This window comes from Simochromis diagramma, unplaced genomic scaffold (assembly GCF_900408965.1).
Source record: "Simochromis diagramma unplaced genomic scaffold, fSimDia1.1 OVJJ01000402.1, whole genome shotgun sequence".
Classification (NCBI taxonomy): domain Eukaryota; kingdom Metazoa; phylum Chordata; class Actinopteri; order Cichliformes; family Cichlidae; genus Simochromis; species Simochromis diagramma.
The window spans coordinates 5,817,307-5,878,186 of NW_024386972.1; the positions used below are offsets into that span (position 1 = coordinate 5,817,307).

The 60,880-nt window shown below is 39.7% G+C and overlaps 2 protein-coding genes and 1 long non-coding RNA gene across 7 annotated transcripts; all 3 read right to left on the minus strand.

The window, feature by feature from the left end:
* Positions 1–19,757: 19,757 nt before the first annotated feature.
* LOC120738138 lies at positions 19,758–24,444 on the minus strand. 3 transcript variants are annotated; one of them, XR_005696901.1, is made up of 5 exons: positions 24,114–24,444; positions 23,515–24,022; positions 23,034–23,058; positions 20,789–20,866; positions 19,758–20,682 (listed from the first exon to the last, which is right to left on the minus strand). It is a non-coding gene; the product is annotated as an uncharacterized LOC120738138 (long non-coding RNA). The 3 variants fall into 3 exon arrangements; XR_005696902.1 differs by having other exon boundaries at positions 23,741–24,022; positions 24,114–24,443; XR_005696903.1 differs by lacking the exons at positions 23,515–24,022; positions 24,114–24,444 and having other exon boundaries at positions 20,789–20,895; positions 23,034–23,044.
* Positions 24,445–30,304: 5,860 nt separating this feature from the next.
* Positions 30,305–41,650, minus strand: sncgb (synuclein, gamma b (breast cancer-specific protein 1)). 2 transcript variants are annotated; one of them, XM_040039121.1, is made up of 6 exons: positions 41,241–41,650; positions 37,576–37,617; positions 35,602–35,729; positions 34,752–34,769; positions 33,925–33,966; positions 30,305–32,703 (listed from the first exon to the last, which is right to left on the minus strand). In XM_040039121.1, exons 1-6 carry the CDS (start codon positions 41,359–41,361, stop codon positions 32,695–32,697), a joined length of 360 nt encoding a protein of 119 aa, XP_039895055.1. In that variant the 5' UTR covers positions 41,362–41,650; the 3' UTR covers positions 30,305–32,694. The 2 variants fall into 2 exon arrangements, with proteins under 2 accessions (XP_039895055.1, XP_039895056.1); XM_040039122.1 differs by lacking the exon at positions 34,752–34,769 and having other exon boundaries at positions 41,241–41,639.
* Positions 41,651–44,593: 2,943 nt separating this feature from the next.
* On the minus strand, positions 44,594–60,012 carry ldb3b (LIM domain binding 3b). Of its 2 annotated transcripts, XM_040039119.1 has the most exons (10): positions 59,898–60,011; positions 59,443–59,765; positions 56,069–56,220; positions 55,525–55,600; positions 51,861–51,883; positions 49,707–49,904; positions 49,041–49,064; positions 46,867–47,033; positions 46,669–46,705; positions 44,594–45,219 (listed from the first exon to the last, which is right to left on the minus strand). In XM_040039119.1, exons 2-10 carry the CDS (start codon positions 59,536–59,538, stop codon positions 45,123–45,125), a joined length of 870 nt encoding a protein of 289 aa, XP_039895053.1. In that variant the 5' UTR covers positions 59,539–59,765; positions 59,898–60,011; the 3' UTR covers positions 44,594–45,122. The 2 variants fall into 2 exon arrangements, with proteins under 2 accessions (XP_039895053.1, XP_039895054.1); XM_040039120.1 differs by lacking the exon at positions 49,041–49,064 and having other exon boundaries at positions 59,898–60,012.
* Between the last annotated feature and the right edge of the window lie 868 nt (positions 60,013–60,880).

Genomic DNA, 60,880 nt, shown 5'->3' on the forward strand with positions numbered 1-60,880 from the left:
CACAGCGTTGTAAAGGGGAGTTTATTTGTTCAGTAGGTTATCAAGTTCATTTGTTTATTAGATTCCCCTTGTGTATCCAACCCCTGTTAGTCTCCCTTGTCTTTCATGTGCTTCATGGCTTTGTTTCATATGTTGTCCATGTTTGCGTTTCATTATGTTTCCCATTTTTATTTTGAAAGAGGTCCTGTGTTCCTGCATTTTTGTTTTACTCTTCCCCTGTGGCGTTGTTATGTTCAGTTGTTGTCTACTGTGCCTTTCTGTTCCATGTTTCAGGTCCCTATGTTCGGTCTCCCCAGTCTGTTAAGTTTACATGTCTTGAGTTCCGTTAGTGTGTTTCCTGTTTTACTTTCACAGTCTGTCCTATGTTAATGTTTCTAGTTTTGCTTCCCTTGTCTCGTCCTGCCTAATTACTCCCAGCTGTGCTCTCCTCCTGTGGCTCATTCCCCCTCGTTATCCCTCAGTGTATTTAAGCCCCATGTTTCTCTTTGTCAGTGTTGCGTCCTCAAATTCAAATTCAAATTCAAATTTTAATTTTAATTTTAATTTTATTTGTATTTGTATTTGTCACGTACACAGTCATACACAGTACGATATGTAGTGAAATGCTTGGACAACTGCTCGTGACCTAAAGCAAACAAAAAAGGAAAAGGCTATGAATAAGATAGGAAATAAATATGAAAAATTTAAAAGGGTAAATTTAACTAGGAAGGAATAAAATATAAATTAAGGTTAAAAATGAAATAACTGTACAACACAAATTAGAATGAAGGGTAAATTTAACTGGGAAAGAATAAGATAAAATATATAAATTAAAGTTGAAAATAAAATAACTGTACAACAAAATACACAATATAGAACTATATAAGAATGTATGAAGAAATATAAATAAATATATACACAATAACAGCAACTGTACAAGTATTAACCGGAAATGAAGAATGTAGTGACCAGTGTTGTGCAATCCACATTATGTCTCCCTCATAGCTGTGTGATTTTTCCCTGTGGCTCCTTGTGCTTTAGTTTTCCCAGTTTAGTTTTGTATTGTTTTTCGTGTCCCACTCCACGCCAGCAATAAAGCTGTGTTTTTTGAGTTTACTTTTTGTCTCTGCGAGTTTGCGTTTGGGTCCTATTCTTGCTTGCACACAGCCGTATTGTGACACCACCTGCCTCTTGAATCACACTCTAGATCTTGTTTTTACCTGTCAAATAGAAACTAAACATTTAACAGTGTTTCCTGAAAACCCTCTCTTGTCTGGTCATTTCCTGATAATATTTAAATTTACAATAATTGATTACACAGCAGTGGAAAGTAGACTTTATCACAGTAGATGTCTTTTTGAAAGTGCTGTAACTAAGTTTAAGAATATAATCCACCCACTGTTATCATCTTCAATGCCCTGCAACAACATAGAGCAATGCAGCTACCTGAACGCTACTCCAACAGAGGTCCATCATCTTGTTAATAATTTTACCTCCTCAATACGTACGACTTTTTTTTAAATCTGGTGAAATAATAATTACAGGTAGCTTACATGTCTTTTTTTTTTTTTTGTTACTCATTAGCTACTGATTATTTCTCAGGTTTCAAATAGGTACATCAGAATCAAGAAGTTGAAAGTCAGCAGGGCAGGCAGGGTGAGCAGAACCATAAAAAATGTAGTTTGTATTGTTGTTCTAAATGTTGTAATAAAATTGGCTTGTATTGTTGTGTTTTTAATGCAGGCAGATTTTTTATGTGGATATAAAATGATCCAAGTGGGATTGGCAACTGACAGGGTCTTGACAGTCAGTGATACAGCAATAATTATAGCAGAATAACAGGGACTAAGTGCAGTTATTCTTTTCTTTTCTTTTTTTTTTACCTGTCCCATTTGGTTCTTTAGCCATCAAAGTTGTTGTCTGAAGGCCAACAAAGATACCCAACGGATTTACTTTACGAAGTGGATCATCACGGCCTTGCCGTATTGGTCCATTTGACTGACCTTTGTTGTTATTATTTTATTTTATTTATTTTTTTAATTTTATTTTATTTGCAGTTGTTACAGACGTGACAGACATGGCTGGGGGATAGGAAAGGGAGAAAGAAAGAGGAAGGAAAAGAAAAACAGAGGGGAAGAGGAACAGTGAGAAAGGACACTTTCTCTTAAATTTGATCATTATGCCAGAATCTCTTAAATTCTGGCATAATGATCAAATAACTGAAGATAACCATCCACTCCACTAACAGCCTACTGGAACTACAAACTGACAAAATAGATATTTGGTGCTTGTATATAAAGTGAATGAGTTTATGCTCTTCAGATGCGCTTTTTGGAATATGACGAGCTTGTTGTTTTTATTGTGGTTGTTTTCTTGTTCTCCTAAGTTTGGGGGTGCTATGTCCAGCACCCTTCGCCAGAAGAGTTTGAATGAATACAAAGAATATAATTAAATAATATTCTGAATTAGCACAGGCAAATTCACACACACAAACACACACACTTTCCACATTTGCCTGTGCAAATTCCAGATCCTGAATTAGCACAGGCAAATTCTTCAAATGCAGATTTTGAAGTGTAAGTAAAAAGAGCTATGGTGCGTACTGACAAACAACAACCCGGAGACTCTGGAGACTCTGAAACTGCTTTACCGGCATCACGGTGTACCCCTGTGTGAAAACCACATTCCTGCCTTTTTCTATTGCTTTTTGAGATATGTAATAAAATAAAAAAAATCTGAAAAGAAGTACCATGGCAATATATTTCTTTTTGTTTCTCTCTAGAAATCTCTCTAGCTCCAATGACACTAACCAAAGAAGAAGAAAAGAAGAAGGTCAACAAGGATGCCAAAAGTAAAGAATGCTCTAAAAAACCCAGAAAAACTCATTGTCAGTACAAGAAATGGAAAAGAGGACAAATTGCAGTTACAAACGAATCATCAAAAAAGATTAATGCAGTGAATAACAGAAGATCTTAAGCCAGAGACTACACAAGTCACTGCTACCGAAATCATACAATCAGTAAAGGCAAAACTGTATTGCATCATAATGGAGAACTGGTGATGTGTATGGCAATGATCAGGGGAAAAAAACAGTTTACAGAATGGTTCAATGACAAAATAAAAACAATAAATACAAATCAAACAACTGGCAAGAGCAAAACTCCAGTCCGGATAATTTTCAAACTTCTTCTGCTCACCTTCAAGGCCATTCATAACCTCGCTCCTCCTTACCTTTCTGACCTGTTAATCACCACTTGTTCTGCCCGTTCACTTCGTTCTTCTTCTTCTGTCCAGCTTACTGTACCTTCCTTCCGCCTCACCACCATGGGAAGCAGAGCTTTCAGCTGCTCTGCTCCCAGGCTGTGGAACTCTCTGCCCCCTGAAATAAGAAATATTGGTTCTCTCCCCCAGTTTAAATCCCAACTCAAAACTCATCTGTTCAAATCTGCATATTCACTGTGAATCCACTGTTTGTTCATTTTATCTTGTGCTTTATTTTATTGTTCTTATTCTGCCATTGTTTTACTAAGTGTTTTATCCTATTGTAAAGTGTCCTTGGGTGACTTGAAAGGCGCTCATAAATAAAATTATTATTATTATTATTATTATTATATGTCTTCCTTCCACACTGTGTTATTGTTCAAGTAGAATGCAGAGATCTAACTGCCTTCACACACCCAAGATCTTATTTCTTCCAGCTGTCACTCATTTCTTCAAAGTATGGGTCAGTGCCATTATGGCATGTAGTGTTTGTGAGTGGTTCATGGGTGTGCCCAATGAAGGTATTTCTTTTTAGTTTTTGTGAACGTGTACATTTGCATGTGAGATTTTACTGTTTGTCATGTGGTAGAGCAACAACACTAAACTGATGAAGAGGAAAAACCAGTCAGGCCAGTAAGGAACCTGCAACTTATTACTGAAACTTAGAAGCCTGAAATCTGCTTTGTCTAACTTCTGTAGTTAACTTCTGAGGCCATCACAGGGCAGTTGTGGAGCTGTTTTGCAAAGAAGAACGGGCAAGGATTTCAGTCTCTAGATGTGCAAAGCTGGTAGAGACATACCCTAAAAGACTGGCAGCTGTAAGTACAGCAAAAGGTGGTTCTACAAAGTATTGACTCAGGGGGCTGAATAATTACACACACCCCACTTTTCAGTTATTTATTTGTAAAAAAAATGTTTGGAATCATGTATGATTTTTGTTCCACTTCTCACCTGTACACCACTTTGTGTTGGTCTTTCACGTGGAATTCCAATAAAATTGATTCATGTTTGTGGCTGTAATGTGACAAAATGTGGAAAAGTTCAAGGGGGCCGAATGCTTTTGCAAGCCACCTGTATACTAGGCCTTTAGATTCATGTTTGAGCAGTGCCATTTGGCTCAACCATTAAGTAGCTAGAAGAACTGGTAAGAGCCATTAATAGATGTAATACTTATTTAAAAGTTTTAAACAAAGGGAATGTCCACAGGTTAGACTTTTTGTATGCATGATATTTTATTTATACAACTTAGCAAAAGCAAAGCAAAATCAATAAAATTTAAAATAATATCCCATGTTTTATCTTAACCTAACTGATCTGCAGGACATGTACCCGAATGCTGATGTTGTGACATTATCTTAATTTGAGTGGCTGAAGATTAAATCTCATTCATCTCTGTGGAAAACTGACCTTCAGATATGAGACGGACCTCAGTGGGTACAAAACTATAATTCTTCAAACCTACAGACTGAAAGAGATTCATATTTGTAATATGAAATATGATATAAAAACAATGATACATCAAATGAACAGCAGAATTTAGAAGAGAATAAAGATTATACAGGTATTGAAAATCAGGCTAAAATATCTAGTAATTTTTAAACACAAGAAACAAAAACTTTAATATTCACTTATTAATGCCCGTATTATTTCTGCTGTTTCCTGCTTTTTCTTATTTGTATCACATTTTATTTAGACTGTTTCTGTTTGTCCTGATCTTCTGTTTCAGAATCAGATTCTTCAACTTTCATTTGCTGTAATGTTTTTATCATCTGTTCTTCTATTCTTGTGCCTACATCTTGTTTAATTTTGTTAAACATTTTCTCAAATGCATCAAGGTTTTCTTCTGTACCTTGAATTAAAATCTTTCCACTGGGAAATATGGACACAGTGCCTCCATCAGAAAGCTCAAGTTTGAGTTTGTTGGCCATTTGAAAAGTCTTGGATTGAGGGTACGCATCTTCTATTGCAGCCCTGTAGTGTGCTCCAGCGTGGGTGAAGAAAATGAGGTTGCATCTTACACCAGTTTGAATATTTTCTTTTCCTCATCGTCCATTCCTTTAGATTAGTCAAAACGACGAGCTGTCATCTAAAAAACATAAAACAATAAAGAATTATTTTTATGATGATAAAGTATTTAATAAATTCAGCACTTGTAGATGTGATGTGGTGATATAATTTTACCTTCAATGTTTCATTTACAGGCTGCGTGCAAAAGGCCACACTCTTCAAATTCATGCCAACTAATATTTTTACGTCCAGTAGGTGTCCTACTAGAGCAAATGAAGCTTCAAGAAGCTTTACGCTGGGGTGAACCAATTGGATGAAAAGCTTCAGTGCTTCATGAAGCTTCATCTGCCCATCACTAGTCATCCCAGCTGTGACTGTGCTAGTGAGACTTCTAAACAGAGAAACAGACGAGGACCACGGCGTCAAGACAATGAAAGCAACCTTACTGGCAGCTGTCAGGAAGCGCTTCAGTGACGTCGAGACCAACCCACTGTACTTCATCTCCACCATACTCGACCCAAGGTAAAGTCTGTATGCTATAGGTATTCAATGAGTATAGCTACAGTACTAAATGTAAGATTATTTTACATCTGAAATATTATATATTTGTAACTAAAATACACAAATACAAATGTATGCAATATATATAATATAAAATACATTTCCCTTATTACTACCAGAAAGTCAAATGGCTGGCATTTGTCACAGTGGTTTAGGGGAAACTAAAATCAGTGCTATTTTTCCACATATTAATACATTTATGAATTTTGTGCAGGTATAAAGATCGCTTCTTCTCCAACAACACTGCTCCAGAGGCCAAGCTGCACCTGAAGCAGGAGCTGCAGATGATGTCCAGAGCTGAGGCAGAGGGGAGTCGGGCAGAAGCTGCAGAACCTCCTGCTAAACTGTTCCTCAAGGCCCAGGCCAGCACTAGCAGCAGTCTGGACACTGTATTTGACGAAATCGCTAAGGAGCAGCCCCAGGCAGCACAGCCGCTGGCAGCAGGTGCTGCCATTGAGCTCGACACATACCTCGGAGAGGCCCCAAGCCTCGTGAAGACAGTCCTCTGAAGTACTGGGGTGTCAACAAAATCAGGTTCCCCACTTTGGCTAAAATAGCCCGTAAATACCTCTCAGCCCCATGTAGCAGTGTGGAAAGTGAAAGGCTTTTTAGCTCAGTGTCACACATTATAGATGAAAACAGAAACAGTCTGACTGCTGATAATGCAGAAAAGCTACTTTTCTTAAAAAAAAAAAAAAAAACCTTGCCACTCACTTTTTCTCTCCATTAAGTGAGTCATCTTAGACTTGATGTTAATAACTACCTCAGTTGCACTGACTGCCACAGTTCTATGTCGGTGGATTTTGTTAGTTTATTCAAATATTGTGCACTAAATAGCAAAGATGTTTATTAATGCCCCTTGTGTTGTCCAAAGCGGCAGAGTTTACAATAAACTGAAAAAAATACTTGAGTTGCACTGTCACTGTTTAAATTTTTGTTAAATTATAGGACTAAAGCTGTTACCTGTAAATTTAAATCATGTTTTTATTAAGTACTCGGTATCGGTATCGGCGAGTACTGAAATGCAAGTACTCGTACTCGTTTCCAAAAAAGTGGTATCGGTGCATCCCTAATGTGGAGTGACCGTGTCAATAAGGCGATAAGCTGATGGCAGAAATACCGGTGAGATTACACGTTTTATTCGTAAGCTGTGTGATCACTTGGATGCTCGTTTTCCAGAGGATAAACTAAAGGAGTGGTCTGCATTTGACATTGAGGCATTGAGCTCAGACGTCAGCTTGAGTATGGAACAGCAGACATTGCCATGCTGGCAAAGAAGTATGAGGCCATTTTCCATCACTCACATTCTGTGGAGGTCATTCACAGTGAATATGCTGAATTCAAGTACATAATGAGGCAAAACTTAAACACGAGTCAATCAGTACATTCTCAGATATATTGGCTGCAACAGTAAAATATGAGGAGCTAAAACACATCTCACAGCTTGTGGATATTTGTGCTACATTTCAAGCATCCAGTGCAGATTGTGGAAGAGGCTTTAGTTTAATGAATCGTACCAAAACAGCATCCAGAAATTGTCTTGAAGTGGACCATTTGGACCAGCTGATGTGCATGAAGTCAAAGCTGCAAGCAGACGAGGCCATCAACCTGGACAACATGTACAACCACTGGGGACGTGAGAAGGACAGACGGGAAAATTAGGGTGAAATTTAAGTTCTTAATCAGTTTAGTGCTTATTCTAGTGTCATTTATTAAGAATTTCCATGTATAATGGTTAATAGTCATTAAATGCTATTACCATGAGTAGTAGAATTTGTAATAAAAACTGTGTAATTATATATTTTGCAGAGTTAATGGAATTTTCAAATATCACATCCTTGCGCTATAGGCCACATGTCAGTGTGCAAAATGTGAAAGTTTTAATGTAAACAAAATTTTATCTCTAAAAGATGTACATGCCTCAATTATTCCAGAGCAGGAGCCCCACCCTGACAACACATTAAGAGTCATTCTACACATCTGTTCATGCAGTCCACTCTAACTACTTAACAGGTAACACTTCCGGCTTGAGTGAACGCTGGCGCGTCTGGCTGCCGCTACTCACCGGTTCATTTTTCGATTATTTGGATTTATTTGGATTAATTGGATTATTTGGATTCAGATTTGAATGAACAGGGACATTCACACTCAGGACCAGATCGATCCCTGCCTGGGACTGAATTGCAAGGCTTGTCCTCAACTTCTGTTATTTCAGCTGAATGTGTTCTCACGCCTTCTTCTCAGTGAGCGGCACTAGCTTAACTGTTTGAGCTATTTTAGCCTACCTGTTCGTTGCTCCGGCCGGCTCGGCTCCTTTTCCTCCACACAATCGAAGATGCGGACCAAGATGTTCCTGAGCTGGTCGGCACTATTTTGGATTCTCCTGACGCTCGTCTACCATCCTACGGCTGGACTGCTCTGCTATACACCCGCTGAGCTCCTGCGCCTTCGCGGGCAGCTATCGCTCCCGTCGCCGGCGGAGCTTCACTACCACCCGGGCATCACTTTCCAGCCTCGCCAGAGATACATCCATCGCGGGTCCCGCAGGATTTTCCATAACTCCAATGGAACTAAATCGTTCTGGTCTGCTACTCGCCGCCCTCGCAGGAACCCTGATCGGGCTGTCAACCATCGATCTCTAGCCCACCTGCCCAGGGCGCCCACCGCGATTAGCAAAAAAGAAGATACTCCACTTAAAAGTCCTGCCGGTTAACGTTGATACCTTTAGTTCTCTAGAGGTCCTTGCATGTGAGCTGACTGGACCCATTCCCACTATCATAGCTACTGTATACCGCCCCCCCAAACCTAACCCTGTCTTCCTCAGTGACTTTGCTAATCTACTAACCCATCTTTCATCTCTGTCCTCAAATGTGATCTTGGTGGGAGATTTCAACATTCACATGGACAATAATGACCTTCTGCTCACCAGAGACTTTTCTTCCTGTCTCGAAGGCTCTGAATTTAAACAATTTATCGACTTTCCCACTCGCTCTAAAGGACACACCCTGGACTTGGCCTGCTGTTCTGGTCTTACTCCCTCGAATCTTTCTGCTACTGAAATTCCCATAACTGACCACTTCCTCCTTTCATTTAACCTCACTTTCTGCTGCTCTTCTACCAAGCCAACCCGTCTCATCTCGTTCCGCAACATCAAGAACATTGATATGGACATTCTTACTACCAGTTTGGACAATGTTCAGATTCCGGACTTCTATTCTACTCCTGATGATTTGTTGTTATATTATAATAATTGTCTACGCACTGTCCTTGATTCTCTGGCTCCTGTAAAAACCCACTCTGTTTCCTTCGCTCGCTCTGCTCCCTGGTTTACCTCTGACCTCCGTACTCTGAAGGCCAAAGCTCGGCAGCTAGAGCGTAAATATAAGAAATCTGGTTTAACTGTTGATTCAGAAATCTATAAATACCACGTACTTCAGTATAAAGACTCCATTAACAAGGCCAAACAAAGCTTCTACTCTGGTATTATCAGTTCTTATGAGGGTAATGCAAGGACTCTGTTTTCAGTTTTCAACAAGCTAATTCAACCCCCCAACGCTTTACCACCGCACTTCTATTCCTCTGAAATATGCAACTCCTTGATGCTGTCCTGGACTACGAAAATCGATAACATCCACCAGCAACTCAGATCGAATGTTGTGTCTACGCCCTCTCCAGAACCTTTTCTCCTTTTTGAGCCGTTTTCCACTTTTCATCTTCCTGATTAATCTGATATTTCCGAGTTAATATGTAAATCAAAGCCTGCCACATGTCATCTTGACCCCATGCCCACGGGGCTTGTGAAATCCTGCCTCTCTTCTTTACTCCCACTCATCTGTGCTATCATTCACTCTTCTCTCACCACCGGTATCGTTCCCTCCTTATTGAAGACTGCCCTAGTCACTCCTATACTGAAAAAACCTTCTTTAGATCCTAACAACTTTAACAACCTCCGTCCGATTTCCAATCTACCCTTCATTTCTAAGATACTCGAAAAAGTGGTTGCAGCTCAACTTCATTTACACCTGGTTAATAATAACATCTATGAGAGATTTCAATCTGGTTTTCGCTCATGTCACAGTACCGAAACTGCTTTACTTAAAGTCACTAACGATCTCTTAATCGGAGCTGACTCTGGTCTTCTCACCATTCTCGTCCTTTTAGATCTGAGCTCTGCCTTTGACACCATTTCTCATTCTGTCCTTCTAAGCAGACTTTCCTCTCTCGGCATCTCTGACACACCCCTCGCCTGGTTTCAATCATATCTCCTCGACCGTTCCCAGTTTATTCAACTAAGATCATCCCGCTCTCGCCTATTCCCCGTCACCTCTGGTGTACCCCAAGGCTCAGTTTTAGGCCCTCTTCTCTTTATAATATACATCCTCCCTCTAGGTACCATCTTCCACAAATTTGATCTTCAGTTTCACTGTTTTGCTTATGACACCCAGTTATATCTCTCTTGCAAACCTGATTCCTCCCTCCCACCTTCTTCCCTTACAGAATGTCTATCCGAGTTAAAATCCTGGTTTACCTCTAATTTTCTAAAGCTCAATGAGGATAAAACTGAGATCCTCCTTATTGGCACCAAATCCAACCTTTTGAAGGCAAACCATTTCTCACTCACCATCAATAACTCCACAGTTTTCCCTTCTCCTCAGGTTAAGAGCCTTGGTGTCATCCTAGACAGTACACTTTCTTATAAATCACACATCAATAACCTCACCCGTTCTGCCTACTTCCATCTACGTAACATTAACAGATTGCTTCCTTCTCTCTCCACCCAGTCTACGTCCATTCTCGTACATAGTCTTGTTACCTCCCGTATTGACTACTGCAATTCTCTTCTGCATGGTCTCCCCCAAAAATCCCTCCATAAGCTTCAACTGGTTCAGAACTCTGCTGCTCGCATTATCACCAGAACCCCCTCCTACCAGCACAACACCCCTGTTCTTCAGGAACTTCACTGGCTCCCTGTGAAATTCCGGATAATTTTCAAACTTCTTCTGCTCACCTTCAAGGCCATTCATAACCTCGCTCCTCCTTACCTTTCTGACCTGTTAATCACCACTTGTTCTGCCCGTTCACTTCGTTCTTCTTCTTCTGTCCAGCTTACTGTACCTTCCTTCCGCCTCACCACCATGGGAAGCAGAGCTTTCAGCTGCTCTGCTCCCAGGCTGTGGAACTCTCTGCCCCCTGAAATAAGAAATATTGGTTCTCTCCCCCAGTTTAAATCCCAACTCAAAACTCATCTGTTCAAATCTGCATATTCACTGTGAATCCACTGTTTGTTCATTTTATCTTGTGCTTTATTTTATTGTTCTTATTCTGCCATTGTTTTACTAAGTGTTTTATCCTATTGTAAAGTGTCCTTGGGTGACTTGAAAGGCGCTCATAAATAAAATTTATTATTATTATTATTATTATTATTATATGTCTTCCTTCCACACTGTGTTATTGTTCAAGTAGAATGCAGAGATCTAACTGCCTTCACACACCCAAGATCTTATTTCTTCCAGCTGTCACTCATTTCTTCAAAGTATGGGTCAGTGCCATTATGGCATGTAGTGTTTGTGAATGGTTCATGGGTGTGCCCAATGAAGGTATTTCTTTTTAGTTTTTGTGAACGTGTACATTTGCACGTGAGATTTTACTGTTTGTCATGTGGTAGAGCAACAACACTAAACTGATGAAGAGGAAAAACCAGTCAGGCCAGTAAGGAATCTGCAACTTATTACTGAAACTTAGAAACCTGAAATCTGCTTTGTCTAACTTCTGTAGTTAACTTCTGAGGCCATCACAGGGCAGTTGTGGAGCTGTTTTGCAAAGAAGAACGGGCAAGGATTTCAGTCTCTAGATGTGCAAAGCTGGTAGAGACATACCCTAAAAGACTGGCAGCTGCAATTGCAGCAAAAGGTGGTTCTACAAAGTATTGACTCAGGGGGCTGAATAATTACACACACCCCACTTTTCAGTTATTTATTTGTAAAAAAATGTTTGGAATCATGTATGATTTTTGTTCCACTTCTCACCTGTACACCACTTTGTGTTGGTCTTTCACGTGGAATTCCAATAAAATTGATTCATGTTTGTGGCTGTAATGTGACAAAATGTGGAAAAGTTCAAGGGGGCCGAATGCTTTTGCAAGCCACTGTATATAGGCCTTTAGATTCATGTTTGAGCAGTGTCATTTCGCTCAACCAGTAAGTAGCTAGAAGAACTGGTAAGAGCCATTAATAGATGTAATACTTATTTAAAAGTTTTAAACAAAGGGAATGTCCACAGGTTAGATTTTTGTATGCATGATATTTTATTTATACAACTTAGCAAAAGCAAAGCAAAATCAATAAAATTTAAAATAATATCCCATGTTTTATCTTAACCTAACTGATCTGCAGGACATGTACCCGAATGCTGATGTTGTGACATTATCTTAATTTGAGTGGCTGAAGATTAAATCTCATTCATCTCTGTGGAAAACTGACCTTCAGATATGAGACGGACCTCAGTGGGTACAAAACTATAATTCTTCAAACCTACAGACTGAAAGAGATTCATATTTGTAATATGAAATATGATATAAAAACAATGATACATCAAATGAACAGCAGAATTTAGAAGAGAATAAAGATTATACAGGTATTGAAAATCAGGCTAAAATATCTAGTAATTTTTAAACACAAGAAACAAAAACTTTAATATTCACTTATTAATGCCCGTATTATTTCTGCTGTTTCCTGCTTTTTCTTATTTGTATCACATTTTATTTAGACTGTTTCTGTTTGTCCTGATCTTCTGTTTCAGAATCAGATTCTTCAACTTTCATTTGCTGTAATGTTTTCATCATCTGTTCTTCTATTCTTGTGCCTACATCTTGTTTAATTTTGTTAAACATTTTCTCAAATGCATCAAGGTTTTCTTCTGTACCTTGAATTAAAATCTTTCCACTGGGAAATATGGACACAGTGCCTCCATCAAAAAGCTCAAGTTTGAGTTTGTTGGCCATTTGAAAAGCCTTGGATTGAGGGTACGCATCTTCTATTGCAGCCCTGTAGTGTGCTCCAGAGTGGGTGAAGAAAATGAGGTTGCATCTTACACCAGTTTGAATATTTTCTTTTCCTCATCGTCCATTCCTTTAGATTAGTCAAAACGACGAGCTGTCATCTAAAAAACACAAAACAATAATTATTTTTATGATGATAAAGTATTTAATAAATTCAGCACTTGTAGATGTGATGTGGTGATATAATTTTACCTTCAATGTTTCATTTACAGGCTGTGTGCAAAAGGCCACACTCTTCAAATTCATGCCAACTAATATTTTTACGTCCAGTAGGTGTCCTACTAGAGCAAATGAAGCTTCAAGAAGCTTTGCGCTGGGGTGAACCAATTGGATGAAAAGCTTCAGTGCTTCATGAAGCTTCATCTGCCCATCACTAGTCATCCCAGCTGTGACTGTGCTAGTGAGACTTCTAAACAGAGAAACAGACGAGGACCACGGCGTCAAGACAATGAAAGCAACCTTACTGGCAGCTGTCAGGAAGCGCTTCAGTGACGTCGAGACCAACCCACTGTACTTCATCTCCACCATACTCGACCCAAGGTAAAGTCTGTGTGCTATAGGTATTCAATGAGTATAGCTACAGTACTAAATGTAAGATTATTTTACATCTGAAATATTATATATTTGTAACTAAAATACACAAATACAAATGTATGCAATATATATAATATAAAATACATTTCCCTTATTACTACCAGAAAGTCAAATGGCTGGCATTTGTCACAGTGGTTTAGGGGAAACTAAAATCAGTGCTATTTTTCCACATATTAATACATTTATGAATTTTGTGCAGGTATAAAGATCGCTTCTTCTCCAACAACACTGCTCCAGAGGCCAAGCTGCACCTGAAGCAGGAGCTGCAGATGATGTCCAGAGCTGAGGCAGAGGGGAGTCGGGCAGAAGCTGCAGAACCTCCTGCTAAACTGTTCCTCAAGGCCCAGGCCAGCACTAGCAGCAGTCTGGGCACTGTATTTGACGAAATCGCTAAGGAGCAGCCCCAGGCAGCACAGCCGCTGGCAGCAGGTGCTGCCATTGAGCTCGACACATACCTCGGAGAGGCCCCAAGCCTCGTGAAGACAGTCCTCTGAAGTACTGGGGTGTCAACAAAATCAGGTTCCCCACTTTGGCTAAAATAGCCCGTAAATACCTCTCAGCCCCATGTAGCAGTGTGGAAAGTGAAAGGCTTTTTAGCTCAGTGTCACACATTATAGATGAAAACAGAAACAGTCTGACTGCTGATAATGCAGAAAAGCTACTTTTCTTAAAAAAAACCCAAAAACCCTGCCATTCACTTTTTCTCTCCATTAAGTGAGTCATCTTAGACTTGATGTTAATAACTACCTCAGTTGCACTGACTGCCACAGTTCTATGTCGGTGGATTTTGTTAGTTTATTCAAATATTGTGCACTAAATAGCAAAGATGTTTATTAATGCCCCTTGTGTTGTCCAAAGCGGCAGAGTTTACAATAAACTGAAAAAAATACTTGAGTTGCACTGTCACTGTTTAAATTTTTGTTAAATTATAGGACTAAAGCTGTTACCTGTAAATTTAAATCATGTTTTTATTAAGTACTCGGTATCGGTATCGGCGAGTACTGAAATGCAAGTACTCGTACTCGTTTCCAAAAAAGTGGTATCGGTGCATCCCTAATGTGGAGTGACCGTGTCAATAAGGCGATAAGCTGATGGCAGAAATACCGGTGAGATTACACGTTTTATTCGTAAGCTGTGTGATCACTTGGATGCTCGTTTTCCAGAGGATAAACTAAAGGAGTGGTCTGCATTTGACATTGAGGCATTGAGCTCAGACGTCAGCTTGCGTATGGAACAGCAGACATTACCATGCTGGCAAAGAAGTATGAGGCCATTTTCCATCACTCACATTCTGTGGAGGTCATTCACAGTGAATATGCTGAATTCAAGTACATAATGAGGCAAAACTTAAACACGAGTCAATCAGTACATTCTCAGATATATTGGCTGCAACAGTAAAATATGAGGAGCTAAAACACATCTCACAGCTTGTGGATATTTGTGCTACATTTCAAGCATCCAGTGCAGATTGTGGAAGAGGCTTTAGTTTAATGAATCGTACCAAAACAGCATCCAGAAATTGTCTTGAAGTGGACCATTTGGACCAGCTGATGTGCATGAAGTCAAAGCTGCAAGCAGACGAGGCCATCAACCTGGACAACATGTACAACCACTGGAGACGTGTGAAGGACAGACGGGAAAATTAGGGTGAAAATTAAGTTCTTAATCAGTTTAGTGCTTATTCTAGTGTCATTTATTAAGAATTTTCATGTATAATGGTTAATAGTCATTAAATGCTATTACCATGAGTAGTAGAATTTGTAATAAAAACTGTGTAATTATATATTTTGCAGAGTTAATGGAATTTTCAAATATCACATCCTTGCGCTATAGGCCACATGTCAGTGTGCAAAATGTGAAAGTTTTAATGTAAACAAAATTTTATCTCTAAAAGATGTACATGCCTCAATTATTCCAGAGCAGGAGCCCCACCCTGACAACACATTAAGAGTCATTCTACACATCTGTTCATGCAGTCCACTCTAACTACTTAACAGGTAACACTTCCGGCTTGAGTGAACGCTGGCGCGTCTGGCTGCCGCTACTCACCGGTTCATTTTTCGATTATTTGGATTAATTGGATTATTTGGATTCAGATTTGAATGAACAGGGACATTCACACTCAGGACCAGATCGATCCCTGCCCGGGACTGAATTGCAAGGCTTGTCCTCAACTTCTGTTATTTCAGCTGAATGTGTTCTCACGCCTTCTTCTCAGTGAGCGGCACTAGCTTAACTGTTTGAGCTATTTTAGCCTACCTGTTCGTTGCTCCGGCCGGCTCGGCTCCTTTTCCTCCACACAATCGAAGATGCGGACCAAGATGTTCCTGAGCTGGTCGGCACTATTTTGGATTCTCCTGACGCTCGTCTACCATCCTACGGCTGGACTGCTCTGCTATACACCCGCTGAGCTCCTGCGCCTTCGCGGGCAGCTATCGCTCCCGTCGCCGGCGGAGCTTCACTACCACCCGGGCATCACTTTCCAGCCTCGCCAGAGATACATCCATCGCGGGTCCCGCAGGATTTTCCATAACTCCAATGGAACTAAATCGTTCTGGTCTGCTACTCGCCGCCCTCGCAGGAACCTGATCGGGCTGTCAACCATCGATCTCTAGCCCACCCTGCCCAGGGCGCCCACCGCGATTAGCAAAAAAGAGATACTCCACTCAACTTCGGTCTTCTAAACATTCGTTCATTGACAAGTAAGGGACCTCCCCTGCCGTTAACGTTGATACCTTTATTTCCTAGAGGTCCTTGCATGTGAGACTGACTGGACCCCTTCCCACTTCATAGCTACTGTATACCGCCCCCCACAAACCTAACCCTGTCTTCCCTCAGTGACTTGCTAATCTACTAACCCATCTTTCATTCTCTGTCCCTCAAAATGTGATCTTGGTGGGAGATTTCAACATTCACATGGACAATAATGACCTTCTGCTCACCAGAGACTTTTCTTCCTGTCTCGAAGGCTCTGAATTTAAACAATTTATCGACTTCCCCACTCACTCTAAAGGACACACCCTGGACTTGGTCTGCTGTTCTGGTCTTACTCCCTTGAATCTTTCTGCTACTGAAATCCCCATAACTGACCACTTCCTCCTTTCATTTAATCTCACTCTCTGCTGCTCTTCTACCAAGCCAACCCGTCTCATCTCGTTCCGCAACATCAAGAACATTGATATGGACATTCTCACTACCAGTTTGGACAATGTTCAGATTCCGGACTTCTATTCTACTCCTGATGATTTGTTGTTATATTATAATAATTGTCTACGCACTGTCCTTGATTCTCTGGCTCCTGTAAAAACCCACTCTGTTTCCTTCACTCGCTCTGCTCCCTGGTTTACCTCTGACCTCCGTACTCTGAAGGCCAAAGCTCGGCAGCTAGAGCGTAAATATAAGAAATCTGGTTTAACTGTTGGTTCAGAAATCTATAAATACCACGTACTTCAGTATAAAGACTCCATTAACAAGGCCAAACAAAGCTTCTACTCTGGTATTATCAGTTCTTATGAGGGTAATGCTAGGACTCTGTTTTCAGTTTTCAACAAACTAATTCAACCCCCCAACGCTTTACCACCGCACTTCTATTCCTCTGAAATATGCAACTCCTTGATGCTGTCCTGGACTACGAAAATCGATAACATCCACCAGCAACTCAGATCGAATGTTGTGTCTACGCCCTCTCCAGAACCTTTTCTCCTTTTTGAGCCGTTTTCCACTTTTCATCTTCCTGATTAATCTGATATTTCCGAGTTAATATGTAAATCAAAGCCTGCCACATGTCATCTTGACCCCATGCCCACGGGGCTTGTGAAATCCTGCCTCTCTTCTTTACTCCCACTCATCTGTGCTATCATTCACTCTTCTCTCACCACCGGTATCGTTCCCTCCTTATTGAAGACTGCTCTAGTCACTCCTATACTGAAAAAACCTTCTTTAGATCCTAACAACTTTAACAACCTCCGTCCGATTTCCAATCTACCCTTCATTTCTAAGATACTCGAAAAAGTGGTTGCAGCTCAACTTCATTTACACCTGGTTAATAATAACATCTATGAGAGATTTCAATCTGGTTTTCGCTCATGTCACAGTACCGAAACTGCTTTACTTAAAGTCACTAACGATCTCTTAATCGGAGCTGACTCTGGTCTTCTCACCATTCTCGTCCTTTTAGATCTGAGCTCTGCCTTTGACACCATTTCTCATTCTGTCCTTCTAAGCAGACTTTCCTCTCTCGGCATCTCTGACACACCCCTCGCCTGGTTTCAATCATATCTCCTCGACCGTTCCCAGTTTATTCAACTAAGATCATCCCGCTCTCGCCTATTCCCCGTCACCTCTGGTGTACCCCAAGGCTCAGTTTTAGGCCCTCTTCTCTTTATAATATACATCCTCCCTCTAGGTACCATCTTCCACAAATTTGATCTTCAGTTTCACTGTTTTGCTGATGACACCCAGTTATATCTCTCTTGCAAACCTGATTCCTCCCTCCCACCTTCTTCCCTTACAGAATGTCTATCCGAGTTAAAATCCTGGTTTACCTCTAATTTTCTAAAGCTCAATGAGGATAAAACTGAGATCCTCCTTATTGGCACCAAATCCAACCTTTTGAAGGCAAACCATTTCTCACTTACCATCGATAACTCCACAGTTTTCCCTTCTCCTCAGGTTAAGAGCCTTGGTGTCATCCTAGACAGTACACTTTCTTATAAATCACACATCAATAACCTCACCCGTTCTGCCTACTTCCATCTACGTAACATTAACAGATTGCTTCCTTCTCTCTCCACCCAGTCTACGTCCATTCTCGTACATAGTCTTGTTACCTCCCGTATTGACTACTGCAATTCTCTTCTGCATGGTCTCCCCCAAAAATCCCTCCATAAGCTTCAACTGGTTCAGAACTCTGCTGCTCGCATTATCACCAGAACCCCCTCCTACCAGCACATCACCCCTGTTCTTCAGGAACTTCACTGGCTCCCTGTGAAATTCCGGATAATTTTCAAACTTCTTCTGCTCACCTTCAAGGCCATTCATAACCTCGCTCCTCCTTACCTTTCTGACCTGTTAATCACCACTTGTTCTGCCCGTTCACTTCGTTCTTCTTCTTCTGTCCAGCTTACTGTACCTTCCTTCCGCCTCACCACCATGGGAAGCAGAGCTTTCAGCTGCTCTGCTCCCAGGCTGTGGAACTCTCTGCCCCCTGAAATAAGAAATATTGGTTCTCTCCCCCAGTTTAAATCCCAATTCAAAACTCATCTGTTCAAATCTGCATATTCACTGTGAATCCACTGTTTGTTCATTTTATCTTGTGCTTTATTTTATTGTTCTTATTCTGCCATTGTTTTACTAAGTGTTTTATCCTATTGTAAAGTGTCCTTGGGTGACTTGAAAGGCGCTCATAAATAAAATTTATTATTATTATTATTATTATTATATGTCTTCCTTCCACACTGTGTTATTGTTCAAGTAGAATGCAGAGATCTAACTGCCTTCACACACCCAAGATCTTATTTCTTCCAGCTGTCACTCATTTCTTCAAAGTATGGGTCAGTGCCATTATGGCATGTAGTGTTTGTGAATGGTTCATGGGTGTGCTCAATGAAGGTATTTCTTTTTAGTTTTTGTGAACGTGTACATTTGCACGTGAGATTTTACTGTTTGTCATGTGGTAGAGCAACAACACTAAACTGATGAAGAGGAAAAACCAGTCAGGCCAGTAAGGAATCTGCAACTTATTACTGAAACTTAGAAACCTGAAATCTGCTTTGTCTAACTTCTGTAGTTAACTTCTGAGGCCATCACAGGGCAGTTGCGGAGCTGTTTTGCAAAGAAGAACGGGCAAGGATTTCAGTCTCTAGATGTGCAAAGCTGGTAGAGACATACCCTAAAAGACTGGCAGCTGGAATTGCAGCAGAAGGTGGTTCTACAAAGTTTTGACTCAGGGGGCTGAATAATTACACACAGCCCACTTTTCAGTTATTTATTTGTAAAAAAATGTTTGGAATCATGTATGATTTTTGTTCCACTTCTCACGTGTGCACCACTTTGTGTTGGTCTTTCACGTGGAATTCCAATAAAATTGATTCATGTTTGTGGCTGTAATGTGACAAAATGTGGAAAAGTTCAAGGGGGCCGAATGCTTTTGCAAGCCACCGTATACAGGCCTTTAGATTCATGTTTGAGCAGTGCCATTTGGCTCAACCATTAAGTAGCTAGAAGAACTGGTAAGAGCCATTAATAGATGTAATACTTATTTAAAAGTTTTAAACAAAGGGAATGTCCACAGGTTAGATTTTTGTATGCATGATATTTTATTTATACAACTTAGCAAAAGCAAAGCAAAATCAATAAAATTTAAAATAATATCCCATGTTTTATCTTAACCTAACTGATCTGCAGGACATGTACCCGAATGCTGATGTTGTGACATTATCTTAATTTGAGTGGCTGAAGATTAAATCTCATTCATCTCTGTGGAAAACTGACCTTCAGATATGAGACGGACCTCAGTGGGTACAAAACTATAATTCTTCAAACCTACAGACTGAAAGAGATTCATATTTGTAATATGAAATATGATATAAAAACAATGATACATCAAATGAACAGCAGAATTTAGAAGTGAATAAAGATTATACAGGTATTGAAAATCAGGCTAAAATATCTAGTAATTTTTAAACACAAGAAACAAAAACTTTAATATTCACTTATTAATGCCCGTATTATTTCTGCTGTTTCCTGCTTTTTCTTATTTGTATCACATTTTATTTAGACTGTTTCTGTTTGTCCTGATCTTCTGTTTCAGAATCAGATTCTTCAACTTTCATTTGCTGTAATGTTTTTATCATCTGTTCTTCTATTCTTGTGCCTACATCTTGTTTAATTTTGTTAAACATTTTCTCAAATGCATCAAGGTTTTCTTCTGTACCTTGAATTAAAATCTTTCCACTGGGAAATATGGACACAGTGCCTCCATCAGAAAGCTCAAGTTTGAGTTTGTTGGCCATTTGAAAAGCCTTGGATTGAGGGTACGCATCTTCTATTGCAGCCCTGTAGTGTGCTCCAGCGTGGGTGAAGAAAATGAGGTTGCATCTTACACCAGTTTGATATGTGTCTTCATAGAGAACCTCTTGGTTTTCCATCAGAGTTTTATGTTTGAATATTTTCTTTTCCTCGTCCTCCATTCCTTCAGGGTAGTCAAAACGACGAGCAGGCATCTATAAAACAATAAAGAATTATTTTTTTTACTCAATTTAATGTTCCACTGATAAATTATATATCAAATTCCGCACTTGTAGATGTGATGTGGTGATATACATGTACCTTCAATGTTTCTTGTTTGTTGTAAATCGAGTTTTAGTCAACTTCCAGGTGAAAAGGTGTATTTTCCTTCCACAGCTCCTGCAGTAGTCGGCTCAGACTCTGAGTTCCTGTAAGTCTAAAACTGCTCTTTTGTTTCCTGAGTAACGGAAGAGCCACTCCTTCAAACACTCCTGTTAAACAAAGGGAATTTCCAACGGTTGTATTACACAACATGCCTGAACAGCGCTCTACTGCACTTCCTTTTTCTATCAGCTCATATTTAAGTACTTTCTATTCTATTCTATTCTATTCTATTCTATCTAGTCTTATTTATAACATTGATTAGGTTTATATCACATGATGAATGAATGAATATGCATGAATGAAAAAGTCTGGAGACAAGTTTTGTTTTACCCTTTAATCCTTGAACAACAGTAAGTTAAGATAATTGTCTCCGCTGCTCTCCTAAGGCGTGGCAGCTCAGATGTAAATCCTTCCAAATGTCTTCTGTACACCCAGAGTACAATGTCCGTCTTCTTTTCAGATCTTTTAAATATCTCAAAAAGTGACAGAAAAAGGCAGGAATGTGTTACCCACACAGGGGTACACGGTGATGCCAGTAAAGCCGTTTCAGAGTTTCTCCAGAGTCTCCGGGCTGTTGTTTGTTATTACAGTTTGACACACACAGTCAGTATAAGTTACAAACACAATTAAAAATTACAAAGTCATTGCTCTCATCTAATAAAATGTCCAGCTCAAAAAAACTCTATTATGATTTAGTTTGCTTTTTGTATTAAATTTGATGATGAGATTTACTTTATTTGTTGGCCTTATGAAGTTGCTGCCAAGTTTGAGTTTGTTGGCCATTTGTGTAGGTTTGGATTTGGGGTGAACTTTTCTATAGCAGCTCTGCAGCTGTCTCCAAAACAAAAACGTTTGGATTTTTATTCATAGCTTCAGTTTGAGTCATTTCCTTTCCACATCTGTTGTTGCTCTTGGGTAGTCAAAACAATGAGCAGGCATCTAAAAGTAAAGCATAAAACAAAATCATTGTTTATATGAAATTTTATGCAACTGATACATGCTTATATGTGTGTGTGTGTGTGTGTGTGTGTGTGTGTGATGTGGGGAAGTACCTGGCTTTTTTTTCTTGCACAGGCAAAGGGAATGTCCAACGGTTAGACTTTTGTATGCACTGTATTTTATTTCTATAACTTAGCAAAGGCAAAGCAAAATCAATATAATATAAAATAATATTTTATCTTAACCTAACTGATCTGTAGGACATGTACCCGAATGCTCATTTTGTGACAAGACTAAATCTCATTCATCTATGTGGAAAACTGACCTTCAGATATGAGACGGACCTCAGTGGGTACAAAACTATAATTCTTCAAACCTACAGACTGAAAGAGATTCATATTTGTAATATGAAATATGATATAAAAACAATGATATATCAAATGAACAGCAGAATTTAGAAGAGAATAAAGATTATACAGGTATTGAAAATCAGGCTAAAATATCTAGTAATTTTTAAACACAAGAAACAAAAACTTTAATATTCACTTATTAATGTCCGTATTGTTTCTGCTGTTTCCTGCTTTTTCTTATTTGTATCACATTTTATTTAGACTGTTTCTGTTTGTCCTGATCTTCTGTTTCAGAATCAGGTTCTTTGACTTTCAATTGCTCCAATGTTTTCCACACCTGTTCTTATCTTCTCCTATTTGCGCTTTGTTTAATTGTGTCAAACCTGTTCTCAAATGCATCAAGGATTTCTTCTGTACCTTGAATCACAATGATTCCACTGTCAAATATAGACACAGTGCCTCCATCAGAGAGCTCAAGTTTGAGTTTCTTGTCCATTCGAATAGCGTTGGATTGAGGGTAAGCTTCTTCTATTGCAGCCCTGTAGTGTGCTCCAGAGTTGGTGAAGAAAATGAGGTTGCATCTTACACCAGTTTGTTTTCTGTCTTCATAGAGAACCTCTGGGTTTTCCAGAGGTTCACTATGAAAATGACGAACAGGCATCTATAAAACATAAAGCAATTATTATTTTTACACAATTTCATGTTCCACTGATAAACTGTAGATGTGATGTGGTGATATACATGTACCTTCAATGTTTCTTGTTCTGTTCTAAATCAAGATGTACTCAACTTCCAGGTGAAAAGGTGTATTTTCCTTACACAGCTCCCGCAGTAGTCGGTTCAGAGTCTGAGTTCCTGTAAGTCTAAAATTGCTCTTTTGTTTCCTGAGTAACGGAAGAGCCACTCCTTCAAACACTCCTGTTAAACAAAGGGAATGTCCAACGGTTAGACTTTTGTATGCACTGTATTTTATTTCTATAACTTAGCAAAGACAAAGCAAAATCAATATAATATAAAATAATATTTTATCTTAACCTAACCGATCTGTAGGACATGTACCCGAATGCTCATTTTGTGACAAGACTAAATCTCTTTCATCTATGTGGAAAACTGAGTTAAACTCCCACCTGCTCAGTGACTACAAAACTAAAATTCTTCAAATCTACAGACTGAAAGACATTTTCATATTTATAATATGTTATGCAATACACTTACTTTTCCTTGACATCACTGTAAAACAATATATATATATATAATAAATCTAACAAACGGCAGGATTTAAAAGAGAATAAAGATTATAAAAATATTGCAAGTCAGACTTAAATATCTAATAACTTTTAAACCCAAGGAGCAAAAACTTTAATATTCACTTACTAATAGTTCAAATGTCCATATTGTTTCTGCTGTTTCCTGTTTTTTTCTTGTTGTATCACATTTTATTTAGACTGTTTCTGTTTGTCTCGTCCTTCTGTTTCAGAATCAGATTCTTCAACTTTCATTTGCTGTAATGTTTTCATCATCTGTTCTTCTTTTCTTGTGTCTACATCTTGTTTAATTTTGTTAAACATTTTCTCAAATGCATCATGGTTTTCTTCTGTACCTTGAATCGAAATCTTTCCACTGGGAAATATGGACACAGTGCCTCAATTAGAGAGTTCAAGTTTGAGTTTGTTGTCCATTTGAATATCCTTCGATGCTTCTTCTATTGCAGCCCTGTAGTGTGCTCCAGAGTGGGTGAAGAAAATGAGGTTGCATCTTATACCAGTTTGATATGTGTCTTCATAGAGAACCTCTGGGTTTTTCCCATCAGAGTTTCACGTTTGAATATTTTCTTTTCCTCACCGTCCATTCCTTTAGGTTAGTCAAAACGACGAGCTGTCATCTAAAAAACATAAAACAATTATTATTTTTATGATGATAAACTATTTAATAAATTCAGCACTTATAGATGTGGTGTGGTGATATAAATTTACCTTCAATGTTTCTTGTTTCGTTGTAAATTGAGTTCTACTCAACTTCCAGATGAAAAGGTGTATTTTCCTCACACGGCTCTGAGTTCCTGTAAGTCTGAAATTGACTGATTGTCTTCTTAAGCTGATGATGAAGTAATCAAAAGCTTTTATAATAAGTAAAGACAATTGTCTCCGCTGTGGCAGCACAGATGTAAATCCTTCCAAATGTCTTCTGTGCTCTGAGTGTACAATGTCCTTCTTCTTTTCAGATCTTTTAAATATCTCAAAAAGTGACAGAAAAAGGCAGGAATGTGTTACCCACACACGGGTACACGGTGATGCCAGTAAAGCAGTTTCAGAGTTTCTCCTGGCTGTTGTTTGTTATTACAGTTTGACAAACACAGTCAGTATAAGTTACAAACACAATTAAAAATTACAAAGTCATTGCTCTCATCTAATAAAATGTCCAGCTCAAAAAAACTCTATTATCATTTAGTTTGCTTTTTGTATTAAATTTGATGATGAGATTTACTTTATTTGTTGGCCTTATGAAGTTGCTGCCAAGTTTGAGTTTGTTGGCCATTTGTGTAGGTTTGGATTTGGGGTGAACTTTTCTATAGCAGCTCTGCAGCTGTCTCCAAAACAAAAACGTCAGGATTTTTATTCATAGCTTCAGTTTGAGTCATTTCCTTTCCACATCTGTTGTTGCTTTTGGGTAGTCAAAACAATGAGCAGGCATCTAAAAGTAAAGCATAAAACAAAATCATTGTTTATATGAAATTTTATGCAACTGATACATGCTTGTGTGTGTGTGTGTGTGTGTGTGTGTGTGTGTATGATGTGGGGAAGTACCTGGCTTTTTTTTTCTTGCACAGGCAAATTCAGGCTCTAGAGTCCCGCTCATGATTCTTTGACGTCACCACCCGATAGAATTCATTGTAAGTTTCACTTGTTATTGGTACAAAATAAATTGAACTTTAACTGTTTTTTGTGTCAGAAAATGTTTCAGGTTGTTTCAGTTCATGCTGAGAATAAAGAAAAACTTTACTAAACTCTAAAAAGCTTTTACAGAAAACAGTTTAGTTGTAACTTTCAGCCTTTCCTGTTGTTTCATCTTATATAAAGCTTCTCCCCAACAAACCATCCTACTTTGGCAAAACGTCCTACCATAAGTATGCACATTTCTGCTGTCACAGAGTAATTCCAGCACAAATGTAAGTGGGTATGACGGTTTGCCACTTAATTTTACCCATCAGAGTATGTTTCTAGCTCTTATTAACAAAGGTAGGATGATTTTTCACTTAATTTTGTGTCGTGCGCATGCGCAGAAACAACGGGTAGGATGGATTCCCAGAACACCGTATCCTAAAATTTAAAAAATATATTATTTGAATAGTATTGTGTCTTTGTTTGGTTTAAGAAATTAGAAGATGTCAAGAGATTTATATTAAAAGACACTTCTTCAGCTGAGAGTCTGAACGGTAGAAACACACTGTAGTTTTTACTTGCAAGGGCGGTCACAGAGCGCTCACACGAGAGTGGGGGCCCTGTGATGTGCGCGCTCTGTTCTTGCACTTGTCTTTATTTATACACAAGAAAAGTAATACAACAGTGAATACGTCTATTCATAGACAGAGGAATGTTAGTGCGTATGTATGTGTGTATGCAGGTGTATGTGTGTGTGTGTGTGTGTGTGTGTGTGATTCTAAAGGACGCGGCCCCTCTTCTTTTTTTTTTCTTTCTTTTTTTTCTTTTTTTTTTGTGTCCCGTTTGGATCTTTAGCCATCAGAATTGTTGTCTTAAGGCCAAGAAAGATGCCAAGCGGATTTATTTTACCAAGTGGATCATCATGGCCTTGCCATATTGGTCCATTTGATTGACCTTTATTATAATTATGAATTTATTTTATTTTCAGTTGCTACAAACGGGACAGACATGACTGGGGGATAGGACAGGGAGAAAGAATGAAAGAAAGAGAGGGAGAGAAAGAAAACCAAAGGGGAGAAGAGATGGTGAGAAGGGGGAAAGAAAGAAAAAAAACAAACAAACAAAACAAACAAAACACCTGGATCACCTGTATGGAGAAAAAAACAGAAGAGAAAGCAAACAACAAAGAGCAACATAATAAAAAAAACAGCACCATCACAATAAACTAGCTAGCAGTAGATATCAGTAGATATTAAATAATAAACGATATTGTGCAGCACGCAAGATAGACAGCGCACAATGTGCTTTGAGGCAGCAGCCAAGAAAGCTGTAGTCCGCGTCTGTGAACACCCGTGTGTACACCTGTGTGCATACCTGTGTGGATCAGCATGCTTGTATTCCAAAGGTTTCTCCATGTAACGATCTGCTAGGGAGTGTGGGGAGCCACAGCCCCGTCCTCCAGGGTATGAAGCAGGTATGGAGGAGATCCAGGCCCCAGATATCCAGGCCCCTCTTCTTTTTAGGGAGCGCAGATAAAAGTGTCCAGCTCTCCTCTTCCTGGTAGGAGTGAAACTGCATGTTCAGTTATTATCGCTGTGGGAAAGAATTTATAAAACAGAAACAAGTCTTGTAGTGGACAACAGTGTAAGTCATAAAAAGGTCATCATGCAGTATTCTATCACATGTAAACTTATATCATTAACAGCTTATACTGACTACTAAGTACAATTTTCCATTGACAGAAGACAACCAGTCAAAAAGCCACTGCTCTTAGTCCAGCCTCTAAACTGCTGTCATTATAATTAAATTTTATTGGTTGTTTTGAAATGTCATTATATGGAAGCTCCTTTGCCATTAAGTCAACATGTATCCCTCATATACAAAAAATTTCGAGAGAAGGATGTTGGAGCTTCTCTGTATCCAGACAGAAGAATCCATCTGGAGTATCTGAAACACTCTGAAACCTGCACTTTTAACCCTCGCAGATTACTTATAACAAGTATGACTGAAAATAAGGAAAAGAAGGAAATTTTTTTTTTTAAACGTTTTAATTTCCAAATTTATTTTGAACAGGTGCAGTGAAGCAAACAAAAAGTAAAAATTTCCAAGCACAGTAAATCAAATGTTTACACATATTATCTTGTCAATTCAAAGAAAAAACAAAAAAAAACCCCCACAAAACTGCAAACATGCTTCACAACAAACAGCAGTTCTGATTTACACTCTACAGATAAGGTTTGATAACATAATATTTCATTATATGTGAGCTGTGGAAGGGTGGTGCTTTTTAGAGGCAAATCACGACAACAGTTGCTTCAGGACAATTTATATTGTAAGGTGAAGACCTTGCAATAACACAGAGAAAACCCCAACAATCACATGACAACCAATGAGCAAGGTTGTAGTATTTTCGTTGTTACATTTTTAATGTCAACTCTTTCATTTTTTCATTTAGGTCTTCTGTTTTTTGATCTTCCTGCTTTACGTTAATTTTGACTTTTTCTCTGAACCATGTGAGAAATTCACCCCTTTTCTCATTTGAAACATGTATCACACATTCTCCATTGCTGTGTAACATTATGGTGCTTTTGTCTGTGTCATATTTGTAAGTGATTATTTTTTCAGTTTCATCACCAAACTCCTCTTTTATCCAGTTTCTCCATTTTTCTGGATCTTTAGTATAAAACTGGTATTTATCGTCTGTCGATTTTCTTTGATTTACAAACAGCTGTTCGGGTCTGCGCGCTCTTTCTTCCTTTCTGAATTTCTTTTTTTCATTCTCTGTTGCGCTTTCATTGGGATAGACATATTGTCGAGGAGTCATCTAAAAGAAAAGATAAAAATTGCATGAGCACATTTATTTTACGCCATATCCTCAGAAATCTTGTATTCAGTGCTCACAGTTCCACTGGTGTTTCTTGTGTTTTCTGCCATTTCTTTGAATCAGTTAACTTGGTTTGAAGAAGAGTCGACTGATCCCACAGCGGCTTCCTGAGTGCAAAGACAAACCTTGATCATTTGTACCAGATATCATATGTTCTGTTATTCAATCGAAGCTGCACGCAAGTCATAAAAACCATTGCCAAAACAAATAAACAAAACATGAACGAATAACAGTAAATTACCTGAGCTTGCACATCCTGGTGTCTTAAAGTCTAAATAAATCTGTTTCCAATTAAAATTGTGCTGGTTGAAAAGCTAGTATTAATAATTTGTTTTCCAACCCTGTTTACCTTTTCCCTCATAATGATGCCCGTGGTTACACATTTACTGTTTTCAGGTGTTCCCACGGTAAACTTTCAAATTCAGTTTTTTTTTTATCCTCTATTATTTTCAGGTTATGATGTCATTAAAGTGTTTCTGAGTGTAAAATAAACAAACGGAGAGTTAAAGACATATAAAAGGATCTGTTACTTACTCAGTCTACTGCTTCAGGCAGAGTCTGTGATTCTGCTGTTTCTCGAGCGTAGTCCAAGAGAAATGACCTGCTGACGGCTTCTTTTCCCCTTTTATACTTTCTCCCTTTTTTTTATTTATTTAATTTTTACAAACAGCCAATCATAGAGCAGAATCAGTGTTCACCAGGGACTGCAAATAAATACAAAGAAATGTGTTTCTGTAAAACAAGTTAATCTTCCCCTTCATACAGTTTAACCAAACACACACACACACATTAAAGTTTATTGAGTATTTTTTGCCTGCTAGCTGTAGCATGTTTAATACTAGAGGAGGTTGCCATGGTGAAGTGGGAAGAGTTTTCTTCATATTACATTGAGATGTTTGCGCCGTACAGGGTGTAAGATGACCCGAGGGATGGACTGAAGAGCCAAAAAGGAAGTTTAAACCACCATCCTCAACTGTTTGGACCAATCATGTTAGCATTCTGTTTTTATGACACATCAAAGTATTTACTGCCGGGATGTGGTGCTCTTTTCTTCGTTTGGGTCTCCTGAGCAAAGGAAGAGACATGGAGTCGTTTTGAATCAATAAAAGCAACCAGGCAGTGTGAGCACTGCTGCTAGATAGACTTATTCTGCTGTACTTTAGTACTTAAAACCCTTTGTACATCGTGCCTCATCTACCCTGATTCACATAATCACTTTTTTTTCTATGCATAAGCGCTTTCTATCTAAAATTCACACACATTCTCTCTACAATATATCAGAGAGCAACTTGGAGTTTATTGCTTGCCCATGGTGTTCATTAGGTGCACACTCATTGTTAGGTTCTATTCAATGGTGTGAATAAGGGTGGCATGTTGGTGCAGTGCTTAGCAGTGTCCCTTCACAGGAATGTGGAATTAAGTGAATGTGGCTGTAGGATAAAATGCTTTGAATGGTTACCAGGATGAGAAAAGCTCTACACAAGAGTCAGTTCATGCATTTAACACTTCTAGGGCTGGACTTATGTATTCCATCATTATCAGGATATCCTAAAAACTCCATAAAAAAATCTTTATTTGATCCAAGGGTTCTGATGAGGACTAAAAAAACAGAGCATACTTTGCCCACAGTGGCTTCATTGTCCCTGTTAAATACAGAATTGGATTTAAAATCCTTCTTGTCACACACAAGGTCTTGAATAATCAGCCCCATCTTATTTTAAAGACTTCATAGCACTGTATCATCCCACTTCTCTCTCAGACTGTGTGTTTTGTCCCTATAGTATTTAAATGTAAAATGGGAGGCAGAGCAACTCTTGGAGCAGAGCAGCTTCTAGTTTGGATCAGGTGGCCCCAAATCCTCACTCAGGTGGCCCAGGGGCTTCCCATGATGCACTGAGTGTTTCTTCTTCACTCACCTTTACACATTTCTCTTCCACAGCATGTTTTTATCCTGTCTTCCTCCTCTAACCTCAACCAGCAGCAGATGGCTGTCTCTCTCTCTCAGCCTGATTCTACTAGAAGTTTCTTTCTTTTAAAAGGGCGTTTTTCTTTTCTTCGATTCCGCTTTCTGAAGAGCAGTTGTCTAAGCATTTCACTGCATATCGTACGGTGTATGACTGTGTATGTGACAAATAAAATTTGAATTTGAATTTGAATTTAATTTGATTTTCTATGCCAAACCGTTGCTCATAGCAGAGCATCTGACTGTTGGGCTTTTTCTGTTTTGTCTGTTTAACTGAAAGATTCTGGCAAATATAAAGCGACTTGAGGCAACTGTTATTATGAGTCAGCGCTATGTAAATAAAATTGAATTGAACAGAAAAATTCTCGTGGCCTCGACTGCAAGATCAAAATTAATAAAACTTTTTAAATTCTTCAAACAAAACTTGACACCTGTAGCTGGATTTCAACAAAACCTTTTTAATTTCATTGGTACTGTTTAAAAAATCAGCGAGTCTGCTTTGATGCCAACTTAAACTTGGTGTGTGAACCGTGTTTGTGTATTTGTGGAGGGATTCGTGGTTGTGTGTGTTTTTTAGTGTGTACTGTGATGTACACGTGTGTGTGTGTGTGGGAATGTGAAATTGCTTGATAAGGCAACATGCAGTCATCAGTTTCCATTGGCCTCAAAGTAAGAACACACAAACCAGGTCCAGACACAAACACACACACACACATTTTGCTGGCTGAATCCGTTCTGTGTTAGCAAACACACACGTCCACTCTCACATACAGTACACGTAGACACACAGTTTTGCAGGGCAAGCAAGCTGTGAAACGTGTCAGAACACTGAGTGACAGCAGAAAGAAACGATCTGATTGGTTGAGACAGTTGAGGGGTGGGAGCTTCACAACAGTCAGATTTAGATTGTGTGAAATAAAAACCATCCTAAAAGCTACTACATATCCCAGAATTCAAGCTGTGCACAGAACTACACATAAAGCTGGTCTAATTTTTAAACCCAAACCTTCATTATGCTCTTTTAACGATGAATTAATAAGAATAAGAATATTTTCAACTGCAATACAAACAATTGAAAAATGTCCCATCTGCTTGTTTCTCTCGATGGTTTGCCAAACAGTGTTACAGAGACTAAAAAGCAGCTACACAATAGCAGAAAGTGATCTTATTTTCTCCTTGAATAGTTATTTTGAACATTTTTCACACTAACCAGCACAGATTTCTTTATGAGAATTACCCTTGAAGAAGTTACGTGTCAGGCTTTTGTGATGTCTTCCAACTCGGGACTACCTGGAGGAAATTTCTTTTAATTTGGCACAATCATTCACTATAAGTCAAGCAAGAACTGCAGCTCATTTAAGAGTCAAAGGTAAAATTCACAAACACCATACAAAACTTGTTTCTGGCATTAACTAAATAACTCATTTAATAACTACTAATTAAATAACTTCTATCAAAGTTTTACACAAATGTGAAGCAGAATTAAATAATGAAGGTGTGATACTTGACAAAAGCTCTTTTTTAGTTGTAGTGAAACACTATAAGTGAGGGATAAATATAACCGCAAGGTGCCAATTCTAGTTGTTTTTTTCTCTGTATGTAGCTTTATTTCGAAGTTGCTGAATTTTCTGCAGATCAGTCAATTTTAAATACAGTTCTGTGTTTCTGAAACAATGCCAGTCAGCTTCTTTAGTGCTAAAAGTTGTTCACATATGAAGTCATTGTTACAATGGATGTTGCTGAGGTCTGAACTGCTTTGGAAAAAGGACATTCTCGAATTTTAAACTAAAATTATTATTATTACTTTTATTTTTGCGGGGAAACTTCCCTCTCAGTCAAATCTGATTAAACCTAAATCCTTAACTAAGTAGTTCAAAGTAATAAGAGCTCTCTTCTCATTAAGTCTGCTTTCTCACACCTCAAATATTTAAATGTTATAGGAGTTTCTTTTAAAATGTTGCCTTTGCTTTCTCATGCATCACATGAACACATTTCAAGCTGCTGCTCTGACAGATGAATATTGTCTATTGCTTCCACTGTATTAACCCTAAACACTGAGTAGAAACACACACTAAGCCATTCAAAGCAACACAGAACAGCTGCTACTCTAGATTTAACAACACGTTACGAGTCATTCTACACATCTGTTCATGCAGTCTACTCTAACTACTTCACATGTAACTTCAACATCATCAAAGCACATTTTCCCTGCACAAGCCTCTGGAGATTTGTTCTATACAGCAGCAGCTACACATGCACACACATACACGAGCTAACACTGGTACACAGACGCACTGACTGCAGCTCATCCACCCTCTCATGTCTTGCCTCAGTCGCACACTGTGTTATTGTTCACATCCAGAATCGTATTTCCCCCAACTGTGACTCATTTGCCCAAAGTGCGAGTCAGTGCCGTAACGGCATGTACTGTATGTGAGTGTTTCATGTGTGTGCCGAATGTTGGTGTGTTTCTTTTTTGTGTGTTTGCGTGTGAGATTTTACTATGGGTTCATGTGGCAGAGCAACAACACCAGGATCATATCAGGACACCACTAACACACAGATGAGGCGGGGGTACGAAAGCTTCAGGCTGCTTTAAATTAGAGGGGAGGAAAGATGGCGGTGAGGACCACAGGGGGAGGCACCGGGGAGTGACGAGACTGAGCGGCGACAGAGGGGCGGTTGTGCAGCATCCGGAAGAGTCTGTATTAGTTGATTTTGGTTCCGTAAAGTCACAAAAAAATATTGTTGAACATCTGGAGTCTGGTACAGCGAGGCAAAGGGGGAGGCGAGGGGCAGGTGGAGAGCACGGGAGGGCCTGAAGATGACTAGTATCCCTGGAAGGGAGGAAAGAAGAAAAACATAAAAACACAAATATCAACAGTGGAAGACATTTTTTATATGTATAACAGTAAAAAACATCAAGCATATGTTAAAGATCATAAAGCAGTATTCCTCTTTTTGCTACTTAAAATTTCCATACAATCATATTTTAGATGATTCGATTTAGAGTTTTGCATTCATAGTTAAACATGAAACCAGCGGCTTCAAGCATTTTTCTGCTTGTGACCTCTTACTTTAAAAAGGCAGCCAGAAATCCTCATCATATCTGTGCAATCGCTGATTTGTTCACAGCAACACCAAACAACTTCCTTTTAAGATGTCCCACCTGGTTTCAGTGTTTTGCTGTCATTATAAACTTGCGTGCTTCTCTTTTTCTGCTAATCCGGTTTGTGTTTATTTAAGCCTTGGATTCTGGAGACTGGTACACAGATTCTTTAGGTTAGATTTTATTATTGTCTAAATTATGGTTTTACTCAATTTACAAATGCATTTTGCTTGGATGTTTGATCTTTACTAAATTACTAAACTGACGTACAGTAGCAGCTTGATCCTTGATAGTATAGGATATGCAACGTGATACTGAAACTTACTCAAGTGTATTTAAAATGAGAATGGATTCCAACTGATCTGCCTATCCATGCATTTTAAGAACTGAAAATACATTTTAAAATAATTGTATGTGTCTTAAAGCCTGGAGATGTGTACAGTAAAAACCTGTATAAACTAATTAATCTGTAAGTTGTACAGTTTTGTTTTGAAATCTAGAAGCCTGAAATCTGCTCATCTCTTCTCAACACTAGCAGCTCCACATTAGTTACCACTAGAAGAATCATAGACTGTATATAAAAGATCAATGTGACCAATATGAAATTATCCAAATTCGGCCATTACTCTTTTTGTGTTTTGAAAGTAAATGTGAGAAGAGAGGAGATGATCAGGCTGAGAAATGCAGGGACACTGTTAGTTATTAGCAACTTGTAAATCACAATGAATGCCCACCTTCAAGCATACAGTGCTTTATTGTCTGTTTGACTCTAACTGGGATAAAAATAACATCATGTTGGAAAAAAACGAAGATATGTTGAGTCTCACCGGGATCATGGAAACTGGAAACTGGAAAGAAAGTCCTCTGTATAACAAAGGTGTATGTGACTGCTTTTAATGTATGTGTTTTTAATAAAATACATGAAATAAAAGAAATTGTTTCATCTTACCTCTCCTCCTTCCCCGCCCTGCTGCATTCCTCCATATTCTCCCTGTGGGAGGAGAAGACGTTAATGTGGATGGATTATAAACACGAGAGAGGTGGCGTGAATATTTCAGCAAGGATCAAAGAATGAACTGATGGCACCTCTAATTCAATAAAGCAGTTACAATATTTCCAAAAAGCATGCAGTGCCATTGAAAGAGCTCTTATCATCATGCGCAAGATTTTTCAGGAAAGGGAGAGTCAGTTAATTAATTATAGCTTTCTAAGATGTCAGAGGAACACTTTTGCCTACAGGCTTCTGATGCACAGGCCTTACAGGGAAGCAGTTCAGAGCATGCCATAAGAATATTCACTGCCTTGTCTGATGTTCTATAGATGTGGCTTAATGTTGCATAGACAAGCTACACGGTTAGAAATGAATTTTAGTATCACTGGAGCCTAAAGTACGCAACTTAGTGAGCATGAGAGGAAAATGTCTCAAATATTCAGAGGAAGAAGTCACAAAGTTATTTTTTATGTTGTATTACAACTTGGATTTTTCCTGGAAGCATGAAGGGTTTAATCCAAAGCCCCAAATGATGCAGGAATAAATTCAGGAAGCCTTACAGAAGCTTCTGTTCCTTCCCTTTCCTCCTGAAGCTCACTGAGTTTGTTGTACACTATTAACTAACGTTCACGCAATCCAATACAAAAGGGTTTCTACAGATTGCGTACACCTAACAGACTGTTAGCAACATGCACAGTGCGCCCCCCCCCCCCCCCCCCCCGCTTTCCTAACCCTCCCAATTTCTTTATGACCTATGACCCCAAAATGTTCTGTCCAACTGGCACCTCGTATACAGGCTCCTCCTATCAGGGAAACAAAAATGAGACACAAACAGCACAAACAACAAAATGTGAGAACAGTAACACAAAAACAAAGCACAAGAAAAAAAAGCACTGGCACAAAATTATAACAAAAGAACAGCACACAAAACACACGACAATAAAGACATGCAGAAAAGACACAAATGTTAAATGCAAGAACATCTAACATCTGACAGACAGTTCAACGTATAAGAGCAGAAGGAGGACGATCAGTTCCAAGAGCTCCAAATGACATTAGTGGTAATTCAAAATTTTCTTATACAAGTTGTAATACAAGTTTTTTGCAAATGTGTCACAGTTATATGTATTTTATTATTTCTTTGCTTAAAAAACAAGCAAACAACACAGTGATGACATAAATAATAATTGAATCCGTAAATATTAAGTTTAAAAATGTATATTTTTTTCAGGCTGTGGAAAACTGGACAGACAGAAAAGTCCTCTCACAAGCAGATGGAGCCACAATGACCTTAATTTACTCAGAGCAAATAAATGTAATTAAAGTTTCTCAACAGAGAAAGAAATCGGATTTCTTTGGTGTCCTGCGGTTGTTTGATGTGAGTTCAGGGGAAATGGCTCCATCTAGTGTTCAACCTCAAACTAGCATTAAAGATCAGTTTCAGGCACAATTTAACTTAAATGTGCAGCTGACACTTTGTTCAGCTCAATCAATCCCCTGATCCCGTTTTTAAAATGAAGTTTTCAGCATTGTTACTGCATGAGAACTCTGGTTCCCTTCTAGAGCTGCAAAGATGCTAATGAGGCAAACCTATGAAGAGTGTTGGTGCGACCCACAGTAACCATGGTAACTAACCTGGTTGACCAGCCCGGTTGATGCAGCAACGTTCTCGACTCCCTCCACACCCGCCTGCGCCACCTCGTTGGCTCCTGCAACCGCTGTTTCTCCGACGATGTTGGCCTGATCCACGGTCCTGTTGGCCACTGAGACGTGGAGAGCGAAAGAGGGTTAGTGTGTAAACTGCACTGTGAGAAAACAGTCCTGATTTTCACCTCAATGTGAAAATCTGTGCAAAGCTCCTTCCAGGACTTTGAAAAGATCAGATGGGGATGGGACAGGAAATCAGAACATTTGATCAGGAAAAGTGGTATGCAGTGTAGACAACATATTCAGATTAGTGTGTAACCATCTGCCCTCATACAGGTGCATTACCTGCCAAGTAGAACTGTAAATAAATATTTACACCTTTTTTCTCAAGTAAAATTCATAACCCTGCTAAAGTAACCTAAGAGTACAAAGGTTTTAGCAATTAAAGTACCTAAAGTAAAAGTACTCATTCTGCAGTGTTACTTGAAAATAGTTCATTATTCTCTAATGATTTATTAATGTGTGTTGTAAGCTATACAATAAAATACATTATATCACATAACATAGCTTTTTATTTCAAGTACCTAAAGGATAAGCTTGTACGTCACTTGAGTGATGTGAATGTATTTTCCAGTACTATTTATGCTATAATCCTATTGATGCTTTCATCTAAGAGTGTTGGGCATGAACAGTAGTCTACCACAGTGACCCTAACTTTAGTGTGGAGTAGGCTTGGGCAGTGCCACCTCATGGCCCCCCCTATGGAGACACCCCTGAAACTAAGTTGATACATTGGCCTCATTAGAAAGCACAGAAGAGCCTTTTCACATATATAATTTGCTAAACCAGCAAGATAGTGTTATTCACTTTTATTTTCTTTATAAAAAGCAAAGTTTAAAAACATCTTGAAACCTGAAGTTTGTCTTTCACACACAAATGACGCTGTATAAGAGGGTCCAGAGCAAACAACATCAGCCTGCTCAGTGGAGGACAAAGTGAAGTCTCCAGATCCTTTAGCACAACTGTAATGTCATTATTTAAAGTAATATTAAAAGTAACAGCACTAAACATTAAAATCCTTCGGTAAACATCTTATTTACTTTTTCTATATGACAGTTAAAGCTTTATGCAGCTCTGTTATTATCTGTATGGATTAGAATAAAATCAGGATTTTTCTTATTTCTACTTGGCCATAGTATTATTTTAGTAATAAGCAATGAACCACATTTGGGTCACCTGGAAGAGGACACCTGGTATTTAAACACATTTCTGATGATTGTACCTCTAAACGTGTATCCAATGAACAGTTTATTTGTACATACTGCTCTTATTTGATTTATACCATAATTCAATATTTATGCCTTTCATATCTTAAATTTCTAGATACAAAAAAGAAGTAATTTGAGAAATCAGATCAGCATCTACAGAGCATTTAAGCCTTTATCTGTTCAAAATAAAAGGTTATCATCATCATCATCAACATCTGCACCTGCTAGTTGCAAAATCAAATTGAGTGACACATACAGTAGGTGGCATCTGTGCTTTAACAGAAATATTTTCAAACTTTATTTATGTATTTTTTTATTTTTTTTCGGTTTTACTAGAGAAAAAAACTTCAACAATGAAGATTAACTGACGGTTAACCATCCCACCTACCTATGTTACAAAACATACCCTTGTAGCCATCTGGGACTCTATACCATTCAAGTGTGACTAAGAGCTCCTTGTTCTAAGAACCAGAGTGTTTCAGCACAGTGCTTAAAGGTGTAGCCATGAATTCAGTGCTGAAGTATGAATATATTCGGATGTTGTTTTTGTAATAAGAGAAGGGATCATAACGAACTCTTCGGGACAGCAATCACTTCATATTCAGACAACAAACCTCTGCATTCTCCCCTCAGAGGTTTCTGTTTCTATATTTATATGATCTTAATAGTGGCTCAAACATGCAGCTTTTCTTACCTGTGTTTACTGATGACACCACTCCCTCCTTTGTCTTACTCCCTGCAGACCAAAAAGGAAAAACAGACTCATATTCATGTACATGACTCATGCATGTTTCCTGTAAAATAAAGGGACACATTTCACACGCCCTGTTTGTCCTGTCTATGGTTTCTTTCCTCAGTAAGTAAAACAGTCAAATGAAACATAAACTATATAATAGATTTGTTATTAATGAATAATGTAGGAATAAGAGCAATGAGAGTTAAATTATTAATAGCCTAATAGTAGCACATTTAATACACCAGTGCATTAAATGTCGTCAGAGAAATATCATAAAATGTTGACGGCAGATATTGCTTATGTATTTTTGGACATTTCTCAGCTGCTGTTGCCCCTTTAAACTCTGACATAACATTCCCAAGAGTCTCAGCTCAGCGTGATCCATTACTGTTTCTAAAAATACATTCACAGACCTACTTTTGCTCACAGTTTTGTCAGTCTGACTGGTATGTTGTGCGCTTTCCTGCGTCCTCAAAGGGTTTTGCCTTTTTAAATTTTTTTAATAAAGTCTGGACTGTTTAAAGATCCTGTTATCTTTACCACTAGCTCTAAAAAAGCTCCTTTCACTTGGAAACATTTTATTTAATTGGAAGTCATCCTGTGAATGGGCTGCAACAGCCGCACGTCTCTGTGTGTGCCTTCCTGCTTTCCAGCCCTGTGCTCATTACAGTATGATCCCAGCAGATTAAATTGTGGTTATGTAATCTGCCAACGTTAGGGATGACAGGAGGGAAGTATCCGAGCTAAAAGATAAGAACAGTAGAAAGAGTGAGAGGAAGGTAAAAAGGAACTAATGGAGGAAAGGAAGGCTACATCTGCAGATGAGTAAACTGACTGCACTCTTTTTTATAGTCACATAGATGCAGCTGCTGCCATTTACAGTGTCCCACATCCACTCAGCCTTGCTACCTTCTGCTTCCCTCCATCTTTCAGCACGTTCCCCGTGGTACATGAGCCACGTGCGGGGTACTGAGCAGTACTGCAGTACAGCTCATCGCAGGCTGCAGTGACACAGCTTCTTTCTCAGTCAACAGGGGGAGCCCCCCTCCCGAGTGTCACTGCACGCCGTGACTATTTCAGCTGAAGAGCTGATCTGCCTGTCACCAAACAAGCCATGCCTGTGAAAGAATACATGACTTCTGAGGAAACTTTGCTTTATGATTTATCGAGTAACTCATAAACATCTTTTTGTAATAACGCCGATTCCAGCTGAAGGTGATGCACAGGACACAGCTGATCAAATGACAAGAATAAGAACAAAAACGCAATTGTTGAAATAATCCTTGTAATAAATTATAATCCTGATTGGAGGCATGCCTGAGTACACAAAGACGGCATGGATTAGAGCGTTTGAATGCATTTTTACCCATTATGAAATGATGCGTTAAACACAGAGAAATACAGCTTTTTTTTTCCAGAGGAGGATTTGCGCTTCAGCAATCCTGATGTGGTGAAAAATCCTGTTAACTGTGAATCCTTATGTGCTCTCAGCTAAAGAAAGATGCAGTTTTACACACCTATATATAAACAACAACACGCTGTATTACCATATACATACAAATGAAAAAGGAAATTCATATTCCGTATTGCAAATACATCGTGTTAAATTTACAGGGCAGAAAAAAAAATCATGCTAATTGATTTCTTTCTAAAATAATTGCTACATATGTCGGCATATTTTCATATTACTGCAAAAATAAACACCTAGAATTTTTAGATTGTGTATTTTTGATTTTTCATGAATCTCTTTAAACAAAAGATTGTCATGAAACCATCAGTGATTACCAAAACACCGAATTAAATCTTAAAAGCAAAAATAAAGGGATTGATAAAATCACATGAAGTTAAATCTCTTAATTAAAAGTTAAAACTTAAGTTTTGGAGCTGTTTTGCGGCAGAAGCTTTTAAAAATAAATTAATAAATCACTGAGCATGTTGCTGTGTTTGTCCAGGTCTGGCCCATGTGGTGGAAAGCAGGCGTGCAAACCTTGATACTGTGTACTGACAGCCACATGCTGACGTAGGCACTCTGCTGCAGGTGGATACAGTGAAACCATTGACACTCTTCACTGATCACATCCCCTCTCCCCCTTCTGATCCTCCCCCTGTGATCTGCATTGTTCCCTCTCTGTCTCTTGCTTCACTTTTACCCCCTTTCTCTTGCTTCCTTGAGCTTGTGACCACTGTCTACTTCCTGGAAGATCCAGGGTTTCTTTACCCAGCAAGTCTCAGCCCTCTGTCCCAATGTGTCACCTGTCTTTCTCCTCCACGAGCCACGAGACTACAAGCTCAAAGCTTTTGGTGACATAACACCCCTCCCTTCATTTTTTTACCCCCTCTTTTCTCTCTCTGTCTCTTTTTCCTGCATCCCTCCGTTCTTCCATGTCTCCCTGGGGTGGGTGTTTTGTGAGCTGTGGGGGGTGGAAGGAAGGAGCACTCACTGGGAGGCCAATCCTGCTGCTGTGACGCCACAAACTAACACAAGCACGCAAATGTTTTTGCGTCCAGCACAAACCGATGAGGGTAGAGCGTGCAGGAGAAGGAGGGTGGGGGTGGAGGGGTTGTGATAGAGAGAGAGAGCAAATTGCTGCAGTGCTCAAATGATCCTTGCCCTAACTCACCCCTCCCTCTCCAGCTTGTGCCGTTGACTTTCCCTTTTTTTTTCATCATTATGATTAAAATTTTGTAGTTGCTGCATGACGGTCAGACAGAGCACTGACAGGATAGACAGCAGACAACGATGGAGCCCTCCACTCTGATCGTTCCTCACCCACCCTCCTTACTTTTGCACCCCCTCTGGCCTGTCCCAGGTGGTGTGAAAGCCTGCTGCTTGGGATAACCTTGAAACGTGACGCAGTGGCAGCTTGAGCTATAATTAAAGTGCAGGAAACAACAGCATCTGTGCAAAGCACCCGAGGTAAAATATAAATGAATCATTTTTCTTGGGTATTTAAAATAGTATTTCCTCTTACACTTACATCATCTTGCGTCTTGCTGTGAAATGATTCTTTTTAAGTGTTTAAATGCTTTTTATAACACTTTTCTAAATATATTTTTTTCTTTTAATTATGAATGTAGGTCAGCTCTATTCTGTAAATTTAATTAAAAAAAATCAGATAAATTGACACTCTGGAAACCAGTCCATCACTGGACATCCCCATCCAAACTGCTTCACAGACCAGTGATTTAAAGTCACGCTGGTCAGGTGATGAAAGCCCGAGGAAGCGGCGTCACAGAGCTCTGCAGTGACCTCCTTTCCCTCCTTTTGCTCTTCTCTTTTGCTTTTCTTTTGCTTTCCCCCCAAACATCCACTGATCACTGTCCTGCTGCAAAGCTGTAACCCTCACTGTCTTTTCCTCGCTGTTTCTCACTGTCCACCCTCTGGACCCTGCACCAGTCCTGCAGCAGTATCCCACCAGCACTCACTCCATCCCCTCCTTCCTGCCTTCTCTTCTCTTTTTCCTCCTCCTCCTCTCTCTGTTCCTCTCACAAGTCTCAGACATGGATCCCAGATCATATGATGCAAAAAGTACATGAAGTAATTCCACATATAGACCAAAAAATGAGTGCACCTCCCCCCCACAACCCTCCAAACTATTTTTGCTGCATGATATGTTACATACCTACATACATTACCCCCTCCTTGGTCTTAGCTGCTGCTTCCTCCATGCCAGCTTTGGTCTTCTCTGCGGCGGCCACCACCCCCTCCTTGGCCATGGAGAACCCCTTCATCAGTACATCCATGTTGGGCGATGAAACAGTTGGGCTCCCCTGCTCCAAATGGGCCTGGCTGGTTGGCTGGCTGGTGCTTACAGTGAGCGTGCAGAAGTGATGTTGTGAGATGTCAGAGTGTGTGGCTGGGTGAGTATGTGTAAGTGCCTGTTTCCTGGTGGCTCCTCCTCCCTTTGGTGCTCCAACAGAGGGCTGAGAGGAACACACAGCAGGGCTACAGCACTTAGACTGAGAGAAACAGGAGGGAGGATACAGCCAATATGTAAAAAGATGGGGAGAGGAGGAGGAGGAGAGGCAGCCGGATGCTGCAGCATTTTCAAGTCATGCTGCAACCCCGCCCCTTTAGTCATCCCTCCACTCTCGTCCATCTTTTCTTCTGGTGACTCTCTCTCATGCTCAGCTCAGCCTCCGGCTATCTGTTTGCATATTTTGATTGGCACGCTGCTCTGGGCACACCTTTGTAGATGCTGAGGCTCCATGCACTGGTTACATAACCGACAGAGCCTCTTGTCAGATCATATGCATCGTTAAATTTTGCAATGTAATCTGCAGTTGCATCACAGAGCTTGTCCCAAACATTTGCTTCCTTTGTTTTTAATTTCTTAGCAAAATGTTCTTAGTTGATACTTTATTTATATGCTTGTCTATTCTTTTTACTTATAGTATTGCTGTTTATATTAATGCTTTGCCATCAGCTCAGATTTTTTTATTTTTACCACTTGAGCTGAATCAGAATGCATTAAGAAAGACAAAGAGAGCATCTACAGCTATTTCTGTGGTTGTGATTGGAGAGAAATTGCTTTGTCATCTTCACCTGAATGAGTCACAACAGCCCCGCTCTTCCTCTTCCTCCTCCTCCTCCTCTTTCTGTTTCACTCAGACATGCCGATTCAGCAGTGCAGTGATTCTGAGTGACATTGATATCACAACCAGGGTTTGAAATGATCCGGAACCTTCAGCACCTTCAGTCATTAAATCTGAGGCAGGTTAAGGTAATTTTCCGTGTGCTGCTGCCTGGTGTTGCTTCCAGTGAAAACATGGAGATATACTTGCTCAGTAATAAAAACAAAAACGTCCCACTACCCGCTACACCCTCAACACATCCTTTTTTCTTCTGGTCCCTGTGATGCGTTCGCGGTGCACATGTAAAGTTGGAGTGACATGCAGTGAAACGCACAGGAGAAGAAATGTGAGATTATTTTCAAAAGCCAGTTTAGTTTAGCTTTTAAATCGCACATTGGATCCGTACTTGGTATTTTGCTGTTTTTGTGAAATATCCTGCAAAATAAACTGTACTTGAATAATAATTTTGTGTTAGTCAAAGGTTTAATGAAGATACTAGGCTACATTGGTTAGTTTGCGGTAGTGTAATAAAGAATACACTGATTCACTGTATTGGACTAGTGCAGAAGAGGCTGTGGTATTCATGTAAGGCTGTAGGAAGGGTAGCAGACATCGATTTCTAATAAAGGTGATGATGCACACTAGATTCAATCACTGAATTCTACTTTATATTGTGCATTTGTTGGATATCAGCTTGTAAAACATCTGCAAATCAACGAAAAGTAATCAATATCAGAGTCATGTGACTTATCTACAGGTTATTCCTCACCAGCTAAATCCCACTTTACACAAGCTCCGTTTTTTTTTTCAAAAAAAACCAAACAGTTGTTTGATATTAAAATGTTGGCAAGTAGGAAAATAATTATATTCACTGTATAATACTAGATAAAGGAAGGGATGAAGCTAGAACACCGTGATCCATGAAGCGCTGTTTTGCTGTTGCAGAGGCGGAGGGTCCCTCCTTCAGGTCTTTGACTGCCCTCTGGTGTTCACAGGACTCATCGCATCATGACGCAGCATTATGGCAGTGATGGGGGGTTATTTAGACTTCAGCTGTTAAGTCATAAGATGTATGATCATCAGTCACTGATGCTGTTTGCAAATCTTTTGTAGCCAAGTCCAAGTCAACGTGCACGACTATGAACGATAAACTGTTTACCTGAAAAGAGCCTTGCTGGTAGCCCCCCTTCATGCAGTTCCCCTCTGCTCTGCAGAAGTTTTCTTTCTAGAAACTGAATTTTTGGTTCTATATTTTAATATATTTTGTTGTGGCCTCACTGGTCAAGTCCATGTTTGGTGTGTCAGTTTTCACCAGAAAGTGCAGAAACATTAGCTAGCTGGTTGGGGAGCGAATAGCAGAAAAACACAGCCAAATATCTTTGTCATGTGTTGGTGAAGAAACAGAACTAAACAAAGTGTTAATATTGTTAACCCCTGGATGCTAACTCACTGCCACAGTATACACTGCTAAAAAATTTGAAAGGGGGATCTTAGAGTACAGCATCCAGCCAATCAATCTGGTCAGTTAAGTAGCAGAGGGAGTTGTTTTTGCTGCTTTGGTATCAATGAAATTAAAAACATTTCAACAATGACACAACCCCAAAGACAGAAATGATTTTACAGATGGAGGTCACTGATATATTTTTCCCACCTCATGTTTCCTGTTTTTTCATTAGCTTTGCATTTGGCTGTTCTTGGTGTCACTACTGGAAGTATAAGGCAATAGCTGGACCCTACAGAGGTTGCACAACTACTCCAACTCCTCCAGGAGATGCAATTGCCAAAAGGTTTGTTGTGGGTATCAAGATGAAATCTCTGGACCCAATGTCAGACACTACGCTGGTGCAGTGGGTCTTAGGTTCCTCCTGGTGCACGACAATGCCCAGGCTCTGGAAGGAGAAACCCCAGGAAACCTGTCATCCCATTAGGAGCTGTCACTGTTATGCATGCATATAAGCACATGGGGGCCATACAAACTACTGAGCACCATTTTTTTCCATTTTTCCATTGAGGTCTGATATGTTTTCAGTGTTTTATTAATTTGTTTTGAGAAGTGAATGTTAGAAAATAAGAAAAAGTTTAATGGCGTTGCCTTAAAATAAAAGCTGAAGATTGTGGCTCCACATGCTGGGTTCATATCTAAGGCTTTGTCAGCCCTGTTATCACAGCTGTGCCAGTGCCAGCGGTGCCACAAGCAAATAAACAATCATCTTATTATCCTGTCAAAAGCTGTTAGATGCTCTTTTGTTTTTTGTTTAGTTTTTATCCTGGTTTTGCAAAGTCAAAGACTGCTTCTGCTTTCCCATCAGGAACAGAAATGACAGGAAACACGATTGATGAACGTCTCAATCATAGCACCACACCATGTTTCCAGCGGTTTACAGCAGTTCATTCAGCCGTATTGTTTTAAGAAAACATTTATTCACATTCATATCAGTGCATTTGTTTTTTTACATACTGTATTGGTGCATTTAGATACATCTCTATGTGTGCTGCCTCACAAACATGCACATAGTGTTAAAATTCATATGTTTGTTTACGTACTGGTGCATAAAAGAAACATAATTTCTGCATTTTCACTTGAATACTTCATTTTTGTACAATTTCCCTTTCACATAAGAGAGACAGAACCCAAACAAAAAGGAAACAAAGAAAGAAAAACCCAAATGCTAGATCAGGTTTTAGCAGCTGACAGATATATTTGACATTTAACATTTAGCATTCTTACACTAACATTTAGTATCTTTCATCAAACTAATCTGGGCTACAATACTATGTCACATTCCCGAGCACTTTGCTCCTCCTCTTGCTCCTTATCTCTCTCCATAATTTATCTCTTTTTCCTCCTTTTGTCCATGTCGTCCTTTACATGTTCTCCTCCTCCCCCCCCCTCTCTCTTTCTCTTTCCCTTTGTTTTCACCTTCTCCTCTTTATTCCTGGACATTAAGGATCTGTGCAGACAGTCCATGATGCCAGTTCTTCAGCTTGGCAAAGCGGGGCCCTTTGACCTCCGACTCAAACTTCTCTCTGATGGTAGGGAAAACAATACGTGTGTGCGTGGGGAAAGAAATTAAATAAATAAATAACACTTTTTAGTTTACGGTTAGGTGCATGCATATTTGGAGAGTGACACACTTCTTTATAATTTTTCATCTGCACATCATCAAAGTGTATTATAGAAGAAAAAGCCAGTTTTAAATATAGTGCACCACTTTTCCAAGTGGATTCCAGAGAACTGAGGAAAAAAGTATTTTTCTGTTTTCGTGATTTCCTGCCTCTTTGGAGGTAAAAGAGACCACCCAAACATGAGATATCACTGGAAATGCCAGAATGTCCTCTATTGAGCACATTGAGACTCAGTAGGGTCGCTCAAATAAGTCAAAGGATACAGATTAAAAACAAATGTCCATTACAGAGGACAAAAATGAATAGGCTGGGTCTCAGGAGGATATTGTTTCGATCACTGTCAGGTTTCCATGCTATCAAACTCAATGGCAACATCCTTGCTCTAGTCCAATCATCTTCTTGCCCACTTTCTCTGAGCCAATCAGCCTGCACTCTGTCCCACTCTTGTCACTCAGAGCTTAATTTAAACACCGGTGACGATGAAGATGAAGATGGAGGCTTAGACTCCAGGGGGTCCTATCCTAATTCCTATCACTGGGAGTCATCAGAGTCTAATCGTCAAATAGATTAATTGTATTCTGTGTCTCGGTATCTCTCCTTTCTGAAATAAACTGATGATAGTAAAGTGTTTCTTTGGAGGTTGTCAAAAAACAACTCTCAAGACGTACAAGATTAACTTGCACAAAAATGATGGAAGGAGAAGAGTATGAAGAAGGAAAAGAGCAAGTCATGATCTAAAGCATGCCAGCGTACTGAAGCATGGGCGTATATAGCTGCCAGCCAGTGGAGCTGGTTTACTAGTATTTATTGCTGATACGTTCCTAATAGAAGCAGCTGAGCTCTCTGCTCAGATTCAACCAAGTGCTGCAAAACTAATCTGACAGTGCAAATGAATAATTAGCTGAGGCAAAGTTCAAAATATGATGTTCTAGTGTCAAACTAGGTTATTAGATATAAAAGTTAACTCAAAGAGACCCATAAAGCAGAAGGAAAGCTGGCTGCAGTAAAGGCCTGGCAGAGCAGGGATTCTAGCAGGGATCCAAGCATTAGAAACAATCCTTCCATTAAAAGTTATGTTGGTTTGTCCAGTTACTTTTGAGCATATGAAAGTGGGTTGCTATGTATAAAAATGGCTGCAATAAACAGTTAATGCAATACCTTTCTTAAACCCTTTTAATTAAAGTTGAAGTATCCACTTCAGTTCAGCTTAGCTTTCTATGCATTTTTCTTTAAGACAAGGTAGCTGATGCCAGTTGATGTAATTTTTCAATTTTGCTAAAGTATCTGAACCTCTCTAATGTCTCCAACTGTCAGTAGACTGGTCACGCACCATTAAAAGACCACTCTTACCTGGACTTCTGCAGGGCTTCCTCATCTGGGTCTTGCACTGCATTGACAGACATAAACAAGAGCATTTAGTAAGATCTCTCAATGAGATGATAACTAATTGAAGATTTGGAAGGAGAAGTATCGGGCACATTCAGGGAGAGGGTATGAAATCATAAAGGATGAAAGGACAAGAAGATAAGGTGGAGTCAGTGTACTGACGGAATTCGGTGCCAGTGATGTGGGCCAGGATCCTGAAGCTTTTAGACTGCAGGTTGGCAGCGCGGCGAGCCCAGTCAGTCATGTCCAGGGGCTCTCCTGGCCTGATCACTGCCTGGTACACTGGAGATGCACAATCTACCACAGGCTCCTTGATGGGCAGAACACCACTGCAGGACAAAGAGTTCAGTTAGACGTCATCGGAACAATGATGGATGTTAAGGCCCAACCTTTAAAAGCTGAAACTAGATCATGTATTAAGTGCCCATGATACACTACCACCTAACGATATTAGAGTAGTAGAATATTTGTACACCAAAAACAAATATTGGAACAAAAAGTAAAATTGCCTAAAGCATCACTCTTTTAATTCAGTGTTGTGAAGAATTATTTGCATCCTTCCTAATTTCTTAGTTTTTACATTTAGTTTTGACATATTTCAAATTATTAAACAAATTTTAATACTAGACAAAACCCAAATAAATACAAAATACAGTTATATATCCAAACCTACCAGGCCCTGTGTGAAAAACTAATTGCCCCTTGTTAAATCATCAATTAGTGGTAAAGTTGTGAAACTTTTGCCTGCCAAATGTACTACAAGAGTGAATGATGACTCATCCAAGGGGTCATAGAAGAACCCAGAACAACATCTAAAGAACTGCAAGCCTCACGTGTCACAGTTCAGGTCAGTGTTCATGGTTCAACAACAACAAAAAAGAGACTGGAAAAAAATGGCATCCATGGGAGACTTCCAAGGAGAAAATAACAGGTGACAAAAAAAGAACACAAAAGCTTTCTGCACATTTGTTAAAAAAAACATCTTAATGATGCCCAAGACATTTGGGAAAACAATATGTGGTCTGATGAGACGAAACGTAACGTTTTTGCAAGATTTAAGTTCCATTACAGCATTTCATAAAAAGAAAATCATGTCAACAGTCAAGCACAGTGGTGGTAGTGTGATGGTCTGGGGCTGATTTGCTGCTTCAGGACCTGGATGACTTGCTGCAACTGATGGAACCATGAACTCTGTTCTCTATGAAAAATCCTAAAGGAGAATATCTGGCCGTCAATTTGGACCCTTAAGCTCAAACGGACTTGGGCTGCAGCAGAACAATGATCCGAAAAACACCAGCAAGTCCACCTCTGAATGGCACAAAAACCCCAAATCAAGGTTGCAGTGGCCTGACAGGCTATTCCTGCTAATTATAATAATAAAAAAAAAAAAACTTCAAAGTTATCAAAAAAAACTTGATTGCAGTTCTTTCTGCCAAGGGTTTTGCATCATTTCATGTTATCTTTGTCTAGCATTAAAATTTCTGTGATTATCTGAAACATTTTAGTCTGACAAATATGAAAAAAAAGAAGATATCTGGAAGGGGGCAAAGACGTTTTCACAGCACTGTATGCATATTTGTATGTGTCTATAATTCTTTGCTTTTTAGGAGTTCTTGAAAGTCTCTAATCTCAGTGTGTAACAGACCTGAAACTGGAAAGACCTGCTGAAATCTGCAGTATTAACACCCACTGAAAACCCACTAAATATTGAATTTTATACAATCATGGGCATTTATTACATTAAGGTTAATTATTACATTTTTATAGTTTATGTGTTAATCCATCATATTCAATTCTGTTCTGTTGATCTATAGTTTTACCTTAAGTGCCTGTATTTACTGTCTTGTAGTCTTCATGACAGTAAATGCTCAGGAGCATGTACACAGCAGTTAGTAAGTGATTCAGTGCGGGTCCGGGCAGTAGATGTTTTAAAAACCTGTGATACTCAGAACATTCCCATGCCATAAAACTGCATCAGATGAAATCCCATCAGGTTCCCGAAGCTGTGATGATACTGGCTCCTTTTTTCAGAGTATGACTCTAAACTCGACTTGCACTCTCACACTAAGGCCAAAGTACCCACGGTACTTCCTCACACATAACCATGACAACCTCATGGTTAGTGTGCATCAAACACTTTGATGTGATGTTTCAGACAAACACATAAAAACATAAATTCTGTATACAGGAGGCTGGAGGATTTTCAGACATTTTTCAGTCGGGCATTAGTTTATGAGACACATGGCACAATGCGCAAGCTATTATGAAGTCGTGAGACGAGAGGAGACGCACGGATGAGGAGAGGCGAGACGGAAAAGCAGCTCTGCTGTACTTACGCCAAGGGGGAGCCTGCCTCTTCACTTCATGTCACAACCAGGAAGGAAGGATGGGGAGGGATGGGTGGAGGACAGCGCGGGTGTGGTTGGTTGGTTGGATGGAATGAGCAGAGGAAAGTGGGTGAAGGCACGGAGGAGTACTCGGCACGGACACAGACAACAAGGAAAAGCCCGGGCATACACTACACCACTATAGACACCCTATTTGTAGCAGCGTAGGCTTAACGTATGCTCAGAAGCTCCACCTTATTTGGAGCTTTTCAGGCAAAAGTTAAAAGGTCAGTTTCATCAACCACTGCTGTTTTATCAGACACACTGGCATCTCATCGTGGCAGTGATGCTGTGACCTACTGCGTTATGGCAACAGTAAAATGGGATTCTCATTCATAACTCACAAGTTGACTTGCAAACTACCCTTTGGTGTGTCATTTACACACAGAGGCATATTTTAAACCAATCTGACAGTCAAAGTAGATTTTAGTGCCTTAATATAACCAGCAAGTGAAGATTAAGTGAATGAATATGGGGTTTTTTGTCATTTGAGCAACTGACCCTTTAATTTCTAAACACGTGGCTTTGTTCAGTCAGTGTGATGTCATCAAATGGTGAGTGCAAAAGAGGTATAAAACACCTGGGGGCGGGATTGGTTTAGTTGTGTGTCCTCACCTGTCGTGTCCCTTTGCCTGTGACTGCCCTGCGATAGCGTCCATGATGGCGTCCTGTGAGTACATGCTGATTGGTGTGTTGTACTGAGCGTGAACGATAGTGGCCTTTCCTCCTGGACCCTTCACTTCAATGGGCTTGTGGGTGGACAGGGCTGAGTCTTTCAAAGCAATGGGGTTGAAGCTGGGGGTGTACTCCACACTGTCAGAGCAGGTGGAAGGGGTGAAAGGTCAGTGGGTAAAAGAAGAAGGTTTCAGGTGTGGGGTGAAGGGTTTAAACATGAGGCGTTAACAGACGGGGATATGAGGGGAACGAAAAGGCAAGGTCAAGGTGTAGTCATGCAATCGGCAGAAAGGGGGGGCTGTTGTACCGCTGTAGTGGTTAGCAAATATACACCACTCTGTACTGTAGCTGTGTCCCAGCTCCAAAACATGGAAAAATGTGTGATTCCAGACTAGATTCGAGCCCCAGACCTTCTTGCTGTGGGGAAGCAGTGCTAACCACTGCACCACCATGCCACATATGTTGACTTACACCATCAAAGTTTGAGATTGTCTACAAACATCACTTGAAAAGTTCACAATTTATTAACAGTATTTAAGTGCCCATAGACATAGAGACAACCTAACAGCTCTTTCACTTTTAATGCTGAAGCCACAATGAAGTATATTTTAAAATAATCTAGTTGACACAGGGAGCATTGCATCCTGCTGTCACTGTTTGGAAGGGACATTAGCTGCTGCGTATGTCATATGCTAACTTCTTACAGTGCAATCCAGCTGAAGTCAGAATTTCCAAGTTCAGAAATGGAACTTTCACCTGGAACTCTGCCTTAAAATCGGATTTCAAACTTGGAAAGTTGGAGCAACCCCACCATCTCGACTGAAACTATTCTAGATGGCAGCAGCGAATGTAAACAGTAAAACTTTTCATCTGTATTGTTGCATATTTGTGACTTGCTAAATAAGCCACAGACAGATCACTGACCGGGCTCTATCGATTATGGGCTGCGGTGGCTTTTAAGTGCTTGTCACACATGACAGGCTTTACCTAAGGAGCAAAAATAAATAAATAAATAAATAAAATAGTGTTTCTTGATTTTCCAAGTTGAAAATGCTCAAATCGGGAATCACGTTGTTCCAAGCTACAACACCCAACTTTAGAGGGAAACTAAACACAGCATTATTCGTGTACTATGTGCGGCAAATGTTCAGATCCTACTGGATAAATATTTAATACCAGTGAATTAATATTTCTAATATTTGTGGAATTGGGACACAGCATGTCAACAGAAACTAAAAGGTCTTTGACATCATCTCTTGAACATTTCTAAACTCTTAGCTTTTACTTGACAAACAAACAAGTCCAAAGAAAACCAAACATGCTAATGTTTCAGGCACCCAGCAGGCCAAACTGACAGGTCATCACTGGCATGTTTAAAATGATGCACTCAGTTATATTGATATAAACATAGTACTGCAAATACATAACATATCTGTTATGAATTTCACACACAGTAAAACTAATTAAAAGGACCAGCAGAAGTGGAAATGCAGGTAAATGTCTCAGTACATTATGAGTTCAGTGCTGATGCTGGAATGCCGGCAGCCTTAAACAATTTCCTTTGGGATCAATAAACTTAATGAAATGAAATGAAAATGAAATAATTATTTAAGGGAGAAATAAAAATGTGTCAGCGCTAAAATTTACAGGCTGTTTTGGTTTCTTTGTCTCAAAATGTAAGTAACGTTGGAACTCGTCTCTTGGCTACAATGTAATCTTGGCAGGCATGTTACATTTTTATGATAAAGTAAATGGCAACAGAGCTGTCAGATAAACAAAGTGAAGAACGATGCACAGTCATTTCTTGTGACATGGAGAAAAGTAGAGATTCTGGCCAAAGTCACCAAAGTAATGTGGTAGTCTGCCATTTTCCACTCCTGGGGACCAGATGATTTTAACATGACTTGAATTTTTAGCTTGTGAACGCCACGCTCAGTGCAGCCCAACAGCTACAAGGAAGCTTTAGTTCAACCACAAACACACAAATCCCACAACCTCACACCAAAGTTACGAGTGGATGATCGAAAATTGCTAATACTGCTGCGCTTCACTTCATGCACATGAAATGCTGTAAAAATAAATTAAGGTACTGACTTTGCAGCTGTGTTTGCAATAACCTGTAACACACCAGAGGAACCGACACACAAAGAGAGACAAATAGACAAAAGGAGGGAATGTGGTGAATCACTACAGGTATTTTTTGTGGATAACAATAGCTCTATGTGTGTTGCAGGAAACCATCCGGCTACAGTGCTCATGTGTAATCCCATGTACTGGTCGAAATAGCAGCCTTTTTCCCATCACTGGGATATTTCCCTGCTACCCCTGAAACCTCAGGAGTGACTGACAGGAGCAGAAGTGTTTCAGTCACATGACACAGGACGGCAGGGATGTAGACACATTTAGCGCAGAACAGACAAAAATATACACAACTACACAAAACAGAACGCAAACCACCCGCTCAACTTATGTCAGAACAGCAGACATTACAGATAGATGAACACAGACAAGTTACTGCAGATTTCTAACCCTGCATATGGAAATATTTATGTTGGTTTCACTTTAGCTTTTGCCAAGAATCTGTCTCATGTATAAAAGGTTACACTCTGGCCTCTTAAAACCTGCTAAAACAGGAGTTTGTAAAGTTTCACACAAATTCACCTTCATAAATCTGCATCCATTTCACTCTTATTCTCAGGGTTACTTGGAACAAATGGTGGTTTTCAGTGTTGTTTCATTTTTAATATGGGCACAAGACAAGGCTAATGATATGGCAATAGTTCAGTCTGTCCATCCATCCATGCATCTAGCTTATTAACCGCTAATAAACTCAGAGTAGCAGAGGAGACTGGGGCCTATCCCAGACACAGTTATATAGTTTTATTAAATTTTCACCTACTGCAGAGGTCAGTTTGAATGTGCTTTGAGTTTGTGAGTATTTGTGAGTTCTGTTGCTGTTTTCAAAATAAACTGAGAGGAAAAACAGAGTGCCTGATAGTTTTAATGAGCTACACATAGTGCAGCATAACCAATATCGTGTGAGATTTTAAGCCTGAATGATTTCAATCTTCAGAGAGACTGACTTCCTCTTATGCGAGGAATCACTGCCAACTTCATACTGTCAGTGTAAATGTGTTCAATTCCACAGTGGTGAGACACATAAATGTTTGTCTCTACAGTACATGGATGTGTTCAGGGTACAGTAAAGTGAAACATATCACGTATGGGGCATCTCCCTATAGACGGGGGTGTCCTTTCTCAGGTTTGGCCTTCAGGGGATTCAGGATGATGGTGTGTAACCAGAGCGGAACATTCCATAACTGCGTACAACAGCTGCTCGTCCTCTCCGAGTGTGTGTGTGTGTGTGTGTGTCTGTGTCCGCATGTGCTCAGTGAGGTGGGGCTGCTGGCATGACGCTGCCGTCATCATCCTGTGCTCTGCATGGAGCACGTTTTTCTGACACCTGACTTCCCATTGGCTGTTACTGTAAGGGCTCAGCAGAGGGGAAACAGATTAGGGGGAGACTGATACGTGGCTGTGATATGTCAGAGGCCAAACACGTTACACCCTTAATTAAACTCTACACGTATTCCATGACTGAGACTTCACGCAAACACATGCCATCCTTCTGAGAAGAGACCGCTCAACAGCGGCCATAATTCAACTCCCACCAGACTCCAGGTATGGGAACTTCCAGATCAAATATGCAACATGAATATGACTTTACGGACACCAAAAAAGAAGAAGAAGAAAGAAATGGAGCCAACCTGAGCTTTGTTAGGTGGAAATATGAGTTGAAGAAAGTGCTGTTTTTCTGGTATCTGTTTAGGAAGTATATATAAGAATGTGCAGAATGTGTTATATTATGTTTTGTCCAAAAAATATATTATGTAGCCCAATAATGCACTGTGAACACAGAAGAAAAATTATTATTATAGTGGCATTTTCCCTCGACGTTGGCGCTAATTTTGAGTCAATCCCTTGGTTTTCTGTGGAGCTGAAAATCACACTCTATAAGGACGTCTTTCATTACATGAATATCAACTCTAAAATTTAGTATAGTGGGGCCCTACAGTTATATTCTCAAAACTGATAAATTTAGAAAGAGAAAAGCACAATGCTGCAATAAATGGCCACTATTACACTGAATAATTCAGTGATAACAGCACAATACAGCAGAAAGGATTAGTCAGTTACAGGTTATTAAATATGTGATCCACTGAAAAACATTGTTGCTATTTTAGGGGTGAAAAACCAAAACAGTTTTACAAATTCTGACTTTAATTTTTAATGAATGTTTCTGCATTTTTCCCTTAGAATTGTTTAATCAAAATAAATGTTATTGGTTTGTTTTCTGAATCTAAACACACAGATAGCCAGAAGGCGAAAACAAAGATAAAAAAGCAACAAAAAACAACAAAATTAATACCTAATTATTTAGATCTATTGAATAAAAAAAAACCAGAATCTGACACCTTTTGTTTTTTTGGTTTTTTGAATGAGCTCAGAGAACCGTAAGTCAGCACCTGTACAGCGGGTTTGTTTTTGCTATACCTGCAGAGCTTTTACCTTTGCATCAGCGACACTCACAAAAACAGCATGTCTCTGCTTCAAACAAGAATAAAACCTTTGTTGTGGGCTTTCATTCCCATGTGTGCAGTAAGAGGGATGCATTCCCCAGATGATAAAATCTTCAAAAAACCAACTTGGGGAGCCGAAACAGCAAAAAGACTTCTTTGGTGACGATGTAGCTGATGGCAGCATCATTTCACTGGCTTTATGTTTTCATCTTGAAGAGTCAGTTTTTGTTCTGAGATATTTAAATGTAGTACTGAGGCAATGTGACCTTTAGTAAAGAGGCTCCAAATATCCTCAAATGATCCTGCGCTCCTCCCGTTCTGTTACCTGGATGCAGGCCAGGTGCATTTGTATGCACGCTCCTAAAATAGTGCCACGTGTGAGAGGTTATGCGTACTGGAATAGCAGTGGAAAGTTCTGAGTACATTTTCTGTTAATCTTTGGTTAAATGAGGGAGGTGTGGCTTCATTCCTTGGGTGAGCTCTGTTTGGCTCTCCCCCCAGATTAGTTATCTTCTTCTCTCCGTATTATTTAACCGGTGGTTAAAGTGTGCTAACCTACCCCAGCGATGAAACTCTTCTGGCCGATGCTGATCCCTCGCCTATTTTGCCCTGCATATCAATCATTTCTCTGAGAGTTTCGGGGGAGTAAAGGCCTATTGGGGAATTGTACTGCCCCCGTTGGCTTGGTGGAGATCTTGAAGCTGGGAAGAGATTTCTTTTGCAGGGTTTTTTGTCCAGGAGGATTCCACAAGACTCTTGATCCTTCTTTTGAACTTCTCCTGCAAAATGTTCCTCTTGTAATGCCTTAAAAATGGGAGAATGTCAAGATAGATGGATATATAGAGATGGAAAATGAATCTTTTAAATTAAACCAAAGCTAGCAGCTTGTTTAGCAGTTGTTCTGTTGGTGTTTTGTTTTTCTTTTGCTGACCTCTGACCTCCCTGTAGTGATTCCCCTTCAGTTGCACTGTGAATATTTTACACTAGAGGGCAGCAGGTCACTGCCTGATGGCACCATTATAAAATAGTTAATCATATTCTTACAAACACGTATAAGACGAGGATACGGAACACATTTACCAACACACAGGATTTAACAGACAACATATATGATATTCAGTAGGTCTGCGTGTGTCATTTGGGTATGTTTTTTTATGATAGAGCGGCTGTGTTTATACCTTCTGGTGAGGGATGACTGGCATAGGTGAATCCATCCTTGGAGTTGCCGTGGGAACTGGGGCCGGGCGTCTTGATCTGTAGATTATACAGCAATAAAATATATAATGCTGTTCAGGGAGAAAACGTCAGATGTGTTTTCCTCATGTCACTTTTTTGGTGTTAGAGCTGCAGAATCAGCCAGTTTTTCATATGCATAACTAGAAGTTGGAAAAATCTCATGTGCTCACCTTTAGTCTAAATGGAAACTGTGTAGGCGGATTGAAGAGACTCTCATAAAATTAAACTGATTTGAACTGAGTGTGTACACAGAGGGATTTCGCGGAATCACAGCTAGTTACAGAGCCAATCCCGGATCTGTTAGTTTACTCAAGTGTGAAGTGGAACCTTAATTTTCTGAAGTATCACTTTCATCACTTTGTCCTCCTCCTTAAACGCCCAAATTGACAAGGCAAATCCAACTCAAGTCCCTTAAAAGTTTCTTCTTCATCATCTACTTTAGTTTGTGGGGGTGGGTGTTAAGATATAAGTGTGCTGCTTGTTTACTTCTGCATTGAGAGGGTGAGTTTGATGGTGGCAGACTTGATCTTGTTCTGGGCCTCCAGGTGCGTCATCCCCTCGGTGCTGACCCCATCAATAGCTGAGATGATGTCACCCTGGGTCAAGCTGCCTCCCGCTGCCTTGCTGCCCGGAGTTATCTAAGGAAAGGGTCAGCAGAGCAGGTCACGCTAGAGCCACTGATACACCTTCCTCAGAAAACTGACAAACATATGCAGTTACACTTAGTACAAATTGACCTGCATTTAAGAAAGTTACAAACACAAGATACGATTCAAACAGTTTGTTCATCTGCCTGCTAATGTTGGCCTTAAACCGCCCAGCCGACGTGTTACTTCCGCTTCCACTGTAGCTGCTCTTTTCACTCAGTTATTAATGCTGTGTGTGTGTAGCGGCGCAGTAAATAAGCCTTAAAGTTAGTGGAGAGAAAAGCCGATGAAGCAAACTAAAGTAATCCTTCAGCTCTGGAGATGAGTTATGTTAACTGACAGAGCGTAACCAACTGTTATCTACGAGTCTAATGAGTGTCAACAGCATAGAAAAAACACTGAAATAAAAGCAACAACATTTCAGAGCCACAAAGCGTGCAGAATACTTTTATTCCTGACACTGAACTTATTTCATTGACATGTCTCATGTCGGTTAGAGAACACAGAACAAGAGAGAAAGACAAGAGGGTCCTTAACAGAGGGGTGGGAAGATTTTCTTGAATTTGAATGACAAGAAAAAAGATTTTATTCTTCAGATTATGTAAAGCATTACATCACTTTTCTTTGTCACTTTCAGTTATCCTTCATGTATGACCTTCAACTCAGTATTTCTACTTCTAGCTGTGCAACAAAGCCTCGTTTTAGCTGTTAAACTACACAGAGAGGAGGTTTAAGTGAGCTCAGCGGTCTGGGTTATACAGTATTGGGTCTAGGCTTACAGGCAACTCGTTAAAGAGTTAAAAATAAGTGATGCTCCTGATGCCAGTGATTGACCCCTGTGAGCCCCCTCTCTATCTCTCAAACACACACACTGACACACATACACACACACACACACACAGACACACACCTGCTACTGACATTCATGCAAAACTTCCTTGATTGTTCTTTTTTTCTGTTTATTTTAATCATAGCCTCTACAAACTCACTACAAAGCAATTTTTCCCCCCAAGATTTGATCACATTATCATTGGTCTGCTGTGTCTTTTCACACTGTCGTCATGTCTTTATTTCCTCTTTACGTCTGCTTTGTCTGTTTTAGTGTTTCCATTTCAGTCTTTGTGTGTGCGTGTGTGCAAGAGGCCAGAAAAGCAAGGTGAAGGAGAAGTAATATTTCTGCTGCCTCAGTTCAGCGAAGCGCACGACACCACCCAAACAATTCATCACGCATGTTTTCCTTAGATATAACACGTTCATCCTTCAAAATAAGAGTCTTTAAAATGAACGATGAATAATTCATGTGGAAAAAAATGTTACTTGCAGGTTTTATACAGCATGCCAGACTGCACCGAATCAATTAGCTGGACAAATATTAAGCATAATGTTGCTATTGTTAGGTTATTTTTTCCACATGCGCTAACGAGAGATGCTTTCATGGTGAGAGATGTTTTCATTCCTTTAGAAATATGTCAGTCTCAAGAGAGCATGCACATAGACCAGAGTGGTGTGGGTGAAACTCTGAGAGAGTCAAGTTTTTAAAACAATTTCAGCTATGGCAAGCACAATGAGAACATTTTAACATCAATATATTTAATTAATAACAATAGATATATAAATAAATATCACTCTTAGTGGCAAGTGCTTTGGCTTGGATAACAAGAAGTAAGGAAATCCAATGTCTTCATTCCTCATTCCTTTTATTAGTTCTTGGCAAAAGTCCGAAATCCAAACCTCTGCAGTGTTACGTCAAACTGTAATGTCACCCTGAGCTGACATGTCAAGCTGCAGTGTTTTATGTTAACTTGTCAGGACCAATCACAGGTAACCTGAACAAATCCAATGATACAATCTTACCCTGGACACAGATCAAAGCTCCCCTCGCCTGCCTAAGACGGGGATCAGAAGACAATGAAGTAACAGATGTCTGGATCAATATAACAGAGCCTGATTGCCAGCTGAGCATCAATCAGGCCTGAGGAATGAAGGGCTCGAGGTGGGAGGGGAGCAGAGATTACTCTCAGGCAAGCATCCACCTCATTCCTACTTTTCTCTGTTATTTCCTAAATCGACCCCCTGCCCATCTGTTTCTCCACAGGAGCAGCTCCAAACGAGGAAACTGAAACTGACCACGAGAAAGCTTACTAAAGGTAACACAAGCTGCCGTTAGCTTCCTCGCAATGCTCGCTGCTTTCCTGTCCCATTCCCAACCATCCATCCACCTCTCCCCTAAAGCTATTTAAAGGGAATGCTGTAAATACACCCCCAGTGGTGCCTGCCAGAGAATCAGAAAGGGAGAAAGTCTCTCTGCTGAACACTAAGTGGTTATAGTCTTTCCTTCCTTTTTACTTGGATTTTAGATTTTGCTTTGTTTTTTTTTAAGAAAATTATACTTGTTATAAGTTCTTATAAAACTTTTTTAACTTTTATTTTAAATAATTTAGTAACAGTTTTGATAGTTAAAATAACTTCAATAGTCACTTGCTTAACTAATGACTTGGATGAGGAAAAAAGTGATTAATCAAGATGAAATGTAGGTATTCTTGAAAATTAGCTGAAGTGTGCCAGCAGCACTCAGCGTTAAGTCAGGCAGCAGTGAAACTATTCCCATCTTTCCACTGCTGCTGTTCTCGAAGTCTCCATGGAGGTTACATCGGAGGCTCCCTACCATCACTGCTTACAGCAACATTACATAACCAAAGCACACACACAAACCACACCTGCTCACACAGATATACAGTATGCGCGTACACAAACACAAGCTAGATGTCAAATATAGTCAGAGCAGGAAAAAATAATCTAATCTGCGCTGCGTAATAAAAGATTTTTAGGCTTTTTAGGTTACATTTAAGGGTTTAAGGGCACTTTATTAAACAGTTGAAGAATGTGCTGTGTGATTGGTTTTCTGCTGACACAACAACAAATAAATAAAAAGATGCTTACTAAGTTATCCAAGCAGGGAAAGGTTACAGAGGTTTTGTTTGAGGGTGTTAATCAATTGCTTACAGTATTGCGAACTGTGTATTTTGTGTTTTATCACCACTGAATTATTCAATTTGCTTTAAGCCAGCCAATCAGTGCACACAGTCTGAGATGTCTGAAGAAGTTTTGGTTTCCCTTTCCAAGCTAATTACAGTCTGTCTCGTTAGTGTCACATTTCTCATTACTTTCTCTTTATGTTGCACAACAAATCTGTGAGGGTCGCTCTGTCCTTACCCTGGAGATGGTGAGGGGCATGTTGAAGTCTTTTCCTCCCTGTAGTCTGAAGCCCCACGGAGCAGGGCCATTCAGAGTCACTGTGTATGTACTCATCTTCGGCTAAATGTCAACACTCCTCCTGCAAACAACTCCTGCTGGCTGCGCGGTTTCCCCTCCTGTGTGCTGTGCCCTTGTTCTCCGTCCTACCCCTGCTATCCTTTTGTCCCGCTCGGTGCCTCGGTGGTTGTTCTTACCTCCCTTGGCCCTGGCTTCACAACCCTTCTGCTCCCAGCTCTCAGGACAAACACCCTGGGGTGGGTGGGTCAGGTGCTGTGGAACCACTGAGATACACAAATGGAGACACACACACACACGCATATGTTTGTGCACACAGACACACACGTGCAGATAGGTACACACACAGAAGAGTCGGGCTGAGCTACTGCAGAAAACAGTAAAGTCTGACTTCTTACCCCGAAATCAAAAAATATCAATAACACTCAAATGCAAAGTGGCAAAAATGAACATTTAAATTAGTATTAATGTGGAGAAGAGTTTCTTGCCTGTAGGGTTGCTGAGGGTGAGGGACAGACAGCCTAAGAATAGCTGAGAGAGCCAGAGACACAGGGGCCCTGGCCCGTATAAGGCCTGTAACACGAAGCCCCAGAATGCTTCACTGCCGATTCATATCGCCAATATAGACCCCTCTTACTGCAACACATTCTCTCTCTCTTTCTGCCTCTCTTTGGCTCTCTCTCTCTCAGTGCTATGAGTACATGCCGCTTGCACTCTATTGTCTGTAATCAGTGTCTGTGGGCTGATGTCATTTGCCTTTCAGGCTCTCAGTCTTTCATTTTGTTTGAGAGAGGAAACAACAAATTACCAAAGGCCAATTTTCTAGCAACACACCAACCCAGTTGATTAAGTTGCCGACACTCTCTCTGTGTGTGTGTTTGTGTGTGTGTGATACGGAGCAATTTAATTCACAACCAAACACAAACAACAGATGTAGGCATTGTTAAATAGGTCGTGACAGACTGCATGTTTTTCTAATTTCACATACCACATCCCATTATTTTTGTGAATCAATTCTGAGTCACACACTTTCAAACTGGCAGGGTTTTTGCAGTGGTGTGAGACTAAACACCTGGTTTCATGTGCATGTGGTGTGAAAAACAGCAATAAGTGAAGTTGAGCCAGCGTGGCCAATCTACTCCTCGAGGCAGTGCTCAGCGGTGATTATGGATTCACCTTGATGATACTCGAGGGCACAAATCTGTCAAATATTTTTGACACCACTTGATTAAATCATATTTCTTAGTCATGTATGTGGCGTGGTCACATACTGGGCCTCTCTGATAGAATTAGAGCACAATCACGCCAGGTTTTAATCTATCCCAGACACCTGTCCAAAAAAGAGAAGGAAGATATTTGAAAACAGCTGAAAGTTTTGGGC

Bases quoted from the DNA above. Each gene is read 5' to 3' on its own strand.
- sncgb (XM_040039121.1), bottom strand. From the start codon at position 41,361: ATGGATGTACTGATGAAGGGGTTCTCCATGGCCAAGGAGGGGGTGGTG. The intron at 37,618-41,240 runs GTATGTAACATA...TTTGGTCTGCAG, and splicing joins GGAGGGGGTAATGTATGTAG to GGAGTAAGACAAAGGAGGGA. The intron at 35,730-37,575 runs GTAAGAAAAGCT...TCCACGTCTCAG, and splicing joins GGTGTCATCAGTAAACACAG to TGGCCAACAGGACCGTGGAT.
- ldb3b (XM_040039119.1), bottom strand. From the start codon at position 59,538: ATGAGTACATACACAGTGACTCTGAATGGCCCTGCTCCGTGGGGCTTC. The intron at 49,905-51,860 runs GTCAGTACCTTA...CTGCTCTGACAG, and splicing joins ATTGCAAACACAGCTGCAAA to TGTGGAGTACACCCCCAGCT. The intron at 47,034-49,040 runs GTAAGTACAGCA...TTTGTCCTGCAG, and splicing joins GAGGCAGGCTCCCCCTTGGC to TGGTGTTCTGCCCATCAAGG.